We start from the raw sequence: 53,536 nt of genomic DNA, 5'->3' as shown, positions 1-53,536 counted from the left end.
TACAGCTCAGGAAATAAATACTGCATTAAAAATATTCACAGCCCTGCCTAATAAATCCACAACCCAGCTCAAGTTTGGTTTATGTAAGCTGAGAGGAATTCTGGCAGAGTCTTTTCAATTTCACTCACTTTGTTTAGAAGTGTGAGATATTAATTAAAGAAAAGCTGGATTACAGCATCCAGGCTAATTTGAGCTGGAAGCATCTTGCTAGCCATCTGTAATTGGTTAAGACCAATTTCTTCCTATATCTCCCTCTTTATGAATTCAAGTCCTTCTCCTGTTCCACATAGCTCATTGCTAGAGTTTTTGATCTCTTAGCCCAGGTCCTCTGAGTGTTAAATTTTGCGTGATTTTTTTTTGGGGGGTGGGGGGGCATGCCCTGGCATGTGGAAGTTCCAGGGCCAGGGTCAAACCTGTGTTACAGCAGTGACAACGTCTGATCCTTAACCCACTTCACCGCAGGGGAACTCCATTTCCTGTGATTTTTTTGGGGGGATAGCAAGATGATGGGGTGGCAAAACAGTTTATGAGATAGCAGGACTGGATTAGCATGAGACAAAAAAAACGTTTGATAAAGGAGGTACCTTTCCTTGGAGTGCAAGAAAATCCCTCCAATCCTACATAGGATTCTGAGTAAAAATTGCAGTTATTTTTTTCAGCAGTTCATAGAAGTCTTTGGAGGAGGGAATGTAATTTCTGGATATTTTAGCCAAATAAATTGAGAATTACATTATTTGTTTTGGATGATTTATTGGTATCTTTCTTCATTTTCTGTAGTCTAGCTCTGCATATCCTGCCCTTCTAGGCACTGAATGCATTCTTGCCTCTCTTGCCATCCTTCTGCTCTAAGACTCATATAGTCATTTACACCTTAGTATAAATGAGCCTTTAAATGGGATCCCTGGTCCTTGAGGTACTTTTGTCTTAATATTTCTTGGTAATAAGAACTATCACCTATAAAAGAAGTTAAAGATTTTTGTTAATCAGATGATCAACTGTTTCTTACAATGGGACGATCGTCATCATCACACGAAGCAACATGTTAGAAAAGACTGCTCAATCAGTCATGGGGACGAATGCTCCTGCCTTAATTCTTCATTCAATATAAATGCGGGGAGTGCCTTGATATCAAGTTTTTCTATGAGAGAATTTTTTTATATCTAAAAAATTGAGACATAATTTACACATCACAAAATTCACATTTTTCTTCTTTTAGGGCCACATCTGGGGCATATGGAAGTTCCCTGGCTAGGGGTCAAATTGGGAGCTGCAGCTGCCAGCCAAAGCCACAGCCATGGCAACACCGGATCCTTAACCCACTGAGTGAGGCCAGGGATCAAACCCGAATCCTCACGGATACTCATTGGGTTCTTAACCCATTGAGCCACAATAGGAGCTCCCAAATTAAACCTTTTTAAAGCATACAATTCCATGTTTTTTTGTATATCCACAGAGTTGTACAAAGATCACTACTGTCTAATTTCACATTTTCACCACCTCAAATAGAAACCTCGTGCCAGTTAGCAGTCACTCCTTGTTCTCCTTTTCTCCATCTCTTGGCAACCCTTAATCTACTTTCTGCCTTTATCGATTTATATATTGTGGACATTTCATATAAACAGAATCCTATAGATGGCCTTTTATACCTGCCTTTCTTTACTTAGCATGTTTTCCAGGACCATCTTGGAGTCTCCTGGTGGTCAATTGGTTAGGATTGAGCACTTTCACCACTGCAGCCTGGGTTCAATCCCTGTCTGAGAACATCAAGCTACTGCAACACAGTGGCAAAAAAAGTGTGTGTGGGGGGGAGATCTTTTATGTCATGGCATGTATCAGTACTTCATTCCTTTTTATGGCTAAATAATATTCCATTATATGGATGTGTCACATTTTATCTACTCATACATGACATTTCTGTTTTTTTGACTATTATGAATAATGCTGCTATGAACATTCATGGACAAGTTTTTGTGTGGACATATATTTCAATTCTAGTCGGGAAAATTCTACCCCTAAGCAATTGTCACACTCACATCCTTAATTAGGCCATCACCTCCTTGGGGGAACATCAAACAAAAATTATTGGAGTAGAGTTGACTTACAATGTTGTATTAGTTTCAGGTGTACAGCAAAGTCCATCAGTTATATATATATAAATATATCCATCCTTTTTTTCCCATGTAGATTATTACAAACTGTTGAGTAGATTTTCCTATGCTATGCAGTAGGCTCTTATGAATCATCTATTTTATACAGTGGTGTGTATATGAAATCCCCATCCTCTCAATTCCTCCCTCCCCCCATTGGTTTCACCTATAAGACCATAGGAGAATATATCTTATTCCTGTGAATATTCCCAGTGCTTGGCACAATTCTCTGAAACCAGCAGGGGCTCAGAAAGTGCTGATGGTGACAATTCGAAAGGGCTTGAATGAGGGGTTCTACAGGGCCTTGAGAACTTCTTTGATCCTTACATTCTGTGCACTGGTGGTTTGGCCTGTTCTGGAAAAACCAGGTGAATTTTATCCATTCTTCCATATGCACAATTTTACCTCACAGCCCACAACAAAATAAATAAATAAGTGCCTTCCTAAATAAATAATCACCTTTTCTATGAGGCTTTCCCCAAACCAACCAAGTAGGATTAATCTTTAAGTTTTTTATCCATTTAACACTGAATTTGTACTTTGACAAAGGACTTAGGGCTATCAGGTTTGTCTCGTAGTTATCTATATACATACATGTTTGTTGATGAAAACATTTGCAAAGTCAAAAATGCTTTATTACTCATCTCCTGTCCAGAGCTCCAGCCTATTATTGCCTTCGTCATTTGAGCTGTGCGTTGTGTGTTAGCGTGCATGTTCTGTTGAACCAGACGCCTGTCCAAGAGGAGTGTAAAACATGCTAACTAGTCATAACATCGGGCTCCCTCCATAGAATTCCCCTGGTTCCTGGAACAGAAGGTGTTGACTTTTATGGTTCTCCTGGGCAAGGGGCCCAGTAGATGAGTGGATATCACTGAAATCCAAGATGTACCAAAAAAAAATCTGAGTCATTCCACACATTCCTTGTTTGCACTTGGAAAGTATGCTCCATGCTCGCTCCTGTCTGTGTCACCGAACCCTGCAATTGTCCTCTTCGAGAGCTCAATCAAGCCCCTTCTCCTCCAGGTGGCTTTCAGTTGGTGTAGCGTTAGTCCAGTGGCCTCCGCCCCCCTCGGGTCTGGTTTAAATTCTGGCTCTGTCATATATCAGCCCAAGGCTGAGCAAGCTATTCAGCTTCGCTGTGCTTTGGGTTCCCATTGGAACAGTGACAGCCCTGCCTGTGGTAGGACTCACTAGTGTATGTAGGCTCACTAAGCACTGGTCATTATTGACAGTCCATCCCATCACCATCTCTTTCTTCTATCACCGTGCAGTTTAGTTGTTAATTGCCCTCTGATGTTTCTTACAGTGATTTGACTTGGTCCCCCAATCATTTTTCTGGTGGTCTCACCTCCAGAACAGACTTGAGAACTACAAGGCAGGCCAATAACAATAGTTCTACTACCACCATCACGATAACTGAACACCCCAAATTCATGTCATGAACCCCTGTACTAAAAGCGAAAGGGTTCTACTCAAAAAACACCCTCCTATACCCGCATTCATAGCCTATTAACTCTTAGTGTACACATAGTGAGAATGAGATGCACCACAGCATCCCAGCCCACAGCATAAGCAAAAGCAGCTGAGGATCATTTGGTATAGGAAAAAAAAAAGTCTCGGAATTCCCCTTGTGGTGCAGTGGTTAACGAATCCGACTAGGAACCATGAGGTTGCGGGTTCGATCCCTCGCCTTGCTCAGTGGATTAAGGATCTGGCGTTGCCATGAGCTGTGGTGTAGGTTGCAGACGCAGCTCGGATCCCACGTTGCTGTGGCTCTGGCGTAGGCTGGCGGCTGCAGCTCCGATTAGACCCCTAGGCTAGGAACCTCCATATGCCACGGGAGCGGCCCCAGAAAAGGCAAAAAGACAAAAAAAAAAGTAAAAGAAAAAGAAAAAAGAAAAGAAAAAGAAAAAACCAAAGAAAAAAAAAGTATTCCATGGCCTGGTACAACTTAGAAAATACTTAGAGTGTGCTAAAATAGTGCCCATCACCCTGACCCTGAGTAAGAAGAGTTTAAGAAGGCAAGAGAATGTTAACACATTTCCAAAAGATTATGATTAATAGAATTTAAAAATTAAACTACAAAAGAGTGACTTCTCAAATGCCATCAGGTAAACAAGAGATCACCATTTGGTCACTTCCCTCTTTTTTTTAACCATCATGTCATAAGCTCTTGTTAAAGAGTTTTAGATCTTATACACCTTTTGTGTCCCCATAAAAGTTCCCAAGTCACTATCAACTACTCCATAGAAAGCTGTGAGTTGTAGAGAAAACAGCTCACATTAAAAAGCTCCAGAGCTTGGCTTTTAAATTAATTGGATCTGTCCTCACACCAAAAATAAAGTTAGGAAAATCATTGAGATGAATATTTTATTTGAAAATATTATCAGAATAGAATGATGCTTATGAATCGGTATTTAACCTTATATTTAGTGATTCCTTCTTGACCACGTATTTCTTGAGCACTTGTCGTGAACAGTGCACTGTATTTACATGCTAGGAACATGGCAATGGAACAAGGCAGATGTGCATTTTTTCCTCCTGAGGAATTTAACTCTGGAGCCATGCTGTCTAGTAAAACATTCTTCAAGGATGGAAATATTCTCTATCTGTGCTGCCCAATAGTGTAGCCACTGGCCACAGAGGGCTACAGAACAATTCCAGTGTGGCTGGTACAACTGAAAAACCAAATTCTAAATTTTATTTGACTTGAATTCGTTTAAAAATTTAAAGTCACACGTGGCTAGTGGCTACTGAATTGGACAGCCAAGCTCCGAAGTCCAATACTGTTGAGTACGAAGTTCACTTAAACCCTTAGATTGCCCCAACCATGTAGCCAGAGTTGATATTGAGAACCGCTCCCGAGAGCCTTCCAGATCCTCGATCATTAGACAAAGGCTTCATTAACTCAGATGTTTTAAAGGGCTTCTTCAATAAAACACATTTCTTGCATTTCTGTAAATTCAGCTTCACTAAAGAACTTGAGTTAATCCAGCATCTGGATATGAAAGCCCTCTCCCTTTGGGTCTGTTTATGATGCTTTAAATTCTCCTTATCATCCCAAGGGAAAGTACTTGGCCTAAGCCCTGAAGAGGACAGCGGGGGTAGGGAAGGGTGGGGGGGGGAGGGAGGAGGGGGGGATATTGTGGTGCCTCAGCTTATTAAAGAATGATTGTTGTTCCCCACTTGTCTTCTCCCCTCCCCAATAAACACACACACACACACACACACATCTATATAAAGGCACAGCTGTTCACTCTCTACGTAATCATGAATGCCTTTCTGGAATCCATGCTAACCTGTCAGCAGCTTCATGTCGAGGTAGGTGTAACTGGTCTTGCATGTTCACTGCATATCTTACCAGTTGCTATTTGGATTTCACTCTGAAAAGTTTGTGTCCTCAGCAGAGAAAACAAAGTGGAAAGATACAGACACCCTCTGAGGCCTGTTCTAGAGGGAGGAGGCCACCATTAGGAAGAGGAAGTGGCAGAGAGGTGGTGGAGAGGGGGCAGCTCCATATGCCCTGCTAGAAAGCCATGCGAGGACAGAAAAGATGACTGCCCAGGAGCTGGAGGTGCCACCCAGAGCTGGGGACCCCAGGTAAGTCTCTTCACCTTGCCAGGATCTGGTTTCTTCTCCAGAAAGACTGAGGAGGGGCCCAGATTCAGGACCAAGACTAGCTTATAATCTATTACTGTGACCTCCTTTCCTCCAGAAAGATGCCCAGAACAGGGCCATCCCTTGGAGGGTCAGCTGGGTCCGTCATTCTGCAGCCTAGGGCTCCACCTTCACTCAGGTTCATACACCTGGCATTGGGTTGAAATGAACATCAAGGGCAATTCTGGAAGGGGAAGGTCACAGATGGCTCTGTGCACAACTGGGGATTTGGCGGGGGGAGGGGGGGTGCACAGTACGAGGGGAGTCTAGCCCACCCTCTCTGCTCTGCTGTAAGTACCTTTCGGCCTTGGCCTGGACACCTGCTCCATCTCTCAACAGGTGTTGCAGAGTTCTCTTGGCCAAGTAACAGAAGATGTCTCCAAAAGCTGGGGTCTGGGACAAAGGCCTTAATTAACAGATGTCTGAGACAGCTCAGTCAGGAAAGTGGTGACCAGCTTTCCTTGGGGTCACCATTATTGTTAGAAGGAAGAAGAGCCATCGCTAGGCTGGGACCTAGATTGGATCCCCGGAAAGGGCGGCTGGCTTCCCGCTCTGGGAAGGGGCCGACGCAGAAGTGAAACTGGACGACGGGAGTGGCCTGCAGAGATGACTTCGCCGGAAGCCCAGGCTCCTCTCCATCCTAATTCTTTCCACACCTCATCTACCCGATGGCACATGGAGCACAGAGTCAGGACAGGTTGCTTCTTCCAGGCCCTGGTGATGACACTTCTCAGGGTTAGAGGGCAAAGAAAAACCAGGCTTCTCTGCTCAGGAGCAGGGTTCTTTTCTGGAGGGGGAGGCTGTCATCAACCTCTTCCAGGACTGCTGCAAACAAAGAGCCTCGTTTCTTAGAACTGCCCAGAGCCATATTCCATGTTCTGCAGCTTCTCAGAAGATGCAGGTACCTCTCCTGTGACCCTGGGGGGTGATGCTCCCCCAACGTGCTTCCTGGTCCACCTGCAGTGCGGTCATGGGAATGGTTGTTAGAATGCAGATTCCAGGGCCCCACAAACTATGGAACAAGAACCTTTGGGTCTGGGGAGACCTGGAAACCTGCCTGAGACTTTCTCTGGGGGGAAAAACCACTCCTGTGGGAGAAGCCCCTAGAGCAGGACCTTGATCACAAGTACCTCAGGTGGTTCAGCTGCAGGTAGAATGTTCTGGAATGAAGAGAGGGTGGCCAAGAGCAGGCTCTGCACCCTCACTGTACTGGGGAGAGCCTGGGTGGGAGCCGGGAGTCCTGTGTTCTCCTGTCTGTGAGCCACATAAATGCTTCAAGGCCTTAGTCTTCAGACTCTTCATTGACTCGGTGACAGGGCTGAAGGGCCTGGAAGCTCAGGCTTGTCCATCCATCTCAGCTTAGCTTAGATAACTGAGCAGAACAGAGGAAGACCTTCTGGGCTGCAAAGCAGTGCAGCCACCCCCCTTGTTGACTGCAGACAGGTTTACCTGGATGGTTTTTTATTTCCTTCACTAAGGTAGCTTACTTTCTTACTTATGAAGCTTTAATATATAAGTATATTACATATGCACATATATAATTATCTGCTTTCCACATCTGTACTTACTTTTCATTATAGAAGTGACATATGCTCTTTGCAAAAAAAAAAAAAAAAAGAGAGAAAAATTCAAACATTACAGAAATGCCTCCCCCCAATGGCCAACCATGATCATACTTCCTAAAGGCGACTCACTAACAAGTTGATGTATGTTCTTCTAGATGAAAAAAGACAGTATTGTCTGACAGCAGCAGCACAACTAACCTTTATCCAGGGCTTACTCCGTGTCAGGCCACGTGTCAGGTGCTGTGTGTACATCATCCATTTCAACTTCGCAATAATCCTGTGAGACTGGGATTTCTCTCCCTGATCCGGGGTTGGGAAAATTTGATATGCACCAACACTAATCATTTATTTTTATAAAAGCAGGATGACGTTATACCTACTGTACTGCAACTTGCTTCTTTTATTCTTTGTGGGTTTTTTTTTTTTTTTTTTGGCTGCACCCACTTGGGACATGTGGAACAGCCCAGGCCCGGGATGGAACCCATGCCACGGCCTCGACCTGAGCTGCAGCTGTGACAACACTGGATCCTCAACCCGCTGAGTCACCAGGGAACTCTTCTTTCCTTCTTTTTTGTTTTTTGTCTTTTTGCCTTTTCTTTTTTTTTTTTTGTCTTTTGTCTTTTTGTTGTTGTTGTTGTTGTTGCTATTTCTTGGGCCGCTCCCGCAGCATATGGAGGTTCCCAGGCCAGGGGTCCAATCAGAGCCGCAGCCACCGGCCTACGCCAGAGCCACAGCAACGCGGGATCCGAGCCGCATCTGCAACCTATACCACAGCTCACGGCAACGCCGGATCGTTAACCCACTGAGCAAGGGCAGGGACCGAACCCGCAACCTCATGGTTCCTAGTCGGATTCGCTAACCACTGCGCCACGACGGGAACTCCTTTTTGCCTTTTCTATGGCCGTACCTGCGGCATATGGAGGTTCCCAGGCTAGAGGTCTAATTGGAGCTGTAGATGCCAGCCTACACCACAGCCATGGCAATGCGGGGATCCGAGCTGCGTCTGCAACCTACACCACAGCTCACGGCAACGCCGGATCCTTAACCCACTGAGCGAGGCCAGGGATCGAACCCGAAACCTCATGGTTCCTAGTCGGATGCGTTAACCACTGAGCCACGACGGGAACTCCTCTTCTTTCCTTCTTAATATGTTGTGATCATCTTTCTTAATCACACATGTAAAACTCTGAACATCTGCACAATGTTCAAGTATAGGTAGCCATCATAATTAAGCAACCCCCCCCCAATTTTTTTTTTTACAGACATCTAGGTGTTTCTCTGTGTGTATTTCTGTAAGATAGATTTCTGGAAGTAGAAACAGTAGGTCAATATTCACATGTCAAATCATTATATAGTATACCTTAAACTAGTACACTGTTGTATGTCAATTATATCTCAGTAAAAGTGGAAAAAAATGTGGTCTTAACTCCAATCCAGCAAAAAAAAAAAAAAAAAAAAGAAAGGAAGAGGGGATCCCATCACAGAGCAGTGGAAATGAATCTGACTAGGAACCATGAGGACACAGGTTCAATCCCTGGCCTCGCTCAGTGGGTTAAGGATCTGGCGTTGCCGTGAGCTGTGGCGTAGATCGCAGATGGTGCTCGGATCTGGTGTTGCTGTGGCTCTGGTGTAGGCTGGCAGCAACAGCTCTGATTAGACCCCTAGCCTGGGAACCTCCATATGCTGAGGGTGCAGCCCTAAAAAGACACAAAAGAAAGAAAGAAAAGAAACAGTAGGTCCAATAGGACATGCAAATGAAGTTTTTAATACTTTCTATACAATTTAGATAACAAAACGTGAACTGTCTCTGAGTGTCTCATCTATGTGCTGAAGGTCTTTTCAAATCTAAATCCAAATACAAAGTGAAGATCAGGACATTTTTTTCTTAGAGCTGGTTTTAGATTCTTGATTCTGCCACTAACAAGCTATGAAACCCGAGCCACAAAGAAAGTATATCATTAAATGTGCGAGGCCTTGGTTTTCTCCCCTGTGAAATGGCAACACATTAAGACCTATTTTTCGAAACCCTCTTTTGCTCTGTCATTCCCTGATTTGATTCATCCTTCAGTTCTCTGTGGTTTTTTTTAATTATGAAAAAAGACTTGACTCTTTCAGCCTTCAAGGATCGATTATTTAATGCGTCAATTAGTTAAGACCTTTCAAACTTAGACATGCTAGGCGACTCTCTTACTGTGCAGCAAACAGATCTTTGCTGGATATAACCTTAAAGCTGCTTCGACTTCTAAATTGGTTACTGGATCCTTAAAGATAATTAAGGTAATTATTGATTCCAAGAGCTCGGCCCTCTGGGCTATGGACATAGTAAGTGACAGGAGGTGGCTGGGAAGTCAGATATGGTATCACATCTCTCTCGGGAATCTCGCTTTCCTGGAATGAGTACTTCCAGTGGTCCATTCTTCAACAAAGAAGAGATGATGGAGGCCATGACCTCACAGAAATGCAAAGCACATTGTAGATGAGAAACTTACCCAATCTCTGTCTGTGGTGTTTGGGACAAAATCTGAGCTAAGAAGCCTTATATTTTCACTGTGTTCCATCATCACTACCCCACTTGGTCCTCTCAACAGCCCTGTTGCAATAGCCGGAGAAGGGATGGTTTTTCCCATTGTTAAGATGCAGATGGAGAAGTTCAGAGAGATGCACTGACTTGCCTCCTATCACACAGCAGGGAGTGGCAGAGCTCAGCAGAGTCCGGGTCTCTCCTGGATCGGTGGCAATGGACCCCAGCATGTTACTCGGCAGCCCCTTTCTGCTGACCCTTTTTAATGGCTGGGCTCCTCTTCAGTATCTTCTCCAGTGCAGATGTATGCAGCTGAAAAGATACAACACCTTGATCTTTCAAGGAGCACGTACAGGCTTCAGCGTGGAATTTCTCTGAATTTGGGATCCGACCAATGGTGAGTTTTACTTTCTAAAACACAAGAAAGAAGAACGTGAAATGACTAAAGATTCTCTCAGGGTGGCTTGTTCTCAGCCGCAGTCTGTCCTCCTTCATGCCCTTGGAAGCTCAGTTTTGAAGAAAATCTGGGCTGGAGGAAGCCAGAATGACGTACACATGCAGGTGGAAGATGCATTTTTATTCTCTGGCAGCCACAGGCCTGAGTCTTCAGGGAAAAATTCCAGAGAACATCCATGGTGCCCAAATGGGCCCATTTGTACCAAGAATTAAAACGCCTCTTGAAACTGGATAATCCAAGTAAGTCCACCACTCAGGACTAGCCCCTGACAAAACTGGGAGGAAATTAACTTCTGTGTGTTTCTCCTACGATCCAGACTCCCTCCCCTTTCACCTGCACATCTTCTCTCCCACCTTTTAAAATCTCACGTTCTCTCTCCTCCCTGTCCCTACCCCACACTCACCCCCAATTCCCATTTCTCTCAACTTCATTCTCAAGGAAGGAAAGTACATCTGCTGGGTTCAGCTGCTCTAAAATACGAGGGGCCCTTGGCTGTCACATCATCCTCTTTCCAACATTCTTTTTCCATCTAGGGGTCAGGGATTTGAATTTTGTGAAATTCAAATGAACCAGAGATTCATTTTTAACATAAAGAAATAAATTGTGATGGAACATGATGGAGGATAATGTGAGAAAAAGAATATATACTTTTCTCTGGGTCGCTTTACTGTACAGCAGAAAGTGACAGAACACTGTAAATCAACTATAATAAAAAAAATCTTAAAAAAATAAATATGCAAAAAAGGAGCAATAAGTCAGCTGTGGCAGGGGTGGGCAAGTGGGAGAATTTTTTGATCTTCCAATAAGCATGTTGGTGAACACCTCATATTTCTCAATAGCATCTAGTTATCCAGGAGCAAGGGTGCTGGCAGGATGAACACAGGAGAAACGCGGTTGGCTCCTGACCCACACGTGATTCCACAGTCTAGAAGGCTGGTTTGATAAACTGCAGTCAGTAACACCCAGGTGGAGTTCCTGGATCCGATCCCAGGCAAAAACCCTTTCCTTGGCTTCGGAGCTGATGCCTGGATCTTCGGATCAGAGTGTTGTTTGGGAACTTTCAAAAGTTTATATTGAACGCTTGGCCCCAGCGTGGGTCTTTGGCAGAGGAAATGCGTTATAGTTACTAGATTGTTGGGCTGGACCCCCGAAGGCCCCATCATGTTCACCGCACAAGCTCCTCCCCGAGTCTTCAGAACCCAAGCCAAGCATCCCCTTCCCTGAGACACCTTTCTGGCCTCCCTCAAATAAACTTCATGCTTCCTCTAGATCCCAGGGCCCTCTGCTCGTCTCTCAAGGCACACAGTGTACTTGTCACTAGCACATAACATAGCTATTCTAGCCACTAACCTGTAGGCTCCTTAAGCTCAGGCTGAGCCATTTGCATAGTTCTAGGTCCTAGCACAGGATCCAGCACACAAGAGATGTTCAGTAGATGGCGAGTGAATGAATGAGTCCTTGCTCTGCTACTATTTATCTTGGACAACTCACTCCTTCTCAATACATGTCCTTATTTATTTATTTATTTATTTAATTTTTTTATTACTCAAATGAATTTATCACATCTGTAGTTGTATAATGATCATCACAATCCAATTTCACAGGCTTTCCATCCCACAGCCCGAGCATATTCCCCCACCCTCCAAACTGTCTCCTCCAGAGACCATAAGTTTTTCAGTGTCTGTGAGTCAGCATCTGTTCTGCAAAGAAGTTCAGTCTGTCCTTTTTTCAGATTCCATCTGTCAGTGAAAGCATTTGATGTTGGTGTCTCATTGTATGGCTGACTTCACTTAGCATGATAATTTCTAGGTCCATCCATGCTGCTAACATTTCCTTATTTATTTGTTTGTTTGTTTGTTTATGTCTCTTTAGCGCCACACCTGTGGCATATGGAAGTTTCCAGGCTAGGGGTCAAATCAGAACTGCAGCTGCCAGCCCTCACCACAGCCACAGCAACTCAGGATCTGAGCCATATCTGTGACATAACCACAGATCATAGGGAAATGCTGTATCCTTAACCCACTGAGCGAGACCAGGGATCAAACCTGCATCCTCATGGATACTAATGGGATTCGTTCCCAACTGAGCCACGACAGAAACTCCCGTTTCCCCATTTAGACAGTAGGGGTAGTACCATTCGTCTAACCAACGAGGTTTCTGCGTGATGCAGAAGAGATAAGATAATCATAATTTATAATCATCTTCTATGATTATAAACTCTCGGAACTGGAAGACATTTGATAGATTATCCAGGACCCTGGTTTTCAGGAATTTTAAGCCAAGTCACTATTTCTGCAAGGTGAAGTAACATGACATTTCAGTGTTTAAAAAAAAATACAGTAAACATTCACTGTTCTCTCTAGTTGAAGTCCTGAATGCCAACCCGTTCCCTCGCCTCTTCTCCTGCCCCATCTTAGGGGTCCAAGAAGTATAGTTTGAAAACCAACCCTCTCACTGTAGAGAGAGAAAAAAAAAATGAAAATTACTTGTCAGAGAAGGAAGTGATTTTCCCAAGGTCATATGGCTCCTCAAAAATAAAAACAGATCAAGAAAGGTATTAAAAATATGGAGAATAAACTAATCGCCAGAAACACGAGGAGCCTTTTTACAACATGCACACTTGGTATATAGTCACATGTGAGGTAAAAATTCTTATGACAGCCCTGTAAGGAGGGCATGTCAGTGTCTGAGATGAGGAAGAGGAGGCTTGAAAAGCTAAACCTGAGAGTTCCCGTCATGGCGCTGTAGAAAGAAATGCGACTGGGAACCATGAAGCTGCAGGTTCGATCCCTGGCCTCGCTCAGTGGGTTAAGGATCTGGCAGCTCGGATCTAGCGTTGCTGTGCTGTAGGCAGGCAGCTGTATCTCCAGTTAGATCCCTAGCCTGGGAACTGCCATATGCCACAAGTGTGGCCCTAAAAAGTAAAAAAAAAAAAAAAAAAAAAAGCTAAACCTGTAAACCAACCATAATGATGGAAAAAAATCATTAAAAATTTTTTTAAAAAGCTAAACCTGTTCAGCATTCCTCAGCCAATAGTAGCAGAAACAAAAGAACCAGTAACTATATTGAGCACCTAACGTGCTCGTCACTGTTGTAAGCATGTGACATACATTATCTTATTTAATCCTTCAATAACCAGTGTTGTCCTTCTCCCTAATTTTATAGAAGAGAAAAGTGAGACACAGTTTGGTTGAGGCAGGTGGGATGTAAACTCTGCGCCTTCCTGATTGAAGCGTGAGGTCTTTTTGGCCACGTCATGCTGCGTCTGAGGTCCTGAATCCATCTGGTCAGTCTCCTATCCTAGTGGTCCTCCAAATACGATTCTTTAAAAGGGTCCTAAAGTAACATTTTTGTTATTTTTACTTCTTGAATGAAGTATTATTCTCTTAGTTACACACACTGGCCGAGGATGGAAGAGTCTCATTTGTCTTTAGAGTACAGTTCAGACACCACCCGGGACCTTGATCTTGTTCCTCTTTGGCCCCTGTCAAGGGCCAGTCAGCAGGACTCACCTCCCTCTGGATGGACCGGCTGAGAAACAGAGAGACCTCCTCCAGGTTCTGGGGCCTCAGGTCATTCACGGCCAAAAGGTGATCTCCATGAAAAAATAAGCATCCCAGGCGCGGGGGGCCTTCCCACTGAGCCACACTGCAATGGGAATACAGCATCCAACACAAGCGTGAGAAGTGATCGCTGGGAGTGCAGGGCCCAGATGGGGACACGGGGGCGCGGTGTGTGGGGGGGTCCTCACGCTAGTCTGTTGCTACTATTACTAGTTTCTTTAGCTAGGTTGCATCACATCTGAAGCAGTCGAACTGCTTTTCCTTTTTTTCTTTTTCTGGCCTCACCTACGGCATATGGAAGTTCCCACCAGGCCAGGGATCAAATCACAGCAGCATCTGCGACTGACAGTGCAGCTGGAGGCAATGCCAGATCCTTAAACCACTGAACAAGGCCAGGTATTGAACCTGCATCCTCATGGGCACTATGTTGGGTTCTTAATCCACTGAACCACAACGGGAACACTGAACTCCTTTTTTATTTGGAATAGTCTTTCCTCTCTCATGACTCTTGGAGTCCAACCCTTCCTCCGTAGTCCAGCTCCAACAATACTGCCTCAACAAAGCCCTCCTACATCACACGTCCTTTAATTAATTTCTCCTGCCTCTGGACTTCTATTGCATTGTGTAATCACCTCACTTATTGCATATTTAAATAAAATGCATTTTATATGTTCTTGTTTATGTAGCTGTCTTTTTTCTAAGCTGTGAGACCCCAGAAGTATGGTACCACCCTCAAAAAAATTTTAATATCCCCCATCAACAGAAGGTGCTAAGTATTCATCAAAAGTGAGCACATAGTAATTATACAATGAATAGCTAATGAACAAATCAATGAATTAATGGATGAGGAATCTCAGGCACAGAGGATGCCGCAGTTTCAGTCTAATATGTATTGAGCCAGATTGTGGGAAGTTTGGAGAAATGGAAGGTTGGGGTTCCTGCTGTCTTACAGAACTTATAATTGATAGGTAATGTTTACTTTACATTAACAAGCTTTCCTCCCTTATAAAACTGTAATGTTCCATCAAAATGGATTACAAAGTCTTTAAAAGAATGTAGGAGCAAATAAAGTGATCACTCTAAGAAAACTTCTCGTCCACACAGTCTTCTATGTCCAAGTTCCTGACCAGCAGGTTTTTAGCTGGAAGTCTTCAACCCTGATGTGCCTCTTTCTTCTAGATCTTAGATCCTTGTCGACCTCACCAACTTTGCTCGTTCATCAAGTACTCAATCCTTGATTGGCAATGATTTTCTTGGACCATATACATTCCTGCTCACCTTCAAAAAACCAGAAATTTGCTGCTTCCTGGACTTCTGGGTCCTCCCATAGCTGCTCACCTCCTGCTGACTCTCCTATACAACACCCTTATTTCTGCCTCCATCAAAGGCCGTTTGTGACAACCGCAACACGAGAGTCCCAGTTCTGCCATCAGTTTTATCACATAGAGTGCTTCAAAATATAACTGTTGCCTTCGTGTCATCCAACCCCATTTCTAATCAATAACCACCAAATCTGCTACCTACCATATCCGTCCTGCAGCTTCTCTGAGAGCAAGATGGTTTATGACGTCAGCAGGAGAAAGGAACACGTTCAGCATCTCCACTTGGCTTTCGTCGGGGATGTTACTACGAGATAAGATGTTTGTAAAAGTCAGCCAACTGTCAGTGGCTCCGAACTATACTCTCTGAGTGGACTTTAGCCTCTGACATCTGAGATGTCTATACTTGATTAGTATAGACAATTGCACATCAGTTAAAGACTGTCCAAAACATTTGGGGAAGAAAATGAATTTAAGTTACTCATTAATGCCCCCCCACCCCTCCTGGGATGTGGTAATGATGGAAGACAATGGAAAAGGAGTGAAAAAACGGACTAAGTTGATTACATGTCATATCAGCTTGCACATTTCTTTGCAGAAGAAGACACTGAACAGAGCTAAACTTGAGAACAGTCTCATCAAAAGTTCTTGGCATCATTTGAAACCTCAATGCTCCCCTTCCTAGTTATAACCAAACCGCAAGTAGCTTGCATGCCCGTAATTTTAGCAGTAAAAGCTGGGTGACATGCTACCCAGAGCAGTGGGATCCAAGGTTCCAGAACCTAAAAGACTAGCTAATGGAGAATTTTTTAAGTATTTGCAAAGGCCACTCACAGCCCAGGGGACCACTTTGTTTCAAGCTCTGTTACTCACTGTCCTTGGCACCACATCAGTGAGAAGGGGGAAGCTGGTCAAATTCTTGGCTGACTTGGCGATTTTTAGGAACTACTTTAAAATGTGAATTCTGAGTACAGAAGGAAGCCTGCCTTGCTCTATGAGCCTATAAAGTTTTAGAAATTAGAACTTTACTTGATTAGTATAGACAATTGCACAACAGTTAGAGAGGCCGACCCCTTTTTGTCATTCGTGGTCTGTGCTTCCATACTGGCAGGTGAAAGACAAGAGCTTGTTCCTGAGGCTTGTCCTTGCAGGTCAAGCTCCCCATTCTGGATCTCTGCAACCGTCTGGGATTCCTCTTTGCTATCAGCAGACTCCTGGGACATCTCGTTGAAAAGACTAGAACGTAAGAAGGTTACACAACCTTTTTTTTCCTTTTTAAAAAAGTTTTATTGAAGCATAGTGATTTACAATGTTGTGATAGATCCTGAATTCTTTTTTTTTTTTTTTTCCTTTTTAGGGTCACACCTGTAGCATATGGAAATTCCCAGGCTAGGGGCTGGATCAGAGCTGTAGCTGCTGGCCTATGCCACAGCTACAGCAATGCTGGATCCCAGCCACATCTGCAACCTACAACGTAGTTTGAGGCAACACTGAATCCTTAACCCACTGAGTAGGGCCAGGGATTGAACCTACATCTTCATGGACTCTATGTCAGGTTCTTAACACACTGAGTCACAACAGGAACTCCCACAAAGCCTTTTTAAGCATGTCTATTTACAGTTTTCCACAGTGTGTGTGAGCCAGATTTAAGTAGCTAACAGCCATTTGAAAACTAACAAGGTTTTGAAGTATGTCCAGCCCTCAGAATCACAGCCACAGTTAGAATCAAATCCAATAAACTTTCCTTCTAAAAATGGATAATGGAGTCAAAATAGTCCTTTCCATTGGAAGGGTTTGGAGACAAAAGTGAGAGTGTGAGAGACGTAAATGCAAAATAGAAAGGAACTACCTCAGGAGAGAGGCCATGTCCTGTGGGCGTCACCAATGGTTTTCTATGGGTAGAGAAACCATTCTCACTTTTTCTTGTTTTGAGATGACTAAATAACATGTTGAACTTGGTCTATGGTACTGCTTTTGTGTGATGATATGAACTATTTCAATGAACTGGCAGCAATCATTCCTAGACCCAGCACTTTAGCTAAGATTGAATTTGAACATATGGCAGTTTTACTTACCAGGATTTCATTGACATGTACTGGCGCTCAGTGTGGTTGGAGGCCTGGTCTGGACGGCCAGGTTCAAGGGTTTCACTACCAGGTTCAAGGGTTTCACCAGGTTCAAGGGATTCACCAGAATCACTGGCAGCAATTATTTTATCCAACTAGAGACAGAGGAATAGACATGAGGGTGCAAGGCTACCAGTAGGCCAGCTGCCCTTTCATCCCCTACATGATGACTCTGGGCCCTGAAACAGGACATACATCTTCTGCTGGATGAACACTGGTGCTCCCTGTGGGAGAATGAACCTAGGAAGCTTCTGGCAGGTTCAAAGTCTCTTTTCTTCTCCTGGATTCCCCACGCTTCTGATACAGTGTTCAATTGGACTGAATTGCTGTTTATTTTTCTGTCTCATCATTAGGCACTTAATGCCATGAATGCCTTTTCCCATCCAGTGGCTACTGTAGAGTCACATCGCCTGACTGGGTCAAAGGCTCTGACACAATGCAGAGCTGGCCTCAGGCTGCTCTGCTCACTGGCAGTCAAGCTGCTTCAAGGGGTTGGACCAGTGCTAGAAAATACTATCCCCTGGGGGCATCCCCTTAGCCCCTCAGAACTAAGTCATTTGGAGCAATGGTTTCTCCAAAACCCTAAGGACTTTCGATCGCCTGCCTCACAGATTCACCATTAACTATCATTGGAACCTTCGTTCCCATCAAGCCAGTCTTGCCCCCTACAAATGGTGCTCTTCAAGTGCCCATTTTCCTCTGGTTTTCTTCACCTTGACTGCCCCCTTTTCTCTTCGGTCTTAAGAAGCTGTGTTCAGGCCTGACCTGAGGTCCCATGGCCCCTCTGATCACCTTAGTCACAGCCAACTTCTCCCTTCTCTGAACATGTATGGCACAGCTTTGTACTTAATTTTTGTAATGGTCTTTTGGCTTGGCTTGATCTGCTTTGCCAGGCTTTGCATCCCGTAAGGTACCTGGCAAATGTCAGGCACAGGTGCTCAGTACCACCTGACTGGTAGGTTGGATGGTCAGGAAAGACTAGTTGTCCTCACTGTGGCTCAGAGAACACTGGCATGAAAATAGTTTTAGTGAAAGAAGGGTCCTGTGGTCAAAGGAAAGGCTGTGTGACATATGCTGCCTGGTTATTAGTAATGCACTATCATATATGAAAGGCTCTGAGAATTCTGCAAGTAAGAAGCCTATGTAAGTTACTATGATTTGGTATTTCCAGATTTTTTTTTTTTTGACCCTAGAATGCTTCTTTTGTGTGAATGTGCATCACCACCTTATAGAAAATCTCCCCATTTGGGAAGTGCTGCACCCTCCATATTTGGTCTTCCTACCTCTCTATTCCATTCTTTTCTCTCTACCGCCCACCTCAAATATAGCTGCGGAATTAACAGAACCAGAAGTTAATTCAGCTTTGCCCCTTCCTAATTGAGAAGCCATCCTGCCTCTCATGTTGTCTGCAGCATGAAGTCAGCTTGACAATCAAGACCCATGGTGGTCTGGCCCTCGCCCCCCCCCCCCCCAATATGTCACTCACTCATACTAAGTTAGAGCTCAACTAAACTATTCATCATATATGTATCAAATGTCATGTTGTGTTTTGAAAGCTTCTCTGACAGCAGTGGAGACAGAAAATCTATCCTTTTTCTGTTGCTTCCAGAGCTCTCTGACCACGCCTCTGGTGGAACATGTCAGGGAGAAACTGATAAGATTGTAAGCTCTGAGGCAGGTGTGATATCAGGTCCTTCGTGGCAGCCACCACATCCAGCACAGTACAGGATTAGCACATGGAAGGCGCTCAGTAGTGGCTTTCAGTTGATCAATAGACTGCACCACACAATTTATCACCCAAGGGTCTTACTGTTTCCACCCAGAATGCATGCAGAAAGTCTCCCCAAGTCAATCCTCCACGTCCCAATTTTGCTATCAAATAAGGTCAAATGTCATCTCCATGGAACCTTCCCTAGCCTTCTGTCTGGAAGTTAGCCCCACCCCGCCACGTACTACCCCTCCTGTGCTCCGAGCATGTTACAGGCAACTCTATTCAGCTTGGAGCGCTTTCTGTCTTGTTCCTACTAAAGTGGATTCCTATGAACGTGTCCACACTGCAGGCACATCACCTGTGTCTGACCCACCTCTGTGCTCCACTGAACCCAGTCTTGTGTCCCAGGCACAGTGCATGGCAGGGGTTCAGTAAATATTTGTAGAAGGAAGAAGTGACTAATGCATGGAAGGAGTTACCTCTAAAAGAATACTTCGAGGATTAAGATAATAACTCTCTTCTTTTGTATCTTGAGTGGTCTCTGACAAGAAATCATGTGGTAGATGAGTTTGTCTGAGTCCTGGAGAACTTGTTTCCATTAAATGCTAAATAAAGAAATGAAAACAGAATTAATGCTTTTTCTTTTTCTTTGCAAGAGACAGAATTAAACGACATGTTTTCTAAGAAATATATGATAGATAATCGGGTTGAGAACACCTTCCAAGGTTATATCCAGAAGCCCATACCACTTGAATGTGTCTCTTGGGTCTCGATCATCACTAATAATATAAAAATACAAGCCTATCTTTCAGGCTTTTTTTCTACCATTGGCACCTGTAACAAGTGGTTGGCTTTGGTGGGTGGTATTCAGAATCCTCCACCCTCATCTTTTTCTAGTTTTCATCCAGGGCTGACTGAGAAGGTAATTAGCCTGGAGACAAGTCACTGCAACTCTTCCCTTTCTTCTCAATAGTCCTCTTTTGTGTTCTGCTCATATGCTTCTATTGTTTGCAGAGCAATGCAACTTTGTAGCATTGATCCAGTAATAATATGAATTACTGGCTTCCAGGTAATCTAGATTCAGCCAATTCATGTTTTGCTCCCGGACAGATACAGGACACTCTACAAAGTAGCTGCTTTGCCTGGCAGGAAAATTGTTAAAAGTGCAATTCAGTTCTTCCAAGAACAATGCCTTAAAGGGGGTGGGGGAGGTTGAACAAAACCTGAATGTTCTCTAGGAAGTCCTTGAAAGAAAGTAACTTTTTAAAAAAAAAATAGTTGTACTTAAATAGTGTTCAGTCTTTCTAGCTGAAAGTTCCCAGCGCTAGGTCATGCCAAGCTGGGGATGAAGAAGGGTTCTGACTTAACTATACCAACAGCAATAACATCCAACAAAGCAGATGGTACGCTGACCAGAGCTAACTGAAACATCACTGGGTTGGAATAAGCAGTGTGAAAAAGCAAGATGACCCATAATATTATCTTTAGGGAGATGGGTTATCAGGAGCGAAAAGCAAGAGGCATCTGCTGAAAAGAGTGATCCTTCTCAACCCCATTTCCTACCAGCTTTCCTACAAATACCAAATGAAGTATTTGGCCTGGTGCATTTGATATGCCCCCAAAAGCTTTTAAAATAGCTGGAGAGCTTCCAACTAGATAAAACAAGAGACTACACCCTAATAAGATGTGCTTGGTACCGAGGAAAAAGGGAAAGTCAATGGTTACAACCTCTAAGGGACAAAACAGTATCCATGGAAGGAGAAAACAACACTCAGTCCATTAGTTAATAATATTCAAAGTTGGGAAGACTGCAAATCCGGGAGAGCTGAGAGTACAATTACAAATCACTTTCAAGGGCAGATGCATTATCATTTTTGCCTCAAAAGGACTTCACTAGAAATGAAGTTGAAGCCCTCCCCCCCGCCAACACACACACACACACACACACAGAAGCAAGACTGCTCTGGGTAAATATAGGAAATTAGTCAGAACTCTGATTTTGGCCTCAGGAGTACAGATGATATAGAAAAAAATCAAGTTTGCGGCATTTTTTACAGAGGTCCTCTGTGTCCTGTGGGTGAAAGGAAGGAAAAGCTGCCAGCCAGGCTTATTCACCTGGAGGGAATCTCCACCTGACATACCTGGATGCAGACTGAGGAGTATCCAAAATGAGTGAATACATTTAGAAGTAGGCAGGGTGAGCAGTAAGGCTCATTGTGGCAGGGGAAACAGACTAAATATAGGATAAATACTGGGACTAAGAGTCATTCTTAGGGTGGGTTAGGCTTTGAGGAAGGTGTCAAATATATTTCTTTTTTTTTTTTTCTTTTTTTATGGCTGCACCCATGGCATATGGAAATTCCCAGGCTAGGGGCTGAGCTGGAGCTGCAGCTGCTGGCCTGCACCATAGCCACAGCAACATCAGACCCTAGCCGCATCTGCAACCTATACCACAGTTCACGGCAACACCATATCCTTAACCCACAGAGCAAGGCCAGGGATCAAACCCACTTCCTCACCGGTAATACGTTGGGGCCTTAACCCCATTAGCCACAATGGGAACTCTCTATATTGCCTTTCGAGGCATCAGCTGGCTCCTAGGCATGGTGCCCTGAGAGAGAGAGAGAGGTAATCAGACTAATTACCATGTCTGGAAGACTCTTTCTTGGCATGGTGGCACTGACAGCCTCTGGTGCGCAGGCAGAACCAAGGAGAGGGCTGGGGTCTGAAAAGTGCCTTTTATCATCCAATGCAAATTTCTCCTGCTTACGAAAAAAAAAATATTGGAATCAGGACACGGCTGATCCCTCGTCTAGAAGGAAGCAACAGCCTCATGGGGCTGCTTTCAATCTTTGATCATTAACATTTATACTGCTTGCCAGCATTCTCCCTCTAAGATAAGAGCTGATCTCTCTTGTCTCTCTCCTGTTCCCAAACCCTGGAGGACTCCCAGCTTGGCCTTCACAGATGCCCTGAGTTTCTTTCCACTTGTCTTTTGAACCCTGGGTCCCTCTGAATCCCACCCCTTTGCTCTAATCCTTTGAGTACTTGTGGACGCACTTTGCTTTCCCCTTTTTGGCCTCTGCTTTTGGTGGAAGCATAGAAAAAACCTATGCATAGAAAAGATGTCAACATGATAACTAGAGGCCCAAGTTTCCTTTAGAAAGGTCTGTCCTAAGAAAGGCCTTAATGTAAATTAGCAAAGGTTCTTAGGAAGTAAGCAAACAATTTAAAATTGCTAGCACTTACATCAAAGAAACATCATATGGACTATAGAAGAGAGATGCAAAGCATTTTGATAGAAACCACCTTGGACTTGGTCATTCAAAAGGTAGCTGTCCTGTACCTTGAATAACAATGATGGAAAATACTATAGTTTCAGCTACTATTAAAATATGCCACAGTTAACTTTCACTCTTCCTACCCCCATAATAAAAATCGGAAGTGTCTGTACTTTAGCTCTCTTGAAAACCACCAAAGTATTCTTTTCTAGTGTTAATAATAAAAATAACAGAAATGTACATTTTCCTGCTTATTTATTCCTTGTATTAATGCCAGTTGCTAAGGAGGAAAAAAAAAAGCTCCCATTGTTTTCTTGCAAAAGAGGGCTATGTTCAGGGGCCCTATTATTTCATTAGTGATTTAGAGTCACCTCTGCATTGTGGTGTGCTGCTTTTACATCCCGGCAGAGTGATGACAAGAAGGAGACCCAGTCTTTTATCTTCTCCCTGTGGATAGCAGAACATTTTCAGCTGGCATATGGCAACAATGGCACCTGCGCTCCTTTTGAACCAGAGAGGGATTCTTTTTAATAAGGCTGGAACAGGCAGTGGGAGTAGGTACCAGGGAAGGAAGGATTTTTCCCCAAGTAGCTTCAACGCCCCCAGCTCCTCACCACCTCCACGCTCACACATTAGAATTAACCCTCATGCCACCTCTGGGAGGAAGGCTCCTCGAAATGGGAAGAGAAGTGGAAAGTAACGGTAATAACCACAGGGTTTGGAGCTTCAGGCTTTGACACCAATGTCTTTTGTGTTCTTAAGCGGCCCCTTAACCTGTCAGCAGCATTTGTGTGGCTATCCAGGTGTGCCTCCCTTTAGGGCATGTATGTGTTTGAATGAATTTGTATAAATCACATCTTCTTTTCTATGGACTCTCACGACAATTGAAAAGAAATTCGCCTTGGGGCTGATCGGCAACAGATGAAGTTTCTTCATGCTTTGGCTTGAGCATTTGCAGCCTCCTTTGCACAGCTTCCTCCCCCAACTTGAGCCTCTCTGGCAAGCAGATAATCATCGATAAAAATCCATTAGGCATCCTTTTTGTTTTGTTTTGTTTTGTTTTTTTGTCTTTTTAGGGCCGCACCCAAGGAATTTCCCAGGCTAGGGGTTGAATCAGAGCTGTAGCTTCTGGCCTAAGCCACAGCTGCAGCAACACCAGATCCAAGCCCTGTCTGCAACCCACACCACAGCTCACGGCAACGCTGGATCCTTAACCCAGAGTGAGGCCAGGGACTGAACCTGTGTCCTCATGGATGCCAGTCAGATTCGCTTCCGCTGAGCCACGAGGGCAACTCCAGGCATCTTTTTCTAGCACCCAGGAAACCCTCTTAAAAACCAAAGACTCCTTCAGGGATGACCAGAGCCCCTCTCTACTTTACATGTAGCTTGTACAGATGTTTGTGTATTGGGTTCTTTTACATAAAATGTGTCTGGGGTGGTAGTGACTGCTATGGGTTGAACTGTGTCCCCTCCCCTAAATTCATGTGTTGAAATCCCAATCCTCAGTACCTCGGAAGGTGGCCTTATTTGGAAATCGGGGAGGATTGCTGCAGATGTAATGAGTTAAGATGAGGTCTTCCTGGAGGAGGGCATCCTCACCCAATATGTCTAACGTCCTTATAAAATTGAGAAATTTGGATGCAGAGGCTTGAACTTAGGAGAAGGCCACGTAAAGACTGGAGATATGCAGCCATAAGCCAAGGAACAAGAAGTGGCCAAGATTCTTTAGGCTCTTCAGTGGGACCATGATCTGTGATTTCAGACTCCTAGCTTCCAGGACAGCAAGACAATACATTTCTGTTTTTCAAAGCCACTCACTTTGTGGTACATTGTGATGGCAGCCCTAGAAAATGAATACTGTGACTTGTCAAGGCATTTTAACCCATAACGAAGACAGCCAAGATGGTGTTTAAGGCTGTGGCCATGGGTTTCAAGTCAAAGCATGTTTATTGTCTATTGGTTTAAAATATTTGTGGGTTTTCTGTTTTTTGTCTTTTTAGGGCCACACCTGTGGCATATGGAAGCTCCCAGGCTAGGGGTTGAGTAAGAGCTATAGCTGCTGGCCTACGCCACAGCCACAGCCAGAGCAACATCAGATCTGAGCTGCCTCTGCAACCTACACCACAGCTCATGGCAACACTGGATCTTCGATTGACTGAGCAAGGCCAGGGAGGGAACCCACATCCTCATGGATACTAGTTGGGTTCATTACCACTGAGCCATGTTGGGAACTCCATGTGTTTGCTTTCCGTTTTGCACATAGAAGACCCAGTGTATCCTCTTACCACTTACCTGTCATAGCCAATGAGGAAGTATTCCCTGTTTGTGGTTTTGATGGACATCACCTCATCAGGGTGGCATCTGAACATCTTCTGTACAGACTGCATTTTTTCATGGCTACTTATGCCAACTTCTACGCTGGAATTTCTGTTGTACATAAAGTATTAAACAGGTGCAAAAACAAACTTAGGAAGAAAACTAATTTTTTTTTAATTAATCGTCAAATGGTCTAAAACTTTAGATCTGTTTGATCAATACTTTGAAAACTGTCCAATAGTTCTGGAAAATAAGTTTAGATTCTGGTTTATAACTGATCGAAAATACTTTGTTAAGCCTGAAACTTAATTACAAAATTCCTATTTCGGTGGGACTCTTGGTTCTACAAATGAACACGTTTTCTAATTTTTTTTTTCTACCTTGCATGTGACTTGTTAGTATTTTGTTGTTGTAAATGTTTGGTCAATTGGATACACACCGATCGATTTCAATAGACCCCCGATGATGATGGTCCTTGTAATAGGAAAGACGAAAGCCCTTTTCCCCACTCTTTGACAGAATGAAGAAACGTTTTTTCCAAGAGGCCTGCAAAATGAAAACATTTTGCATCTCAGTTAAATATCAGAGGGAGAGAAAGGATTTAAAAAATGCTCAAGAGGCTGGTGGGAGGCCTGTTAAATCTTCGTGAATACTTACTGCAGAGAAGAAAAGCTGAGGAGGTGGTGATTTAATAAAGTAATCTTGTTTGTAGACTTCATTTTCATAATAAAATGTAAATTGTCTGCCTAATAAAAGAAAGTGAACAGGATTCAGTCTGTTCCCTGTACATTTCTGAGAAGAACGGCTCCAACTGGAAAACACTGTTTACCTGTGGAAAGGTCCTCAAGTTATTCACTTACAGAAAAGAATGTCTATAATAGGCCTCGAGAACAAAGGACCCAGGACCAAGTGTGTGATTCTTCCTCATCCACAGTTGGGACCTCCATTCAGGTGACACTTAGAAGCCCTTTAATTCAGCTCACACCTGTCTGGCTCTCCATCTCTGGAGGACACTACCGGTTCTCTAGATGTGAGCAAAAATCGGTTTTCATTCCTGTTAAAGCACCAGCCATAGGAGCAAGATAATTCTGCCTTACTCTTTGGCTTAGCAAACAAAAGCAAAACCACCTGCTATGGAAAACAAGGCGGCAAAGTGGTTAAGTACGAGAATTCCGCCCCCCCCCCTTGAAAAAAAGAGGTTTCCAAAATGTTTGCTACTCTGTAAGTATTGAAATGTACAGAAGTTTTGATTTTTTTTTTCTTTGTCCTTTCTTTTCTTTTCTTCTTTTTAGGGCCACACCTGTGGCATATGGAAGGGGTTGAATCAGAGCTACAGCTGCTGGCCTACAACTCAGCCACAGCAACGTGGGATCCAAGCTGTGTCTGTGACCTACACCACAGTTCACAGCAATGCCAGATCCTTAACCCACTGAGCGAGGCCAAGGATGGAATCCACATCCTCATGGATACTAGTCAGGTTTGCTACCACTGAGCCACAATGGAAATTCCTTTTTCTATATTTTTGAAAACAAATATAATAAATATGTACTACTTTCATTATTTAGAAAAACACAATTAATGTTGTTAAAATAAAATCAATTTTAATTTTAATTTTTTTTTCTTTTTATGGCCACACTGTGGCATATGGAAATTCCCAGGCTAGGGGTCCAACTGGGGCTACAGCTGCTGGCCTAGCCACAGCCACAGCAACACCAGATCCAAGCTGCGTCTGTGACCTAGGCCACAGCTTGCAGAAATGCCAGATCCCTAACCCACTGAGGGAGGCCAGGGTTGGACCCCGAATCCTCATGGACACTATGTCAGGTTCTTAACCTGCTGAACCACAATGGAAACTCCAAAATGAAACCTACCTTTTTTTAAAAAGTGCTTTGTTTTGCCTTTATATCCAGGCTATAGTTCTGGTTTGTCCATGGTTCAGTAAAAAACAGCCTTTACTAAAGAATTAGTGCTTTTTCAACCAAGCTGTCATTCAGTAGGTGAATGGGTAAACTGTGGTGCATTGGCACAATGGAGTATTTATTACTCAGCACTCAAAAGAAATGAGCTATCAAACTATGAAAAGACATGGAAAAAAACGTAAATGCAGGAGTTCCCGTCGTGGCGCAGTGGTTAATGAATCTGACTAGGAACCTTGAGGTTGCAGGTTCCATCCCTGGCCTTGCTCAGTGAAGGATCTGGCATTGCCATGAGCTGTGGTGTAGGCCAAAGACTCGGCTTGGATCTGGCGTTGCTGTGGCTCTGGTGTAGGCCAGTAGCTACGGCTCCAATTAGGCCCCTAGCCTGGGAACCTCCATATGCCTCAGAAAACAGCCCTAGAAAAGGCAAAAAGACAAAAAAAAGAAAAGCAAAGCAAAAGAAAGAACATAAATGTATATTAATAAGTGGGGGAAGTCAATCTGAAAAAGACTCATATGGTTTGATTCCAGCTATGTGACATTCTAGAAAAGGCAAAACTATGGAGACCAGTAAAAAGATCAGTGGTTGCCTGGGTTTACGGGAGGCACAGCGAGGCAGAGCAGCAGGAATGTTTAGGGCAGTGAAAGGACTCTGAATGATACTATAATGGTAGACACATGTTATTATACATTTGTCCAACTCACAGAATGTATAGCACCAAAAATAACCCCTAATGTAAACTAAAAAAAAAAAAAATAGTGCTTCTTTATTAAGTGAAAACAGAATCAAGTTTAGGCGGTACAGTGGATAGAGCCATTAAGCTCATATCCAGTGATTCTCCTGCAGCCATCCTCACCTTCCTTCCTGCCCTCTCCTTCTTCAGCAACTCTGCCTGCTCCCTACATCTCCCCCCACCCAGAGGCAAAAAAAAAAAAAAAAAAAGAGAGAGAGAAAGAGAAAAGCAGAAGGAAACAATACAGCAAAAAGCTTTAGCTCGTTTATTTAATAGCTGTGTGGCTTTGGACAAATTCTCAGACATTTACTGAACAAATATTTACAGAACATCTTGAAGCACTAAATTTCCCTCAGTTTCCTTATTTGTAAAATGGAGGCGTAAAACAAAGAAAAGCAAAGAACAGTAGCCTCTGCAGTTGCTGCCCAAGTGTGCTCCCTGAGAGGAACTCAGGATGAAAAACAGGATGAGGCACTCTGTGCTCTAGAAAAACAGGCACCGTAGATAGATGCGTATCTCAGGAAGAATTTTAATGAACCCAGATTCTTGCATCTTCCCACACATAGAAAGCACTAAAACCCTTCACTTGAGATATCTGTTCTTTGTGACTAACAGTAATCTTTTACTGAGATGTATGGTTGCAGGTATTTTCTAGCCAAAAATCATATATAAGCCCGTTTCTCCCTTAGCACTTCAGAGCAGTTCCCTGGGGCTACTGAGAGGCTGTCTCCCAGGCTGCAGTCCTCAGAAAGGTCCCTGAATAAACTTAAAGGAACAACTCTCAAGTTGTGTGTTTTTCTTTGAGTTGATTAGAGACAACAGCACTTGCCTCAGAGATTTGTGGGGAAGACTGAAGGAGTTAAAGTGTGCAAACATCTTCATATGAAGCCTGGCACATGGTAGGGCTCACTGAAGAGCAGCTATCGTTAACAGTAGGGGAAACGTCAGCTTTTATCATTTGTAGGGTAAGCCCACAATCTTGGGTGATGGTAAATTGAAAGGGTTCAGCAGATAGTAGACCTTTTATAAAAGTCTGGTCCTAGATGTTTCTGCTAATGTTTGGGATTGACATACACACCCTATGGGAGATGGAATGTTGGGCACTGGGGACCCGTTGTTCAGCACAGGGAACTCTACCCAATATTCTATGATAATCTACCTGGGAAAATAATCTGCAAAAAATGAAAATAATCTGAAATAAATAATAATCTGAAAAATGAATAATCTGAAGGAATAATCTGAAAAAGAATAATCCAAAAATAATCTGAAAAAATGTGTGTATATGTATAACTGAATCCCTTTGTTGTACAGCAGAAATCATCGCAAAATTGTAAATGAACTATGCTTCAATAAAACTTTAACAAATGAAAAAATAAACTAGATAGTTTCTTCAGCTAACAAAAAAAAACATTGTAGAGAATTCGCAAAATTTTAAATAAAGTAAATATCTGTGACTATGTAGCCCAGTTTGGGAACTCCCAGAGTGTTCCAGTATTCACACTGGCTACCAGCTCCAGCTCCCAGCTGCAGAAGCTCTGATGATATCTGTTGACCATGCCAACGGATTGTTTTCCCCAGACTTGGTACTATGGAAAATAATCCAGTGGACAATTTGGCCATGCCAATCTGAGTTTGTGAAGCAATCAACACTCAGCCAATTTAACAGTTAAGGAATATGAAGCTCAGACATATTACGTGTCTGCCTCATTGCCACATTAAAGCAAACTCAGATGTACTGATACAGAAAATAAATTCTGACCATAATGAAATTCAGGTTAGTAAGGGCACTGAAGTTTTTCTCTATAGCAGGATTCTGGGCTCAGAACACTAGAGAAACTTCATGGTGAGGTCTTTTTATGCCATCTGGCTTCTGTTTGTACCCTTGCCCTCATGGAACTTCTAATCATGAGTGGAAGATGGATGATAAACTAGAAATTAAATAAGTGAGTGAGCTAACCGCAGGTTGTAGTATGTGCACAGGCGGACATAACCAGGGTAATGAGATAGAGCAGCCAGGGAGGCCGTTTTAGGCAGAGCAGTCAGGGCACATCTTTGTGGGGATGACGATGAGCCAAGTGTGTGAAGAGCTGGGGAGGCACAGGAGGCAGCAAAGACAAAGGTCCAGCAACAGGAAAGGCTTTGGTATGTTTTGGGAAGAGAAGAGGAGTCTCAAGTGACTGGAATAGAGTGAGCCAGGTAAGGGAGTACAAGTGGTATATGAAGAGGCTGCAGGTAAGTCATGCAGGACCTGGTAGATGGTAGCGCCTGATGGAGTCTGGATTTTATTTTAAAAGCAATGGAGGAGCTCCCGTCGTGGCGCAGTGGTTAACGAATCCGACTAGGAACCATGAGGTTGCAGGTTCGATCCCTGCCCTTGCTCAGTGGGTTAACGATCCAGCGTTGCCGTGAGCTGTGGTGTAGGTTGCAGACGCGGCTCGGATCCCGAGTTGCTGTGGCTCTGGCGTAGGCCTGTGGCTACAGCTCCGATTCGACCCCTAGCCTGGAAACCTCCATATGCCGCGGGAGCGGCCCAAGAAAAGGCAAAAAGACAAAACAAAAAAATAAATAAAAATAAAAAAAAAAATAAAAGCAATGGACAACTCCCACCCACCCATCATGGATTAGCCTTGTTCCACAAAATAGCCTCATCAACCCTCTAGATCCAACTTGTAGGAAATACAGAAAACAGAGAAACATGTCAAACATAATGCCAGGGATGTGATCAGCACAATCCAGTCTCTGGGGAAATTCATAGGACCCGTTTTCAGTATTTTCACTCTCGTATATATCGTTTTTGTCCCTGAGCATCCCCACCTGGATTTCCCACAAACTTCTTTATTGCATCCTTTTCTCAGACGCCCTATGTCACATCTATCTAGAACACTTCGAGTCGCCTTAGCTTTTACAGATCCTTCACCCTCCTGTCCAGGCAGTCATTAACTCATGTCCATTTCACTTCCCAAATCCTTCCTGGGTCCACTGTTATCCTTCAGTTCCTATCACCCCTGCCTTCGAGGTTGTTGTACATTGCAATATGTTAAATTCATACGAATTTAAGACCTTCATACGTTTCTCACTAGACTGCTTCAGGAGCTATCTAGATACTAGATATCTTCAAATCCATCCTCAACATAGCCCTGGGGGTTATGACCAATTTAGCACTTCAGGCAAAGATGAAATAATAGGAACTGGATTTACTCTCCTGTCTGAAACAAGCAAAAATACAAAAGATATAAAATTATGGTTTTCAAGACACTGCTCATAGGCAGTAACATCATGGATCCCTGAGACAGGAGACAGAGTTTTCAGTCCACAGCACAGGAAAGGGGAAGCTGAAGTGGGACCAGATGTACCCCTGAGCTGAGGAAACAAAGCTGAGAGTTCAGGGAGATGAAGGCAGATAGAGCTCATAGGACAGAGGACAAAGCTGCACACAGAGAGAATCCTAGAGACATGCATAGCATCTCCCTCAAATATTTAAGAATACTGAGCAGTATATGTGTTTGTGGAAACTACTGAAAGCCAAGAACCATTAGAAAAGAACCATTGAAATAACCATTAGAAAAAGTTAGAGGGAACAGTGCCCAGCGCTCTACCAGGCCAGAAAAAGTGCCTGTTCCCTCCAGCCAGACTGGCAAAGACTATAATTTATGGAGCACTGAGGAGAGTACTTAGGAACATCTTGCCTCGGTAGTGAAGGATAATTAGTTCTGGGAGGAAGACTGCTCCAGGCCCACCTAACAAATCATAAAAGCAAGTCTTAAAAGGATCAAGTTGTTTCCAAGAAACTTTAACTGCATCCCAGGAAAAAGCTAAAGATTTATAGAAATAAAAAATATCCAGCACTGGACAAGATAAAATTTGTAAGGTCTGGCAACCAATCAAAGATCGCCAGGCATGCAAAGAGGCAGGAAAGCATGACCCGTAATGTGGATAATCGTCAACCTATCAAAACAGGCTTAGAACTGACACAGATGTTGCAATTAATAGAGCAGGTCATTAAAATGGATGTTATTAGCTATATTTTATACATTCAAGAAGTTAGAGAGATAGAAGATAGAAAAAGGATCCAAAGGGAACTATTAGAGATAAAAACTACAATGTCTCAGGAAAAACAAAACCAAACACTGGATGAGATTAACAGAACTATGAAAACACATGCAGAGTGAGAAAAGAATCTCCAAATGTAAAAAGAGCACCAGTTCATTGTGGGACAATTTCAAATGACTTAATTTCAATTAATTGGGTTCCTGAAGTGGTGGAAGGAGACAAAAATATTTGAAGAAATAATGCTGACAACTTTACAAATTTAAATGAAACTGAATCAGAAATCTAAGCAGCTCAGGAACCCCCAACACAAAATATATGAAGAAAACTATAAGGCACACCATAGCCAAATTGCTCAAAATCAGTGATAAAGAAAAACCTTAAAAACTGTCAGAAGGGATAAAAAAGATATAATTCATACAGAAAAAAAAGAGTGACATTAGATTTCTCATCAGAAATAGTGAAAGCAAACAACAACAAAAACCAGTGGAACAACATATTTAAAGTACTAAAAGAGGAGTTCCCTCTGTGGCACAATGGGTTAATGATCTGGCTTGCCCCTGGGGAAGCACCAGTTCAGTCTCTGGCCTGGTGCAGTGGGTTAAGGATCTGGTGTTGCTGCAGCTGTGGTATAGGTTGAAGATGCAGCTTGGATTCAATCCCTGGCCAAAGAACCTTCCTATGCCACAGGTGCGGCTGAAGAAGAAGGAAAAAAAAAGTACCGAAAGAATAATACTGTCATTTTAGAATTCTATAAGCAGCAAAAATATCTTTCAGAAATGAAGGCAGTTTCGTGACATTTTTAGACTTACAAAAGCTGAAAAAATTAATCATCAGGAGTCATGCACTATAAGAAATGTTAAAGGAAATCCTTGATGTGGAAAAAAAGGATATGAGATGGAAATCTGAATTTATAAAAATGAATGGAGAATACTCAAGTGGCAACTGTAAAGGTAAATAGGTGAAATCTTTTTCTTACTATTTAAAACATTAAAAACTTCAATTGATTATCTAAAGAAAAATAATAGCAATATACTATGCAGGTTACAACATATACACAAGTAAAAGGCATTTCAACAGTTGAGTGAAGGCCGGGAGATGAAAATAGGAATGTATTTTTGTAAAATCCTCATATATGAATTTATATAATATCATTTGTAATAAGACAGATTGTGATATGTTAAAGATGTAAACTATAAACCCTGATGGAACCACTGAAATAACAAAGAGTTATAATTAATAAGCCAACAGAGGAGATAAAATGGAATTGTAACAAATGCTGAGTTATTTCAAAAGAAGGCAGAAAGGAAAGGGAAAAGAGAAACAGAGAACAAATGAGACAAATAGAAAACACCACTATGATAGTCTCAAACATGACCATAACAATAAGCACATTAAATATAAATGATCTAACAATTCAATTGAAAGACAGAGATTGTCAAATTAAAAAGCAAGACCCAAGTCTATGCTGCCCACAAGAAACCCTTTAAGTAGAAAGATACAAATAGGTTTTAAGTAAAAGATCAGAAAAAGAGTATAGGATGCTAATTGCAGTCAAAAGAAAGTTGTAACATCAATATAGATTTCAAAGCAACAAATAATTACCAAGGATAAATCGGGTCTTTTCATAATGGTAAAGGGATCAATTAATCAAGAGGACAAAACAATCCTACATACTTATGTCCATAATAACATAGCTTCAACATATACGAAGCAAAAATGGACAGAATTGCACAGAGAAATAGACAAATCCACAACAACAGTCCTCTAACTGTTTTAAAAAGCAAGCAGAAAAACCAAAGATACTGTAGACTCGAACAACATTATCAATCAACTTGACCTGATTGTTATTTGTGGAACCCTCCACTCAACAACAGTAGAATAAACACTCTTCTCAAGGGCACATGTAACATATACCAAGACAGATCACTTTCTAGGCCATAAAATAAGTCTCAACAAATTTGAAAGGACCCAGAGCCACAGCAACGCGGGATCTGAGCCGCGTCTGCAACCTACACCACAGCTCACCGCAACGCAAGGCCGGATCGTTAACCCACTAAGCAAGGGCGGGGACTGAACTCGCAACCTCATGGTTCCTAGTCAGATTCGTTAACCACTGCGCCACGACGGGAACTCCATGTGCTTATTGGCCATTTATATATTTTCTTTGGAAAAATAAGTATTCAGGCCCCGTGCCCATTTTTTAATTGGGTCACTTGCCTTTTTTTAAATTGCATTATAAGAAACCTTTATATATTCTGAGTACTAGACTTATTGGTTGTATAATTTGCAAATATATTTTCCCATTCTGTAAGTTGTTGTTTCACTTTCTTTATAATGTTCTTTGAAGCACAAAACTTTTTAATTTTGATGAAGTCCAATTTACTTGTTTTTTTCTTTTTGTGGTATTTTTTTTCTTTTAGTGCTCATGCTTTTGATGTCTTAGATAAGAAAAAATACTTGGGCCCAAAGTTTCCCTCGTTTGAAGGTTTCTAAGTGCAATTCCAATATGTTTAATAGATATTGAGGGCTATTAATATTGTCTGTTTCTTCTTGAGTGACCTTTATTAATTAGTTGATGTATTTCAAAGAATTTTTCAATTTTTTCTAAATAGTCGATTTTATTAGAATGGGGTTCATAACATTTCTTTATTCTCCTTTTATTTATCAGTAGAATCTCTAATTATGTCCCCTCTCCTGATATTTGCAATTTGTGTCTTCTCACTAGTTTTCCTGATCTGTGTGGCTAAATAAAATAGAAGTTTATTAATTTTATTGATTTTGTCAAGGGATCAACTTTTTGTTTCATTGATTTTCTCTATTATTTTTCTGTTTTCTGTTTCATTGTTTCCACATGGATCTTTATTATTTCTTTTCCTTTGTTTACTTTTATTCAGTTTACTCTTTTTCCAGTTTATTAAGGTAGAGGATAAAGTAATTGATTTGAGAACTTTTTCCCTTTCTAGAAATTTAGTGCAATAAAATTCCCCCTAAATACCACTTTAGTGGTATCCCACAAATTCTGATATGTTATGATTTCATTTTCCTCCAGTTCAAAAAACTTCCTAATTTTATCTTTGATTTCTTCTTTGATCCAAAAGGTATTTATTTCAGAATTTTTGAGATCTTTTTGTCATTGAAAATCATTCATTTGATTTCATTTTTCTCTGAAAAGATACTTTATATGACTTGTAATAGCAATACACTATGCAGATTACAACATATACACAAGTAAAAGGCATTTCAACAGTTGAGTGAAGGCCAGGAGATGAAAATGGGAATGTACTTTTGTAAAATCCTCATATATGAATTTATATAATATCATTTGTAATAAGACAGATTGTGATATGTTAAAGACGTAAACTATAAACCCTGATGGAACCACTGAAATAACAAAGGGTTATAATTAATAAGCCAAATAAATGGAGAGACACCTGTGCATTGGTCAGAAGACTCAATATTGGAGTTCCTGTCGTGGCGCAGTGGTTAACAAATCCGACTAGGAACCATGAGGTTGCGAGTTCGGTCCCCGCCCTTGCTTAGTGGGTTAACGATCCGGCGTTGCCGTGAGCTGTGGTGTAGGTTGCAGACTCGGCTCGGATCCCGCGTTGCTGTGGCTCTGGCGTCGGCCGGTGGCTACAGCTCTGATTAGACCCCTAGCCTGGGAACCTCCATATGCCGCAGGAGCGGCCCAAGAAATAGCAAAAAGACAAAAAATAAAATAAAAATAAATAAATAAATAAATTGGCACAGATCAAAAAAAAAAAGACTCAATATTGTTAAAATGTTAATAATCTCAATTGATCTGTATATTCAATGAAATACCCACTGAAATCCCAGCAAGCTTTTTTTTTTTTTTTTTGGTAGAAATTGACAAGCTGATTCTAAAATTTGTATGAAAATATTAAGTACCTAGAATAGCCAAAACAACTCTAAAAAGGAATAAATTTATAGCACCAACAGTACCTGATTTCAAGAACTATTATAAAGCTGCAGTAATCAAAGTAACATGGGCTAAAGATAGACAAACATCAATGGAACAAAATAAACAGTCTATAAATAAACTCATGCATATATGGAGAACTGATTTTTGACAAAGATGCAAAGGCAATGCAATGAAGAAAAGAGTTATTTCAACAAATGACACTAAATACACAAAAAAACAAACTTAGATCCACATCTATAGGTTCAGTGTAATCTCTATCAAAATTGCAATGACAGTTTTTATAGAAATGGAAAAGCTTATCCTTGAATTCATATAGAATTACAAGGGATCCTGAATAGCCAAAACAATCTTGGGAAAAAAAAGAATGGGAGCTTCCTTAACTTGATAAAGGATATGTATTAAAAAAAAAAAAACCCCTATAACTAACATCATAGTTGATGGCGAGAGAGTGAATGCTTTCTCCCTAAGATCAGTATTAACCTTCCTGATAAAACTTAGTACACTAGTAACAGAAGGGAGCTTCCTTAACTTGATAAAGGATATGTATTTAAAAAAAAATAACTCAAAATGAATCAATGATCTAAATATAAGAGCTAAAGCCATACAACTGTTAGTAAAGAATACAGAGGTAAATTTTTATGACCTTGGGCTTGACAATGTATTCTTTACTAACAGTTGTATGGCTTTATCTCTTATATTTAGAATGGGAAAATATATTTGCAAATTATACAACCAATAAGTCTAGTACTCAGAATATATAAAGGTCTCTTATAATGCAATTTAAAAAAAGGCAAGTGACCCAATTAAAAAATGGGCACAGGGCCTGAATACTTATTTTTCCAAAGAAAATATATAAATGGCCAATAAGCACATGAAAAGTTGTGCAACATCATTAGTTATTAGGGAAATGCAGGTCAAAACCACAGCGAGAAACCACTTCATGCCTACCAGAATGGCTATAATTTAAAAAATGAAAAATAACAAGAATTGGTGAAGATGTAGAGAAATTGAAACACTCCTACACTGCTGGCGAATTGTGAAATGGTTCAGCCAGTGTGGGAAATATTTAGGAGATTCCTCAGAGTGAAACACAGACTTACCATATGATCCCTCAATTTCAGTCCTAGGTATATAATCAGCCTCAAGTTGAAAACAAGCACATGTACACATATGTTCACAGCAGAATTATTCACAATACTCAAAAGGTAAGAACAGCCTAAATATTTCTCAACAGATGAATGGATAAACAAATTGAGGTATATACATATAATAGAACAATATTCAGCCGCAAAAAGGAATGAAGTAGTAATATATGCTATAACATGGACGAACATCAAAAAAATTATGCTGAATGAGGGAGTTCCCATCGTGGCGCAGTGGTTAACGAATCCGACTAAGAACCATGAGGTTGCGGGTTCGGTCCCTGCCCTTGCTCAGTGGGTTAACGATCCGGCATTGCCGTGAGCTGTGGTGTAGGTTGCAGACGCGGCTCGGATCCCTCGTTGCTGTGGCTGTGGCGTAGGCCGGTGGCTACAGCTCCGATTCGACCCCTAGCCTGGGAACCTCCATATGCTGCGGGAGCAGCCCAAGAAATAGCAACAACAACAACAAAAGACAAAAAAAAAAATTTATGCTGAATGAAAGAAGCCAGATACAAAAGGTCATGTATTGTATGATTTCATTTACATGAAAATCAAGAATAGATAAATATATACAGACAGAATGCAGATTACTAGTTGGTGGGCATTGGAGAGAGAGTAGAATGAGGAAAAACTGCCTAATGGGTGAGGGCTTTTTTTTTTTTTTCTTTTCTTTTTTTTGGGCTGCAACTGTAGCATATAAGGTTCCTGCACCAGGGATCAAATCTGAGCTACAGCTGTGACCTATGCCACAGCTGCAGCAACATCAGATCCTTAACCCACTGTGCTGGGCTGGGGATCAAACCTGTGCTTTGCAGCGACCTGAGCTGCTATAGTTGGATCCTTAACCCACTGAGTAACATCAGGAATTCTTGTGTGAGGGCTTTTACTTTGGATTGGTGGTAATGTTTTGGAACTGGATGGAAGTGATGGTTGCACAATACTGTGACTATACTAAATGCCATCAAATTGTTCACTTTAAAATGATTAATTCTATTTTCCATTAACTTAAAAAAAATAAAGAGTGACTTCACTCTTATATATGGCCATACAAAAATTTGTCACAAATGTTCATACCAACTTTATCTGTAAAAGCCAAAGACTGGAAGCAACCCAGATGTTCACAAATAGGTGAACAGGCTAACGAACTGTGACCTATCCTACAATGTTATACTACTCAGGAATAAAAAGGAGCAAACTCTTGATAATGTGCCAACCTTAGCTGACTCTCAAAGGAATTATGCTGAATGAAAGAAAAGCTAGACAAACTAGTGCATTGGTATGATTCCATTATGTAAAACTCTAGTAAATACAAACAAACCTAGAGAGACAGAAAGTACAATGATGGAGAGGGGGATTGGGTGCTGGAGAGAAGGACTATAAACAGGCACAAGAAAACTTCTGGAAGTGATGCCTATGATTACTATCTTGCTCATGGTGATAGTTTCCCAGACAAGCAAACTTTATCGAATTGTTCACTTTAAATACGTGAAGTTGATTGTATGTTAATTACACCTCAATAAAGCTATTTTTAAAAATATATGAGCAATCCAAAAAGCAAACCTGGAGACAAAATGGTGGAGCAGAAAGAGTTGAGCTCACCTTCTCTCTCGCAAAAAAAATCATAACTAATTACTGAACAACCATTGATTAAAAAAAAGTCTGGGACCTATGAAAAAAAGATATTTTATATATAAAGACAATGAAGCCATAACAAGATGGTAGGAGGGGTGCTTTCATGATATAGTCAAATCCAGTACCCACTGAGTGGATGACCCACAAACTGGAAAATAATTATACTGTAGAGATTCTCCCACAGGAGTGAGAGTTCACCTGGGGGTCTGGCATCAGGAAGAGGAGTCCCCAGAGCATTTGGCTTTGAAGGCCAGTGGTGCTTGAGTGCAGGAGCTCCACAGGACTGGGAGAAACAGAGACTCCATTCTTGGAGGATGCTTACAAGGTTTTACAAGTACTTGGGTCTGGAGAAAATCAGTGACTCCATAGGACCTTGGGCCAGACCTACCTGTGGGCCTTGGAGGGTCTTCTGGGGATGTAGGGACTCACTGCGGCTCACTGTTTGGGCAAGGACACTGGCAGTGGAGGCCTCAGGGGAATAACCATGAGCATGAGCTCCCCTGGAGGCTGCCATTTTGGCACCTGGCTCCGTCCAATAGCCTGCAGCCTCCAGTGCTGGGATATCTCAGGCCAAATAACCAACAGGGGTTGCCTAAAGTTATCCTGAACTCACAGCTGCCTCTATACATATCTCTGGACACAGCCCTGCCCATCACAGGGACAAGACTCAGCTCTACTCAACAGTGGGCCGGCATCAGTCCTTCCCACTAGGAAGCCTGCACAAGCCCCTGAACCAACCTCACCAACCAGGGGGCAGACACCAGAGGCAAGAGGAACTACAATCCTACAGCCTACAGAACAGAGACCCACAAACACAGGAAGTTAGACAACATGAGACAGCGGGGAAATATGTTCCAGACAAAGGAACAAGATAATATCCCAGAAGAATGACTCAGTGAAGTGGAGGTAGCCATCTACCTGAAAAAGAATTCAGGGTGATGATAGTAAAGATGATCCAAGATCTTGGAAAAAGAATGAAGGCACAGGCTGAAAAAAAAATACAAGAAATACTTAACAAAGAGCAAGAATACTTAAAGAACAAACAGAGATGAACAATAGAATAATTGGAATGCACTAGAAGGAATCAGTAAAATAAATAAGGCAGAAGAATGAATAAGTGAGCTGGAAGACAGATGATGGCAATCACTGCTGTGGAAGAGAATAAGCAAAAACCAAACCTGAAAACACCACTCCCAAGCTCAAAATGCTTCAAGGATTGCCTCTTAGATGAATGAGGTCAAGGTCCAGTGCAGTATAGCACCACATTTCTGCACCTCAGCCTCTACGCTCTCCCTTCTTATTTTATAGCCACATTCATCTCTAACATATCCTGCCTCTAACTTTCTTCATTGCTTTCGGTCACACCACCTCTTTCTGCTGAGATATACTCTCTTTTCCAATCTTCTTGAAAACCCTACACACATTTTAGGGTCCAGCTCAAAATGCCTTCTCTACAAAACTTCTCTGAATTCCTACAACTATGTGTGTGCTTTTTTTTCCTTCAGACTCTCTTCAGCATTTTGCAGTAGTTCATGATTCCTTTCATAGCCTGATTATATGTGCTTATCTAAACTTCCCAATACAGCCACTAGAATGTACTTATCTTAATTTCCCAATGAAATTACAAACTCTTTGAGAGCAATGACTCTTACTAATTAACCTTTATATCCTCTGCAATATAAAGCATTGTGACTTACTAATAATAGGTGCTTTGAATAAATATTCAAAAATATTTGCTTTTAATTTGAATTGGGTAGTTTGCTTTCTTAAGTTACTTCATCTTAAACTTGGCTGTTCTGACCAGTCATCTACAGTGAGGCATGTGAGCATGAAGAAAGAGCATCTGAATAATACTCCTTGACATATTCACATGTTAACATCCTGATAACAATTTAGGTAGTTTCTCCAAGTGAGAATTTCATATAAAATTAAGGAAATATTCTCCAGTCTTTTCCAGGGAATAGTTTGCTGTTAGTACCATCTCCAAGCAACAAATGGAACATCTGGTCCAAGAAATCATAAAATGCCAAATTTCTAGATAAGTGAGCTCTTAGACAAAATAATTAAGTGAATCTAATAGCTTCTGCTACATGCTCCACACCAAGAATCACTGCCCTAGAATGCCACCTGTTATCCTTACTAAAAACATCTTCTGTCTTCTAGTTAGTGTGATGAGATTTGATCATTATTTTCAATAAAAAGTTTTTCCTTCTGAGGGTATGCCCCTTGGGTACCTGGAGTCTTCTGAGGTTTGGGTTCCATTATGGTTGTCCGTTCTCACCTATCAAAAAGAAGGGGTAAGAGTTAGTCCCCAAAACAATAGTATGCTTCATTGATTAGCCAATTACCAAGTATCAGGATGCTGCTCCTGAAGGTTGGTGAGATGGGTTATCAGTTCCCCTCTTCCCATTCTTCCTTGAGGCTCACAGTAGCCATGGTAACAAGGAGCTGTCCAAGCAGCCTGTGCTCATCAAGTGGTAGTTCTATGGGGTGTTGCTACAATGACTGAAGGAGCCATCATCTTCTCTGGACTTTCTCTCCTCCTGCTTCATAAGTTGCTCTGACAAGAGAGCCCCAGGGGACAGCAACACCAAGGAGGAGAGACAAGACCAGGGCAGAGGGCAGGGTGCTATGTGCCAACTGCAGTTGAGAAACCACTTCTGCCAAAAGGAAGCCCAAGATAAGCCCTTCTCCGTGCCAGGAACTCACTTTCTCCAGAGGGAAACCTAAGAGCAAGGACCAGGGTACATATAACTCTGTTCTTAAACTGCCTCAACTAACGGAGTGGCCCATTCCCAAGGCTGTCCAACCCTGGGGGCTGAGGCTGACATGGTCAAACTTGACTCTAGAGGTGGAGTCTTTTCCCGAGCAGATCTGCTGGCAATCCCATGACTAACATGAGGCCCTGCTAGGAGAAGAATCCTACAGGGTAAAAGACTACAGGGCAGGGGAGATCTTTGAAACAGGAAGGTTCTGGTGACCAGTTTTTTAAAAGTTATTTTTATTTTTTCTAGTATAGTTGGTTTACAGTGTTCTCTCAGTTTTCCACTCACTGTACAGCAAAGTGACCCAGTCACACATACATTTATACATTCTTTTTATCACATTATCCTCCATCATGCTCCATAAGTGACTAGATATAGTTCTCAGTGCTATACAGCAGGATCTCATTGCTTATCCATTCCAAAGGCAATAGTTTGCATCTATTAACCCCAGATTCCCAGTCCACCCCACGCCTTCTCCCCCACCTCGAGGGCAACCACAAGTTTGTTCTCCAAGCCCATGAGTTTCTTTTCTGTGGAAAGGTTCATTTGTGCTGTATATTAGATTCCAGATATAAGTGATATCATATGGTATTTGTCTTCCTCTTTCTGACTTACTTCACTTAGTATGAGAGTCTCTAGGTCCATCCATGTTGCTGCAAATGGCATTATTTTGCTGGTGACCTATTTTTACCCTGACCTGTAAGACTTGCAAAATAGGAGGAAGCACTAACCAGGGCAGTGCCAGGGAAGTCCCCATAAATGGGAGGAGACAAAGGGTCCTTTACCATCCAGCTGGCAGGAGGTCGTTCCTCCTGTCCTGAGTTCTTTCTTTTTCTAGTGTAAACTCATTTGTTACTCCAAGGGTATAAATGGCTCACAGCAATTCTTTAATATACAGTATTACATTTAATATACAGTAAGTATATACTACATATAGATGCATTTATACATACAAAAAAAACCAGAGATGAAAGTCTTAAGGTTCTCAAAGCATACTTTTTGTGGTTTGACAGAAGCACTTGGAAACTCTCTGGAGACAAGTGGGGTGTTCCTGAACCCTGAACCCACACCTTCCTTGACTTAAAAAATGGTTTTCACTGTTGAGCCATTTCCGTGTAATAACAATGGTGATTATCTGAACACATAAACAAGTAACAAGTAAGGTAACAAACAGGGTCCCTGGCTGTCCTAAGGCACATGTTGAAGCAGTGGTGCCCTCAGTCCTCACCTGGTGTAAGGGGCATGCTTGGCTCTGTGCAACGGGCTGCAGTGCTTGGTGACGGCACCAGGCTGTGGAGGCCAAAGCCTTCTGTTCCCTGGAAGGGCATTTCTGTACAAGGAATAGGAATGTAACCTTCCTAAAATTCTCCCCCCCCCGCCAAAAAAAAAAACCATGGACATTTAAAAATAGTTTATCCTTGAGGTTTTGCTTCAAATCTATGAGCTTCTTTCCAAATTAAGGGTTTAGTGATTTCAGCCCATCTCCCTTCCCTTCATGTGGGACTTGGCCTCCCTTCCCTCAAGGTATTTAGCCCTAGAGTGATGGAGTTCAAAGGTCAGATGGGAGGACTGTTCAGGAGAGACGAGCTGAGGGGGAACAGCTGTAGAACAGTGTGTTTACTGCAAGCTTGTTGTTAAAAAGCTAAAAATTATTTTTTCTAGATAAAATAATATCTGTTAAGCCTTTGCAATGTGTAAAGTGCATTTGCTTAGATGATTGCTTTGGTGTCTCAGAACCGTCGTATGAGACAGATCCTTTTGCAAATGGAAAACTGCATTTGAGAGAGGAAGATGGGTGATGTGTGCCAGGTTCCCGGGCAGCGCCCCACAGGGCCCCAGGCTGCCCCACATTCTCACCCACATCCACTTCCCCTGCACACCGTGGACGGCAAGGAGAGCTTTGGAGGACATTTCTGGCTTTCCAGTATCTTGGAAAGGCCCCAAAGTCTCATGTAAGGACCATTCTTCCCTTTTTTAAATTTTTTTATTTTTTTTAATTTTTTTACCCACTGTAAAATGAGATGGTAGTTTAGAGCGTAAACTCTGGAATCTGGATTTAACTCTCATCTCCATCAGTTATGGGATGTGACCTTGGATACACTGTTGTTTTTTTTTTTACTTTTTAGGGCCACACCCACGGCATCTAGAAATTCCCAGGCTAGGGACAGAATCAGAGCTGCAGCCTCCAGCCTATGCCACAGCAACACAATATCTGAACCACGTCTGCAACCTGCACAGCTCATGGCAATGCCGGATACTTAACCCACTGAGCAGGGCCCCCACATCCTCACGGATACTAGTGGGGTTCATTAAGCTGAGCTACAAGGAAGACTCCTCTCTTGGGTACATTGTAACACCTCTCCACACCACCACTTCTTTATCTGTCAAATGGAAGTGATAACATCACTATCCTCATAGGATTTCTGTCAGCATCACTTGAAATAATCTGGCGAAAAGCATTCATATCTTATGGGTGCTCAGTAAGTGTTACTAGTTAGGTCATTTCCAGGTCAGATGTTTTGTGATTCTGTAACTATTTCTTAATGACTAGCATGTCTTGGGTACTTAATATGTTCCAAGCACTTCTAAGGAAGATTCTTTTAAAGATTTCATCTATATGTATAAAATGGATTTCATCTATATATATACCTATTCTGATCCTTTTTTGTGGCCACATCCATGGCATGTGGAAGTTCCCAGGCTAGAGATCGAATGCGAGCCACAGCTGTAACCAGAGCCAGAGCAGTGACAACACCAGATCCTTAACCCACTGAGCCATGAGGGAACTCCTATGTATACATAATCTGGATTTTACATAATAAGTATATCACATATTATTTATATGCATTTCAAATTATACATATAAAATCCAGTGTATGTATACATATATATTAAATCCATGATATACACATATAGGAAATTTGTTACATAAATTCTGCTTATAAGGACATTTTTAATATTACATATATAATAATTATTTTTTTAGGGTCACACCTGCAGCATATGGAAGTTCCCAGGCTAGGGGTTGAATTGTAGCTGCAGCTGCCAGCCTATGTCACAGCTATAGCAACACCAGATCCAAGCTGCCTCTGTGACCTATACCGCAGCTTGTGGCAACACTGACTCCTTAACCTACCGAGCAAGGCTAGGGATCAAAACCACAACCTCATGAATTCTAGTCGGGTTCTTAACCTGCTGAGCCACAACAGGAACTCCTCATATTATTTATATATATATATATATATATATATATATATATATATATATATATATATATGAAATTCAATGAAATTCTAATGAAATTCAACATAACAATGAGATATAACAATACTACAGAGTGTACATTTTTCTTATAAAGATACAATATCCATTTTACAGATGAGAAGACTGCTACCAGAGGGATTAAGCAAGTTGCCTTTGATCACATCATTAAAAAGAAGCAGGGCTAGAATCCTAACTGGTTCTGAACTACTCGGCCCTTCCTTTTATCTGAGAAAAAAGAATTAGACCTGTTCGTAGTTAGGCTTTCAGTTCTTGCCATTGCCCCCAAACAAAAAAGCCTTTCAGATTTAGCTCTTTGATCTTATTCAGGAGGATTTACCCAGGCTCCTTACCTAACTTGTTCATTATAATGGGATCTGATGAGTGTGATACTTAGAGGTCCTATTTCCTTCCCACTGTACAGCCCAAGAAGGTTATGATGAAAGAGACCATTACTGCAATTTTGCTCAATTTAGCTTCCAGATCCTCACTGCCTTGAGAACCCAAGCCAATCACATCAAGCAGTACTTACTAGAAGCCAGGTGGTCACCAGTTCAGTTCTCAGCAAAGTGTCCTGTCCCTCTGAGCTCTGAGGATTAGGACAGGCTTTGTTTGAAATATGAACCCACGGGAAATTCCTAAACTTCTACCTTCTGGCAGATCTCACTCTTGCCCCAGAGCTGAAGGAAGCTGAAGACCCAAGGGAAGTCCTGGGCTTTCATTCTTCTCGTGGTTTGGCACAGAACTGCCCTTGGCATTCCAGGTGTCTAACAACAAAACAAAAGCAAATAATAAATTCCTGCCAGACTTTGGACCGTGATCACAACGACTCTTATTGAAAACAGTGCCAGCCTGGGCCTGACCTCCTACTGTGACGGCCATTGAAACAATTCCTTGGCTTCCCACATCCATATCCTCCCAAAGGCCCCCAAAGGAGGATTTCTCTGTGCCAGATGAGGAAACAAAATCCTGGCTTTTCCAACAGATTTGCCTAGGTCAAAGCTCTCTGGGAAGATCTGCATATTTCTCCATAATGGTGGAATTACCAACAGGATAGCCCTGGGCTGGTTCTCTTGCATGTCCAGAACAGCCACCAACAACTCTTAAAAAGCAGCAGACCACCACGAAGGATCATTCTCAGTGATACCTGGCCACCAAAGGGCCTTAGGTATATTTTCATATATATTAATTTTTTTTTAGGGGAAAGAGGAAGTGGTGAATGAATTTTATCTTCTTACATCACCTTGAGAAGTAAAAGCACATAACTTTAATCTTTGTCTTCACTAGGGTAGCTGGACTTGAATCAGCTCTGCCCAGTATTTACTGAATGGTTTTGGCAGGTCTCTGAGTCAGCTTTCTCATCTGAAAAATGGGGTGGAAATGCTCACAGGATCTTTTTGAAAATTAAGATTTCCCATAAAAAGCATGGTGCTTGAGTCATGGTAAGCATTTAGCAAAGGTTATTTCTCTATTTATCTCTTTTTGCACCCTAGGGAGGGTACAGGTTGGTTCCCTTTTCAGCAAACTCACGTGGTCTTCAGATACGCAGAAATGATTAATCTATTGTTTACTTCCTGCAAAGAGCAGGTTTGGCTTGATTTAGGAGAAGTAATTTCTTGGAATGCATCTCTTTGGATATTTCTTTAGGCCAGCTTTTGACAACCCTGGAAACAGTTTTTAGTATCTTCACATTTGGTCTTTAACCAGCTGTTACTAGTTATTGCTCTAAGTAGCTCATAAAAAGCTTGTGCTGGGAGTTCCCGTTGTAGATCGGTGGAAACAACCCGACTAGTATCAACGAAGATGTGGATTCGACCCCTGACCTTACTCAGTGAGTTAAGAATCTGGTGTTGCCATGACCTGTGGTGTAGATCGCAGACGCAGCTTGGATCCCGAGTTGCTGTGGCTATGGGGTAGGCCGGCAGCTGTAGTTCTGATTCAACCCCTAGCCTGGGAACTTCCATATGCCATGGGTGAGGGCCTAAGAAGCAAAAAAACAAAAAAACAAAAAAACAAAAAAACAAAAAAAAAACCTTGTTCTGATCTTTACTTACTCGGGAACTGTAAGGTTACAGAGAGCCCATTGTCATAGTCCAGAGACCTAATGGAAAAGGAGAAGAGGGGAATTACTCTAAGACCATATTCCTTTGGAAAGGCAATCTATAAACCACTTAGAGATATGGACTTCCAACCCATCCATCCATCTGTGCGTCCACTCAGCCATCCACCCATCCAGGCACCCTCTTCTAGGCTTTTTTTGGGGGGGTCATTATTTTCCTAATAGGTTTACAAAGCTCTTTGAAGAAGATGCTTAATACATCTTACAGGTGCCTAGGAGAGTTACTTGTACTGTAGATGCCACCTACAAAATAAAAAACTGGCAAGCAGATGCCAAATACTAAGCTTGTAAAAAGTTCACATGCCTTTGAACTGCAAACATAGTTTCCTTTACTGTCTCCAGTGACCTGTAAACAAAGCATCAGTGAAATACCTATTGCAAAAAACAACCACCTGTTCACCTGAAGTATCATGCAAGCTATTCCATGATTTTGCCAGTTGTGCTTCTCTATCATGAAAGGGCTCTTTCGCTCTGCTGCCTCTTAACCAACACGAAACTGGTATTACACGACCTAACATTTCTTGGGAATTTTTCTTTTACATATGATATGTTATTTAATCCAAACAATTGTGCATGATTAGTATGATTCCTTAATTTTAAAAAGAGGCAACTGAAATTTGGAGAAAAAATAATTTCCTCAAAGTCATACAGCTAGCATGTGACTATCAGAAATCACTCTGGTCTGCCTTGCCTTGACTTTCAAGGCTGCATGTGCCCTTTTGTGCCCTGTACTGTGCTGAATCCTGAGCTGGGATCAGTTGGCCTGCTACCAGCTGTGTGACACAGCACAGGTTGCAAGCTTTCTGGGCCTCATAACCCGATCGCTGTCCCTTTGTCAAGGAGCTTTAAGCACCCATTCAGTTCTGATTATGATGATGCCCTTGAGGCAAAGCTGACTTATCAACGTGCAGCCTGTCTCGATGCATGTTGCATGCTCATTCTCCAAGTGGAGGTGTCACCAGTGAAGGAAAGACATCAATCACATCACTACAGGGCATCCTTGCTCTATACCTCTTTTCTGGAACGAGGACTCCAAGGGCAGCAAGGATAAAGCCGTACGAAGGAAAAAATAATAACAAGAATGCCTTTTAGATTGTGTTAAAATAACAGACCAGAATCTATTTTCTATCACCTACTTGGAGGTGATCAAAATCATCTTATATTTGTAAAGAGAACAAGATTGATAATATCAAGTGTTTTATATCATTCTCTCCTACAACTGAATTTGAAAATTGCTACATTGTTAGGACTGCTTTTGTCTGCAAGTAAAAAAGCACTCAACAATAGTGGCTGATAATTTGCTTATCACACATCAGGTAAGATATCTGAAGTGATGGTTGGATGATTCAGTGATGTTAGAACACTGAGTTCATGTCTCTGATTTTCTTTTTTAACTTTTTCCTTCCTCCCTTCATTCCTCTTTCCTCCCTCTCTTTCTCTCTCTCTCTCTTTCTTTCTTTTTGCTTTTTAGGGCCATACCCAAGGCAGATGGAAGTTCCCAGGCTAAGTCGAATTGGACCTACAGCTGCCAGCCTACACCACAGCCATAGCAAGGCCAGATCCAAGCCGCACCTGCAACCTACATCACAGCTCACAGCAATGCCAGATCCTTCAACCCACAGAGTGAGGCCAGGGATCGAACTCATGTCCTCATGGATACTAGTTGGGTTTGTTTCTGCTGAGCCACAATGGGAACTCCTGATTTTCTTGATCTTTTCTATTTGGCCATAGATTGGCTGTCAAAAGCATTGTGTTTTCACAAGACAGCATCTGAAGCAGCAGAGAAAGGTTGAGAGAAAAGGAGGACTCTATTTATGTACCTTCCACTTTAAGGAGGAAAATTCTTCCTAGGTAACCTGCAGAAGACTTCCCCTTACATCAGATTGTACAGTATAGGTCTTGTGTCATTGCAAGACCAATCATTGGACAAGAGGAAATAAGATTTCCTGGGCAGGCTTGGCCCAATCATGATTCTTTTCCTCACCATCTGAACAAAATTATGGTGCCATCTGCCAGGAAGATGGAGAAACCCTGATGCAGACATCACCATCTCCTGGCCCCTGCCTCTCTCTCCAAGGTCACCTCTGAGGACTTTAACAGGTGCTCGTTGCCCTCTAGGCGTCTAGACCTATGTACATACCATTCCCTCTCTGATTCCTTCTTCTCTCATCTCTTCACCTGGCTACCTACTACTCATCCTTCAGATCTCATTCAAATATCCCTTCTCAGTGATTCCCTCTCTCCCCCAGACAAGGCCAGCAGGCTCTCTTAGGATCCACTACCATGGTGCTGTGTTAACTTCAGAATACATTTTCCCATTTTGTTCTCATTATCTGATTAAGGCCCGTCTCTTCCTCCGCAGGACTGCAGAATCCATGAGGATTATTAGCATTATGTCTGCTTCTGCTGATCACTGTGTCCCAGAAGCTGGCTTCAATGCCTCTTCCATTCTTTATTTATTTATTGTGTGCCTACCGTATGCAAAGTGTTATATTATGGGTCCATAAATAAATAAGAAGAATGTCTTTTGAGAGCTCCTAAGTTGGCCAGGGAGACGGGAGACAATGAAGTCTAATACTCCAATGACACTCACTTTGACTTCTCTTCCATACCTCACTCCCATGGCCACACTTTGGACTTTGTACTCACCCACCCTGTCTGGCCCTTTTTCACTTTCATTCTGGTATTCTCACCTTCTGACTGCAACCTCCCATCCTTCTACCTCTTCTGTCTCCTCACTTCAACCAAACACATTTCTCAGCCTCCTCAAGCCCTTGAGATTCTTGATCCTTCCTAATGCTTTCAAATGTCTGTGGTGATCAGTGACCTTTTCTCGCTGAAACTGCTGTTCCTCAAGGGCCTGTAAAAGGAGATGAGCCAGCCTGGGCTTTGGATCAGGGTGAGCTTGTGACCCTAGAGCTGCCCCTCCATTGGTTGGCTGGTGGCCCAACGGAGTGGTCTGACCCAAAGAGTTTTGCTCAAAAGGCAGTTAGTGAAGCCTTGCTGAAACTCTCTCTCCTTTACTTGAAAGTTACCCTGTCATCTGGTTCTCTTCTGCACTGATCTATTTTCTTTGTCTCTTGCTCACTCCTCTTCCTGCAGGCAATTCTTGCATTTCAGAACCCCCAGGGTTCCTTCCTCAGATATTTACCCACTCTACAAGTACCTCTTGATGCTGAAAGTGTTGAGGGTCCACTGAGGTTGGTGACCCATAAATCTGGCAAGATTCCTATCTGCCTGATGTGTGATTTTTCTCTAGTGGCATCCATTTAGCTGTTTGGGAGCAGACATGGGAAAGCCCAGATCATGAGGCTCATTCCAGGTGAGTGTTTTTGCTGGGGGTGATGCCACAGAAGAATAACAGAGCAGTGGCGTTTAGGATTCTTATAAAAGAGTGCCCAGATAGATGAACCATGGAATCAGAGGGGTATAAGGAGGGAAGAGATGATAGGAGGGGCTGCTGGAGAGGCAGTACTGGTGAGATTGAAGACAGACAGAGTAAGCTGGCTAGAAGGGTAGGAGGTAGTGATTGGAGCGAGCTTGATCGATTCATGATCTTAAAAGTAGAACAGCTGCAGGGAGGTGGTGGCTGAGCTACAGTGTAGAAGAAGGTTATTGGCAAAGAGGAGGTCAAATAACTTAGAGGCTAGGGTTTTGGTCACCCTTGTGGATGCCCCATTTATGGAACAAATTCCTTTTGAATTTCTCTAAAGTTTTTTGAAATGAGAAACAGGATAAAATTAATCATCTCTGCCCACTTCTCCCAACACCTATATACAACAGGGTATATTTTTAACATCTTGGATTCATTTGTAAATGCAAAAGTAGACACAGAATGTCAAAGGAGAACCTTTGGATCCACAGATGACTGAAATTAGAATCCTCTTTATTTTAAAAGAATTTGGGGGTTCAGTTTCTGGGGACTAGGGATTGTGTATAGGTAACAGAAGATGGCCCAAGGTTGTAGGCTAGGGAGATAGCCAAAAAGACACCACTGGAGCCAGGGGAGGTGACGGGGACTGCTCCTTCTTCCTTCCCTTCCTTTCCCCTGGTTGGCCTGAATCCTTATATTTGCCACTGGTTGGCACTGGGATAATGGAATTAGAATTGGTAGAGAAAGAATGGCAGTGCAATTCACAACAGTGAAGAGAAAGAGACAAGCAGAGTAGAAAGGAAACCCACAAAGTGGGGACCCCATGTAGTAGCCACTTTCCCAAAGCCCATCACATGTATCTGATGTGGTAACATTACTGATGCCCTATGTTTCTTAGATTCTTGTGTTGGTCCACAGTGGGGCTTCCCTGCTGCTCTGGATTTCACAGCTGCCCAATTTATTTGTACTTTGTCGTCTACTGAAACAGAAGTAACCATCTTTCATTTATGGACCTGAAGAAGAAAGAGCATATTCAATATGGATTTTTGTATATGAGTTGTGAACTTGAGGACTCAGGCAAAGCCCATAAAAATCAGCATGTAGCATTATTTCAATCTTCTGCCTTTTGTCTTGGGGGATGGATAAACATTCTAAATGCTTTTATCCCTTTCATTTCCTATTTAAGTTGAAGGCAGTTAATAAGAAAGACTACTTTATTTCAGCATTCATTGGTACTAACTGCAAAACAGGCACTACTGGGAGTGAAAAAGAACTAAGACCTTGATCTTAGTGACCTTAAAAACTACTATGACAGATAAGCAACACATGAAAACAAGCAGTGTGTCCATCAGGGTCTTAGCAGGGTCCTAGCAGGGTCTTAGCAGAGGATTTATGGAAGAGAGTTAGTGAAGGCGATATTTACAGAGGTGTTGGCTGGACCCAGAGAGCCAAAAAGGAGGGTGAAGCACCTAGAGTCTAGCAGTAGCGAGAAGCTTTTACCACCTCTAGGCCTGCTGGGATAAGAGGAGGGAGGGGTGAAGGCTGTAGCTGTGGGAAAGGCACCACATTATAGGAGCAGAGGCTCTAGGATGGGGAGGAACATGGCCACTGTCAAAACCATGGTCCTGCCTAAAGAGAACAGGGGTGGGTGGCAACACAGAGGTCATCATGGCCTTGGCAGGAGCTATTTGGACAGAATGCTGTAGAGTGTAAGTTGGATTGGAGTGGACTAAAAGGAGAAAAGCTTCATTTGCTGGGGTGCAGAGCAGGGCAGAGAAGAATACAGAAGAGCAGAGGGGGGCCCTGGAGTGGCAGGTGGGAATGGTCCAGAAGGGTCCTAAAGGAAGAATAGGAGAGGCTGTCAGAGCGACGGAGGCAGATCAAGAGTCACGGGAATTCAGAGGAAGGGCTGTTCTTCCAACAACAGAAGAGGATGAGACCAAGGGTCGCCTCATGGCTGGGTCTTAAAGCCTCTCTACCCACCCACTACCCAGTGGTGCCTGGGACCCGTGTGACTCTTGGAGAGTGGATGCATTCTGGACTCCAGCGTTGGCCTCGGCCTCTGGTTCAGAGGCAGAGGGGATCTCAAGACTTGTGAAAGCGATGCTGGGTCAAAGGCTCCTTCTCTTCCTGTGGGGAGTGCTCTGTGGATGGGAGAGCATCTTGTTTCCGCCAGGGCAGCCATCCTGATGATGAAGATGACAGGGAAAGAGCGGAACTGCACAAAACGCAGAGATACAGGGCTGCTGTCTTGAGAGCTTGGTAAACTTTGCATTAAACTGTGCTTGAATTCCACCCTTCCCCTGGCGTTTCCTCCTAGGAGAAGTAGAAGTTCTCTTGGCTGTCGAAATCAGTTTGCAAATTCTTTGTTTTGTACAAATGGAAATCACTTTGGTGGAGAGATGTTATGATTTGAACATTAGGGAACTGGCCTGGGGATGGCGATGAGGGAGGGAGTTTATAGGAGAGAATGGATAAAAAAAGAGGATGACTCAGCAGAGCATAGCGTTGGCAAGCTTGGGGTCAGAGTTCCAGGCTCCGGGTTCATTGTCATGCTCTGTGATTTTGAAGAGCTCACTTAACTTCTCTATGCCTCTGTTTCCTCATTTTTAAAGGAGAATGATAAGAGTACCTCCTCGATAGATTAAATGAGCAGAGATTTGTAAAGTGCTTGGCCCCTTATAAGCCCTTTATAAGGGTTGGTCAAATAAACTAAGGACATTGTGTCTGACTTTAACTTTGTGCAGAAGACACACCCCTAGTGGGAGGGGCCAGGCTCCCTTCTGAGTTTAGAAAACTGTCCAAAGTACTTTACATAGTGACACCGTGGGTGTGATGTCATTCTTTCCATGTTTCATGGGAGTAAATAGAGGCCACAGGAGGCTCAGAAATCATCGAAGAGTCACTTGGTAATAAACATTGCGACAGAGTTGAAACCCACCAGACCTAGCATCAGGACACCAAGTTTATGCTTCTGGTCTGCTTCAGCTCACTGGGAGACCTTGAGTGTGTCCCCTTGGTCCCCCCCTCCCCCGGGCGGCGGGGTGGCGGAGGGGATGTGACCAAATGACCTCCAGGTACCTAACAGGACTAGTAGTCTATGGGTCTCATAAAAACACCCACTTAATTGATTCTGCAGTTTGCCAGTTACAAAGCCCCTATACAGCGTCTCCTGTTTACACAAAAATCTTGTGAGGGAGGCATGGCAGATATCATTTTCCCTGTTTTACAACCAAGAAGGGAAGCCAGCTGATAAAATGTCTGGTATCTAGTAAGTTAGCACTGAAAGTAACTGGCGTTGGGCAGCTGGAAACCCTTTCGCAACACTCGCCTTAGCTATTCCACCCGGGGTGAAGGAGCTGGGGTGTTTCTAGACCAAATACCATCAGGGGGACATGAATTGCTGGCACTTCTGACCTGTCATCCATGTAGCAAAGGGGGCTCAGGAGGCCCAAGGGATCCAGAGAGACATTCTGGAGTAGCCTGGTGTGGCTGCCACCCTCACCTGCTACAGTCTCTGCGGCAAGATGCCCTTGTCACGCTCCCCTGCAAAACAGGTCTGTGAGGTGCAGTGTTTTAGTTGGACACGTTGCTCTTTGCACCTCTCTCGGGGTTTCTGAGGATAAGGAAGTAGAGATGTGGGGCAGGCTAAATAATGGTCCTCAAAGATGTCCACCCTGGAACCTGTGGGTGTGTTACCTCCTGTGGCAGAAACGCCGTTGCGGATGTAAGTCAGGCCTCTTGAGATGGGAAGATTATCCGGGCTTATTTGGGGACCTGCTAGAATCGTACAGGTCCTCATGAGAGGGGGGCAGGGTCAGAGGAGAGAGAAGATGCTGCACTTGTGGTTTTAAGGACGGAGGAAGGGCCAAGGGCCAAGAACATAAAGCCCTCAGAACCTGGAAAAAGCAAGGAAACAGATTTTCATCTTAAGCCTC

The 53,536-nt window shown here is 42.6% G+C and overlaps 1 protein-coding gene across 5 annotated transcripts; it reads right to left on the bottom strand.

Annotated features, from left to right (window-relative positions):
* Positions 1-9,882: 9,882 nt before the first annotated feature.
* On the bottom strand, positions 9,883-44,839 carry PLEKHS1 (pleckstrin homology domain containing S1). 5 transcript variants are annotated; one of them, XM_047762019.1, is made up of 14 exons: positions 44,639-44,839; positions 42,074-42,175; positions 40,315-40,361; positions 25,321-25,409; positions 25,103-25,209; positions 24,640-24,774; positions 22,719-22,794; positions 21,712-21,831; positions 19,546-19,671; positions 17,305-17,450; positions 16,259-16,465; positions 15,435-15,536; positions 13,860-13,995; positions 9,883-10,301 (listed from the first exon to the last, which is right to left on the bottom strand). In XM_047762019.1, exons 3-14 carry the CDS (start codon positions 40,340-40,342, stop codon positions 10,122-10,124), a joined length of 1,452 nt encoding a protein of 483 aa, XP_047617975.1. In that variant the 5' UTR covers positions 40,343-40,361; positions 42,074-42,175; positions 44,639-44,839; the 3' UTR covers positions 9,883-10,121. The 5 variants fall into 5 exon arrangements, with proteins under 5 accessions (XP_047617975.1, XP_047617974.1, XP_047617976.1 ...); XM_047762018.1 differs by lacking the exon at positions 42,074-42,175; XM_047762020.1 differs by lacking the exon at positions 42,074-42,175 and having other exon boundaries at positions 21,712-21,828.
* Positions 44,840-53,536: the final 8,697 nt, after the last annotated feature.

This window comes from Phacochoerus africanus, chromosome 15, assembly GCF_016906955.1.
Source record: "Phacochoerus africanus isolate WHEZ1 chromosome 15, ROS_Pafr_v1, whole genome shotgun sequence".
Lineage (NCBI taxonomy): Eukaryota > Metazoa > Chordata > Mammalia > Artiodactyla > Suidae > Phacochoerus > Phacochoerus africanus.
Note: the sequence above shows the minus strand (reverse complement) of the source record. Positions and strands in the feature narration are given on the sequence as shown.

Excerpts from the sequence above, each read along its gene's own strand:
- PLEKHS1 (XM_047762019.1), bottom strand. The coding sequence starts at position 40,342 with ATGGAACCCAAACCTCAGAAGACTCCAG. Across the intron at positions 19,672-21,711 it reads GAAAGAGTCTTCCAGACATG|CATTTAATGGAAACAAGTTC; the intron begins GTAATTAGTCTG and ends TTCTTTATTTAG. Across the intron at positions 17,451-19,545 it reads CTCGAAGTATTCTTTTAGAG|TTGGATAAAATAATTGCTGC; the intron begins GTAACTCCTTCC and ends CTCTGTCTCTAG.